This window comes from Calliopsis andreniformis, chromosome 10 (genome assembly GCF_051401765.1).
Source record: "Calliopsis andreniformis isolate RMS-2024a chromosome 10, iyCalAndr_principal, whole genome shotgun sequence".
Classification (NCBI taxonomy): domain Eukaryota; kingdom Metazoa; phylum Arthropoda; class Insecta; order Hymenoptera; family Andrenidae; genus Calliopsis; species Calliopsis andreniformis.
In genome coordinates this window covers 16,534,645-16,606,416 of record NC_135071.1, presented here as the reverse complement: position 1 = coordinate 16,606,416, position 71,772 = coordinate 16,534,645, and the positions used below count along the sequence as shown (strand labels likewise).

Here is a 71,772-nt window from a genome sequence, read left to right as displayed (position 1 = left end):
CACAGTATGTATCTACCATCTCCCTATTCTTGAACCACATTGCCAAAAACAGCTATCTCAGGGTAGACTCGAAGTACCAGCCCAGTGGCTTAAGAGAAGAGCCTGGAATGATCAGAGGTCCCCGCAGCGCCGACAATGGGATTTATTTAAAGTAGGCAAGGGTGGACGCGCGAGCAGCGCGCTAAAGGCGAGAGAGGAACGTGGGAGAGAAGAAGGAGGAGGTGAAGGCCTTCTGTCGGCCCAGAAGGTCCTGCAGGGTGGAATCCTCGGCAGAAGGAGTCAGTCGTGAAGCGGCGTAAACGAAAGGCAGCGAAAGAAATGAGTCGACCGGCTGGCGAACCCTTCGACTGCCTCGATCGAAGCCAGCAATCTGTCGTCTTTACGCCCTCCTCGATCCACCGGGAGCGTCTCTCGAAACCCTTGCCAAATCCTCGACGTTCCAGCAATTTCTTCTTTCTCATCCCCGCCTCCTGTTCCCCCCTCGGCGTCTTATGTAACCTTGCCAGGGAGAGATCGAAGATACGCTGGGATTTGGGAACCCTCGCCTTCTTGAAATCCCTGGAATCTTGCGAATTGTTGAGGCACAGATTTTAACCCTTTCGTGGCTGCGCCCTCGCACAGTGGATAGAAGGTCTGTTTGTTTATCCGTTTGCAGTGAGCGGTGTTATGAGGACAGATTCTAATCCTTTCAAAGTTGCATTTAAGTAGATACTAGGGAATTTAAGTAGACGTTTTAATATTGGAGTAGTTGATATTTGGAAGCTTTAATAATTGAATATTAGAAAATTGAAGTAATTAAGTTTCGGAATATTTGAATTTTTGAAGAGTTTTAGTGGTGGGGTATTTAAAAATTTGAATATTTGAATATTAGGAAATTCAAATATTTAAATGTGGCAAAATTTGAATATTTGAATATTAGGAAATTCAAATATTTAAATGTGGCAAAATTTGAATATTTGAATATTAGGAAATTCAAATATTTAGAAGCGGGTATATTTAAAAATTTGAATATTTGAATATTTGAATATTTGAAAATTTCAATATTCCATTATTACAAAATTTGAAAATGCAGACGTCGAAATGGTAAAAAATTATACCATTTGAATATTTCTAAAATTGAACATCTAAATGCGAGGAGTTTTAAAAAAGTTGATAATTTAAACGCTAAGTTCTCCAAAACTCTGAGTATTTAAATACTGATATATTAGAAAACTTAAATTCCACAATATTCCAGTATTTAAACCTTCATAAATTTCAACAGTCTCGTGCTCCTGTAAAATATACCTCACCGACGCAAAAGAAAGGCATAAAAATACTTTCCCCAACAAAATTAGCTTTAACGACGCCCGTAGCGGCATAATTCAAAGGGGTAAGTTTTTCATCCCCTTCTCGCGTATCGACCACTCCCGCCGCGGAAGGAGCGCAGGATGGTGCAGACGATAGAACCAAGAAAAAAAAAGGGAGAGAAAGGAGGACGCAGAAGAAACTTCGGAAATCCCGCGTCATGCCAGAAGCAGGAGGGGTTGAACAACCCTATGGAGCTTCTTTATTAAGCCTTGGAGACTTATCCTCTGTGCCAGACGGCGCGCCGCGGAGGGGGAAGGCGTCCTGGCAACCCTTTCCCCAGGAAGACGTTCTCGCATGGTTTACGACCTTTCCACTTTCGTTTTCCTGTCTCCACATACGTCCCGCTATCACGGGACCAGTTCCAAGGAACGAATCGATCCAAGTCTCGGAATCGCAGGGTGAATGGATTGACTCGGTGCACAGGGCGAGGCCTCTGAACAGACTGAAATTTCTGCAAACGCGAGGCAGCAAACAGAGTCAGTGGAGAATTTATTTTTCCCAAGGAAGCTTCTGATCTAGAAGTCAGGGGCTATTTACGGACATCAGGGGAGCACCTGCAGGGCCTTCCGGTTGGGGAACAGGCGGAAGTAGTGATTCGAAGTTCTCACTGATTTATATGCGAACTGGAATGGGATCGAGGATCTTTGGGAGATTTCTCTTAGCCAAAATTCTTTTTTATATTTAATGTAGTCATAACATCATGGTCTGTGGTCCTAATGAGTGTTTCACTTAGGGTAAGAGAGTCAATTATTGGGTGCTGTTCAATTACTGTACTCTTCTTTTTATTTATATGCCTAACAAGATGGAGCATTATGATGGGTTTGCTATAACTTTGTTATATAATATGTAGTGTAATCTTTGGGCTGAAAATATTTGTATCAACTGCAAAAGGCAGCTTCTACCCAGAAGCCACAGCAATGGAAACAGCAAATTTACTTTCCTAACCCTGTCAACCCCCGCAGCGAGGCACCCCTATCGCCCCTATGTCTCCAGACTCCTCCACGTGCAGTATTCCATATGCACAACTCCTCGGTGCGCAACGCGATTCCTCCACCGACTACGCTCCCTTCACCAGCGTTCGACAATTACCCCGTAGCCGTCAGGCCACCCTGCAAAAAGTCATCTCTGCTCGAACGGCGTACAATTAGCCTCGTGCTCGGCAGAAGGTGGTTACCAGAAGTCTCGGCGAGTGTCCGCTCGCGAGGGACGAAGAACAGCCGACGAAAAGCGGCTCGAGTCGGAGGAGGAAAGAGCGAGGGGTGGCGCAGAGACGCAGATGGTGGAAATCTCGGGGAATAAAGGCGGGGAGGGGCCGAGGGGAGCGCATGGAGAAGGTTTTTTCGAAGACGACGATGGGGAGACACGGAAGGTGGGTAGCACCTGGTGGTCGTCAGGGCCGGTGGTAGTGATGGTGCCTTCTGGTGGTGCGGCCAGTGGTGGTGGTGGTGGTGGTGGTGGTGGTGGTGGTACTGGTGTCGATGCACGATGCAACAGATGCTCTGAAGAGAGAGAGCCGCTCTTTCTCCGCGTGTGCAATCTTTCGGGATGTGCTCCTGCTGCTGTAGCGGAGCACTTGCAGGGCTTCCCCTCCATCAGGAAACCGTCTGCGAGGATTATCGACGAAGGCTGACAAACGTGGGGAAGAACCTTCGGGGGGACAAGGACTGCGCAAAAGACTGAGTTCAATTGAATGGGTGAGGTGATGAACAGTGCTACTTGTGTCCCGTAGAAGTCCTCTGGAAAGCATTAGAATCAATGCTATCCAAGGAACTTCTCCTGGGATATGAGTAGTACAAGACACATGTTAACGTAGCAATAATTAAATGTAAAGAATTATAAGTTGGGATAAAATATCTCAAAATGTGGTTTTTGGTCTTGCAATGTTCAACCCATCGGTTCCATTGGTTACACAGCGAAGCCTCAGATTATTATCTAGAGTGTCATCCCAGTTTGTGATGCAGATCAGAGGTCTGCTGGCGGTGGCGACCGCGTTCGAATTGCATCGCCTCGTGATTAGAGCCTTCGCTGTTCGTCCCTAGTGATCTGGAGCAGGCTTCTAATCGGAGAAACGTGTCGTATGGAGCTTCCCCTCATGACTTTCATGAGACCGAACTCATCTGGATCTGCGCTCGGGGATGGAGAATGAGGACATAGATCAGGGGCATGTGTGGTGTGGAGAATTGGGGTAGAAACTTGGGTTACCTTTCTGAGAGAGGTGTAGGGTGGTGGGTGGGTGTAGATTGTAGATTGTAGATTTTTTTGGAGGAGTTGAAGGTAGTCTACTGGGACCCCTTCATATTTATGAAATTTTTGAAGTTTCTAGTTCTTAAATTTGTTAAATAAATTTCAAAGGTCTAAAATCGAAAACTTATGAATTCTCAAACTTCTGAATCTTAGAATTCTGGAATTTTTTGAATGTGTGAAGTCTTTAATTTTTTGATCTCCAAATATTTAAATTTCCAAAGTTCGAAATCTTCAAATGTTTCAAGTCTTAAATATCTCAATAGTCAAATATAAAAGTGTCAATCTTAACAACTTCCAAATTTAAAACTCCAGTATTAAAAACTATGTTTAAAAAATAATCAAAATTCCAAATGGACTTAAATTTCCTCTACTACCTACTACTTTCACACCAGAAAAGTCCATTTAGCACAGCCCCACGAGTCGACAGAAACAGTATATATAACTAGAGGTTACTTCATCGCGATCGAATCGATATCAGCTATCGAATAAAGAGACCAAGGTTTCTGTACCACGTTATCCTTCCACGAAACGACGAGCGTCATGGATTCAGTCGCCAGAGTGGACGAACGCCGAAAGGACGATCGATATTTCTCGATGGAGTCCTCAAAACATCGCGTGTCCGTCAGAAGAATACGCTCATCAGGTGTGCCTAGGGCAAAGTCGCCTGCGTATTCTGCGCAAGAGGGAATCTGCATACTTTGACCTGCGCGGGGCAAAGGGGGAGGGAGGGACGCAATCGACAATGGGCCACATACCTGTACCTTGCTGCAAAGAATGCAGGGTACTGCCACTCCCTCTTCCTCCTGGCTGCCCCCCTTGTCGCCTTTCCTTTTTGCGACACAACAGTCTGTCTCATTAACAGCTCGACGCGAGAAGGAAACTTCTTCCTTGAACCGGTCGGTGGCATCCGTTGGAAACAGGGAAACAACAACTTTTCCCCTCTTGTGAAGGAACCTGCTTCCGTTGAGCATGATTGCGGTGTTACCTCGTTATAAGTTCGTAGGCTATATCTAAAGGACTTCATTGTATGCGTAGGATTTGTTCGGTATGAAATCCTTGTTTCTGTCGTTCCTTAGAGCTACTGTTCTTATTCTTCTTCGCGAAGAAAAAACTTCCCAAGTGGACCATTCACTGTTTAAAAAGATACAGCGTTGTTTCGATAGAAGCTCGATGGATACTCAAGTTCTCTTGGAACTGTTCTTTCAGTTTACCTCGTCCTCGAATTTGAAAAGCCAAATTACGAGCACTGAGCAGGGGATGAACTTGTATCGAGACAATACAGTAATTAGAAAATTTAGATATTGCCAAGACATAATATTTGAAAAGTAAAAACTTGATGGAACGTATTTAGAGATGCAATAGTACTTAATAAATTTGAATGTTTCTGCGTTCATTTTCTCTCGAAGAATCAGCACTTTCTCGCTCCCATTGCAACTGAAATTGTCATTTAGTACTTTTTTATAAGATTCTTATCTGGCACCAATGTTAAGCACATGCTCTGAGTATTCTGCAACTGATGAAAGGTGTATAGTGGCATCGAACCCACGTGGCTTTGAATTCCGTGGCGCGGCAACCTGTTCCCTCGTCCGACAGGTATCACGCAACGTAATCGCGGCGAGCACGAGGCCAAGACCAAGGTAATTACACATCTACTCAGCTACAAACGATTATGTTATCGTCGAGGGAAATAAGCTGGACGCGATGAACGGCTAACGACGATAATCATTATATCGATGATCCGTTTCGGACGATTCCATGACTGTAATTACGAGATAATTCGTGTGCGCGGTAAACGGGGCGTGACACTTAACGACGTTTACATTAACTGCATTACTAGATCATTTCATAACGTCGACCGTGTAATACCTAATCGCTGCATAAACGACACGAATCAATGATCGCTACAGTTTCTCCTTCAATTAACGCTCATTACGAGTCTCCCCTCTACAGATTGAAAGCTCACGCTCTCTGTCCGTGCATGTGCTATCGATGAATATTAAGCTAAACATGCACCTGGAAAGTCTGTTAGTCAGTCTGAATTTGCAAGGTGACCGCTGTAAGTAAATTGGATTTGTAGGCTGAAAATACTTGAGAATGTTGAAATTAGAAAATTTGAATGCTTCTGGAAAATTAGACTTCTGGGAATTTGAGTAGATATTTAAAAATTGAAATATTTGAAATGTTAGATATTTAAGTATAGAAAATTTCATATATTTGAATATTTAAAAATTTGAATATTTAAAAATTCAAATATTTGATTTTTTGAAAATTCCAGTATCTGAATATTTGAAAATTTGAATATTTAAAAATATACAGCTTCACCCATTAAGATACTAAAATATTCGAATATTAAAAATTTGCAAGTAATATAAAGACCGCTCGTCAAATTGCATAAACCTGCATCAAACCCTCAAGTCCTCACCTTCATATTTCTCCCGCAAAAAATACCTAAACATATAGTTTTTTGGCTCTCACCAATGAGAATACCCCCTTAAGCGCGACCTCCCTTGTTATGTCTGCGAGAGGCGAGTTAAAAAGTTTCTGCTTTCACAGCTGCTCCTCTCGTACCGTTGGAAAGTTGTTTATACTTTCGCGCGGGCCACGCTTGGTCCGCGCGTGCACGCATTATCGTGCGTGGAGAGAAGCCGCAGAGGATGGAACAGGAGGATACTCGACCGCGGGACAACTTTCGTAACAGTAGCCGCGTGTGTCGTTCACGATCAGTTTGCGCAGGTGATGCAACTTGCCTGCCAGATATTTCGAAGGATAATCTTGCAGAAAACGTGGAGATTGCGCGCCTGCGATTATCGATGTCGTCGCGAGGGGAAACCCCTCTCCCCTGATTCGATATTTAACGTGTAATATTGCTACGGCTGTATATAAGGGGACGTTATTCTTCGATAATTTCCTCGGCGATACTGAAGATCGATAAGGGTAGGAAGTAAGGGAGGGGTAAGTGATATGTAGATATGAGGATACTTTGAATTTTATGTTCGGAGCTGCGAGAAATTGCAGGGAGAAGAAAATGAAGGCTGTGCAAACATGACTTCATGCTTGCATAATTTCATAGTTTCGTATTCAAATTCGCAATTCTTTATTCGTCAATAAAATTCTTCAAATATTCCAACACTTAAATATACTTATATTGGAATGCTCAGATCTTTTAATATTCGCATATTTCAACTTTACACGAATATAACGTGCCTCTTGAAGCCCATAATAAGATGGACACAATAAAAACACTATTTCCCAGAACTAATGAAATTATATAGGCACTTAGGGCTATAAAACTATAAAATTAACATCTATAATTTCGCAAATGCCTAATAATTCTATTCTCCACTTTTGAAATTTTCCTCTCAGGCCTACATAATATTGTAAAACTAATTTCTTCCCACTTTGGATAATTGGAGAAATAATTGGCCACACTTCCCTTCCACTAACGAAGACGTAACGATAATAGATAACAGTAATCGCAATACGGCGTCGATACTCATCGAATTGGGACCAAACGAAACCGAGCACACCATTATACAGAGGTGTGGGTGAAACAAGAGGCGAGGAGAGCTGCTCAGGCGAAACTCTCCGTGGCTAATTAATCGCGAAGCGCGAAAAGCCTCCGTTGCGAGCGTCGAGAAATCGATTGCTCCGGGTAAGCGGTCGGCTGTGCCTGTGCTTTCTACACCGCGCGCGCCGCTTAGAAGCCGAACTTTCGTTTCCACCGCGCCAATTAAGCGAACTCGAGCGTTACGCGGCGGATAATGAGAATTCCCCGTTTCCTTTCGTCCCGGCACGCGTTTTTGCCACGAAACGGGAGAACACTCCTTCGCGACCTCCTCCAAGGGAGATTTCGATCCCTCGTTCTTGATCTGAATCCTCCAGACACTTTGCACAGTCGATTCTCTACTTAAAGGAATTTTTTTTTTATTATTTTAATATGTTCTTTGGTAAGAGAACTTTTATGGGAATAATTATTCTTATTCTTATTATAGACATCGTGTGTTATACAGTCCTAGATGTTCGCAGGAAAATCGAGTAAGGGTGATAAAAAGTTCGCGAACTGTTTGCTGCTGTAGACCCAGCTTTATGGATCGTACAGGGCATCGTGAACTTTAGGGGACTAAGAATCGAGAAAGATCGCGATTGCCAGAGCGCGTGTCCCCTTTTCCTAAATTAATCGATCGCAAGGTAGAACTGCTTTTCCACCACGGTGCATCCACCACTCGCCCACCGTCTTATGCTTCACTTCTCACCTTTCACGCTCCAATTCGCCAGTTCGTTCGTTCCGCGAGCAACGCTGCTCGCTGGAATTTAATAGTCCGCTGAATCCGACAAATCGCCACGACTACCGTCAGGATAGCTTCGCGATGAAACAAAAGTTGGTCGAAAAATGGGATATGGTTACGAGCATTAAAAGAGCAGGATCTATTAACAAGTGCCTAGATAGGCATACGATACTAATGTAATGTGCATAGAGGGTTGCAATCATGTGATGACTCCAAGTTTCACCATTTTTTAATTATTAGAAGATATAGGTGCAATGCAGTCCTAATAGAATTTTTAATTTTTCGTTTCGCTGCCAGAATTCTTCTTCAAAAGGAAATATAAAGATATATGTATCTAGGTATGTACATATTCAGAAAAACAAATTAAAACTTTGGAGCCCTGCAACACCTTAACATCTGCCTCGACAGGCAGTCAATTTTGCCAATTCAACAGATTTGGCTCAAAATAATCGGGAAACATACACTCAACTTTAATCTTTTTTCGTTTCACTCAAATGCACCCAGTTGTCAAGAGAAATACCAACTCGAGAGGTTAGATTGAGTATCGAATAAGAAATGCCAGTGCGTTCGAAATTCGACGACGAAAAAGCTACCCGTATATCCTTTTTACTCAAATTTCACTAAAAATCGATTATCCCCGCGTCTGGTTCCCACCCTCGCTCATGCAACAGGGCGCGAACTCGATTCGCCACGTCGAATCGGCTCGTCCACGGCTCCCGAGCCGAAAATTTTCGAAACGAAGCGAAAGTGCAGCCGCTGTTGGCACCGCGAAAGCGGCGCTAATTAGAAACAATGCTACCACGTTATCGTAATTAGATCGCACTACAAGATTGCGCCACAGAGTTCTACATATATATATAAACTTTATATTTGTACGTTCTTTACCATTAATTTGCATTAGGCATTTTGTTTGATACCAAACTGGAACACTAATATTATCTTCTTCTATTTCTACAATACAGAAATTTAATTCCCAGCTCTGAAAACTCACAATACCTCAACGAATGTAGTTCCCTTATTCTTACAAGTAACCCAAGTATCATACCAGCCATGAGTTAAGTTAACCCTTTTTAAATCAAGCAGACACATGTTCCTCTTATTTTTGCTAGTGGACTTAGAATATCATTGAAATATTAGCTCACAAAAAAAGGACAAAATAGAATATAATTAGAAAATCGTAGAATCATAAAAGGACCAAGGAACCACGTATTTATCTATCTCCACTTCGATATTCCCTCGCGAAATTCGGATCCCCATGTTACAGCCACCTTGAAAGCGAGTCCAAGGACCGAGGCGTCAGCTGTATGCACCGAGAGTGCAAAAGTTCTAGTAGAGGCCGTGAAGAAAGGGAAGGAGAGTGAAGGAGAGGGGGAAGGAAAGGTGCAGGCTGTAGATCGCGGGTCCAGGTTGCACCGAGACCAGAAAGCGTCCCACGGTTTTCGGGGTTCAGCGGGGTTAAAAGGAATTACATTATCGTGAAGCGTTTGGGCGTGGGAGCACGGAACTCCGCTCAAGGAACAGACTCTGATGCACCCGTTGCACCCGCGACCTACCTTCTGCATTTCCTCCTTCACCCTCTCTCTCTCTCCCGACCCCTTTTTAACGCAGAGACGCCTTTATCTTTCCATCCAACCCCTGAAGGAACACCCCTCGCCTTCTGGATCAGCTTTGTGCAAGTTCTTTATAGTGGGGTGCAGGAGGGAGAAAACGGCTCTTTTATAAAAAGCGAGTCGAGGAACTGATGCGATAGGATGACGTGATTCCTGGAGCAGTGATATTGTGGATTTCATCTGGGGTAACGCAAGGTGAACCAAGGGATGACCTGCTGTTAGGGTTATTAGGTCATCCCATCCTACCTATTATCACTTCTTATTTAAGAGAAGCTATGACCAAGTTTAGGCTACTCAATCTAACCTACACTCCCCAGGGCCCAAACTTCTTTTTCATGTTCATTAAAAAAAAAAGAGAGAAAGAAATAATCTGGTTTCTCTCACACCATAATAACAGGCAACCTCAGCAAACGATCAATCTCACCGTGTCCCTAGGATTCAGCTCAGGAAGTAGATTTATGGGGAACAAAGTTGCATACACTCACCCTCCTGGCTCTCCACCTGGCCCATGGAGGAGTCGAGTCGATTCGAGGCTCCCTATTCGTTTCCAGGTTCCACTGTTTCGCGGCCACCAGTTTCCAGAGGGAGACAGATGAGCTGGACCAGTGGCAGGTAGCCGGTGTACGTGCAGCAGGTGAGCAGTAGGTCAACTTCGCTCGCATCGTACATTTATATGCGTGCGTACGTGATGCTTGACGCGAGCAGTGTTCTTTGTTTCCATGGAGAGAGACGAGGCCCGTTTGTTTGGGCCCCCTCCTTTTAAATTAGCGAACATCGAAGCACTTTTGGCAACTTTCTTCCTCAGAGGCACTTGCCTGGAATTATCAGAGAACGATTACTGTCTTTTTAAAATAAACGATGGATATAGTGGCGAGGACGATTCCCTTGGGCCTGAGACCCAATTTTATGTATCCCGAAATAAAATGAAGTTTTATTGGATTTTTACTGCGAGAGAGTTCTCAGAGATGCAATAATCTGGAAAGTAAATCTTACCATTGGAACTGAATGATCCTTCACACTGCACTTTCACAGGCCCCAAATTCTGTTCACTGTCTTGTGAAATGTCACACTTGGTGTGATTATCTATGACGACCTTCACTTAGAAACATTGTCTACAGAAATGACGACAAGAAGGCAGATATCGAGGAACAAACCAAGAACCATAAACAACTTGAGCAAGGAGCTATTGGGTGGGAAGGCCCAAAATGGAGGGGGAAGGTCCTAGCAACCACTCTATACCATTATCAACCTCGTCTCTAAGACTCTACCTTCTAGATACATACCTCTCTCTAACTATACTAAACAATGCGCAATCTTACATCAACCTACACCTGACGTCTTCGAAGATCCTCTTTCACACAGCCTCGATGACAAACACTATCTCAGTCCCCAAAGGATTAATCGGCTAATCGAAGATGAGTCGAGTGTTCGTACAGCCGCGCTGGTATAAACGATCGCACAGTGGCGGGGAGTCAGGTAGGTAAGGTGGGTAGGTGGTAGATAGGTAGGTAGGTAGGTGCATACGTGTAGCGTGGGAAGGTCCGGCAGCTGAGAGCTGAAGGGGCCCCAAAAAGCGGCTGCAGCTTCTTCTTCTTGCCGCGGCTGCCCTCTGCCTCGGCCCTTCCTCGCTCCGTGGGACCTGCCTACTTCTGGATATACGACCCGTCGCCATTCAGATGCTCTGTCCCCGCGACTTTTCCGCTTTCCTCTTCACAGAGCCTCCATACGCAACGTTCTCGATCCTCAGCTGGCCTCTGTTTCGATGCTCGTGATGTCCCACGAGGCCCAAATCCTCGAGATCCCATTGTATACTGTGTTCGAGTGCTACTTGTGTTTCTGTTCTGGTTCTGAAGCTTGTTTCTTATTGCTGCTGTTCACGGAAGATTCAAGTTTCGAGGAAAGTAAGTTAAGTAGCTTGAAGGATACAGTTCATATTTGGGAGCCATTTATTCTTGGGTGATATTAGTGATCTGGTTTTATTTAGAAAATGCTGTGCTCGAGAAAGAATCCTTAAGTACAGTGGTGCTAAATAAGTCCTAATTAACGACGAACAAGACAGCCTTCCCCACATCTCCCATCAGTCCCCCTTTATTCTTCCCTCATCGCTATTGTGTCTCCCGTAAGCCAGCACAAGGCTGAAGCGCCGAAACAGTCGCCAGAGGCGGTGAAAACAAATTCCACGCCGTCGAATCGTATTTTTTTGCACACGACAGGACGTGGAGGCTGTTGGTCGTCGTCGCGACAAGAAATATATGGAAAGGTGGTTTCCACGGTGATTCCCAATCGCGGATGCGAGACGTCGCGGCGGCGACAAGGACAACCGGCAACCAGGGACGACATCCTGTCCCTTGAATTGAAAGGACGGGCATTCGGTGAAGGTCTCATTATTAATTGTTCGAGTTCCTGCTCAAACACTGGAGATTAAATCCGGGAGGAACTAATCCGGCACGTAGTGCCTCTTTATTCTCCCCTGTCCCACGTACGACGATCCACACGCGCGCACGAATTCTCACGAACACCGAGATCGTCGCGCGTGGTTCCTCAACAACGATAGCGGCCTGTGTGAACCGTAAATACGCTCGCGCCGTGTGTCTCCTCGGCACGAAGGTAAATACCACGGGGTCCAGGCGCACCGATGCCCCCCCCGCGTAATCGTAGAAATTTCGTGAATGAAATTTCAGCCCCTCGGGGTCCCCTTGTGCCCCGCGTACCTGGAATGTTTCTCGGCGCTGCGTATGCTGATTGAAAAGCGCCAGCTCGCTGCCTCCGTCCAGGACCCACTAATCGTGGGAGAATCCTGCTGTTCTAAAGCGCGTCATATAATTGGGAATTTATGTCCCGGACAGTCGGCAAAAAATATTCTGTGCCAGTTGCGCGGATGCGTGGCTAATTGCGCGCGTGGGAGCAATCGTATAGGTTTCGCGGCGAGTCGTGTTGCTCCGAGCAATGTGATTAGACTGTCAACTAGAGATACTTTTTCTGTGAGTCACCTTCAGAGTTCACACTTTTAGAAACAAGGATTTGAATTAAGAAATGTAGGTATGTAGATACTTCATATAATTGCAAAGTCAAAAAAGAAGTAATCACTTTTGTGAGAAACGTGGATTCTATAAAAGAAGATAGACAAAATACAAGAAAAAAGGAAGTAAAATGCTCGTCAAACAAAATATACGTGTATAATTAATAATGATACCCAAAGCAGCTCATCAGGCCCCTCAAACTACACAAAAGATTCCCTTACCCAATTACGAGATGATCACCTAAGTAAACCCAGTTTCAAAACGCAGAGCAGTGTTTACACCGATCGAAGAATCTCGATCTCGAGTTCGAATGCGGGACAGGAAGCGGCCTCCCCCGTTCCGCCCGCAGGAACGACCTTCCCCCACCCTAGTTCCTCCCCTCCCTCTGACCCGAGGGGCCCGAAAAAGGCGCGCAGCAAAACACAATAAAAAGTGCTTCCTTCCGTTTCGTCTGTGGATCCCACATCTGGCCCACGGAGTCGATCGACTGGACCGACCACTCTCCTCGTCGATATTCAGCCTTTCTCGCCGCCCGACACTGTGTACCCCCTTCTCCCTTAACACTCCCTCTGCTGGGCCCTCTGGACAGGTCCCCTCGCCGCGGGTCCACTATCGGCCCTTTTCCCACCGCGAGGTGTACCTTCTGGCGCGCGAAAACGCCGTCTGTCGGTGGACCCTTCCTCTCTCCCCCTCACCCATTGTTCTTCGGGGCTATCCTTGTCCAGAGGGCCCAGCATCCCTCGATCTGGTCCAATCTGCGGAACGGGGCCTAGGTAGGCAGAACCCGCGGCGCGAGAATCGTCGGATGGGTGGCCGATATCCACGCCCACCAGAGCTGGGCCCCGCTGTTTCTGACGATGGGAGATAGGGAATTTCGATACGGGGCCCTGATTCGCCCCGTCGGGCTGCTTTCCTCCCGTGCGAACGCGATCTCTGGCGATAGGGGCTGCGGGGGCGGCTGGGTTATCGAGCGGAGGATCGTGAGGAGAGATCGAATCGAAATGGTGGAGGGGGTTTTCTCGCGGGCGATTTTTGTTTTGAGGAAATTGGGGCCCAGGCTTAGGAAGTGGTGGGCCTGTTGGGGTGGAATTAATTTCTTTTGTTACAAAGTTTCCACCTTCTGGTGCTTACACATTGAAAAATCTAATTCTAGGAAAATACAAACAATTTTTAATGCAAATCTGTAAAAATTGATACAAGAGTTAACAAGTGTCCTGAATAATGATTTAATGCTACACGAATAAGGGAATAAACCTATATATTACAAGCCATAAGTAGACAGAGTCAAACGCCTTAATATATACAAATGAGGAACTAGTTTTGTTCAAAATGAGGGAAAGTACTCTTTCCCCATGATATCTCGAGCGATGGCGTCGTAAATAACGCGAAACGTAAATATCGCAGGAGGCTGCAAGTGGCGTCGTGGAGCGGAAAAAGGGGCTAACGAGAGGGGAGAGATTTGGGGAAAGGGCGAGAGGGGGCGAGAAGGTCAGGGAGGAGATGGTGGAAGGAGGGTTGCGGTGGGAATAGTCGCGGAAGAAGAGAGAGGAAGAAGGAGGGATGTACCGGGCGGAAGTGGCCCGTACAGGGAGGCTGCAACCACCTTGGCTTCCGCTACATTGAGAGCCACCGATACACACAACCACCTTGTGTTTCTCTTCCCCCTCTCTCTTTCTCTCGTTCCCTCTGCCAGCACCGTCACCCTCGTACACGTGTTACGCGAAGACCCACAGTGTATTCCACTTACTTCTGCGAAGAGAGGCCTAAAATAAGTGGTCCTCTCGGTCCACCGCGTTCTCGTTTCCTTCCTTGTTTTCTCTCCCGCGCACGCCCGTGCCCCATGCTCTTTCAGCCCACAGGACCCTTCGGCTCTTCCGTCTTCCACGACGTCCCTCCACCCCCTTGGATATTTATTGTCTAATTAATGGGCGAAAATAGAACGTGGGCCTTGACGATGTCTCGGTTTCTCAGACGTCGCTAGTGGAGCATCAAATCAAATCTTCAAATCTTCAGCTTATGAAATATTTTCATTTTCAAATCTTCAACTGATAAGTCTTTAAATTTTTGAATTTTTGAAATTTTGAATTTTTGAAATTCAAATTTTCAGATTCTTAAACTGTACAATCTACATTATCAATCGCATAATTAACGATAGAAAAGTAACATCTTTGGGTAATTAGGGAAACCAAGCGTGTTTGTAGGTGTTATATATGTATGCCTGTGCATAAACCTTTAAATATTCCAATTTTTAACTATCTAAATTACTAAACTTTCGTATCTTCAAATTTTCAAGGTATTCAGTCACCGAATTTTCGAAATTCTTAGATTATGTATTTGGTTGACCTTCGCATCGGCAAGGAGCAGAGACATAATTCAAGAACTTCTTTCCTACGCATCTGCCCCTTTCTTGCTGTTCCGTTTTCTCTCACCCCTCCATCGACCGCAAAGAGTTGACTTCTATTTAGCTGAACAACGAAGTACGATAATTTATAAAGGAACCTGGTCCCGCTACAGAAACAACGCCATTCTTCGTATCCTCCTGATCTTCTATTCTCTTCCTTTATTTGCAACATCTGTCCCGTCTTCCTGTTTTGGTCGCTCCTCAGCATCTTTTTCTTCCTTTCTTCTGGAACATCTTGCGGCTATTCAAGAAAGTAGAGGACGTGTACGTGTGGGAAGATAAAAGGTATTGGGACACGTTCATTTCCTCCTTTAATACAGAATTAAAAATACACAACCACATCAGAACAGTAGCTAGGTATTTTATTTTCCATAATAAATAAGATTTTTCAATCTTTATCACAAATATTTATTCAATTCTTTTCTTGATATAGAGGTTTCCTATTGTATGCAATATTCTCAATAATTTTCAATATACAATAATATTCACAATATTAATTAGACTAGTTTCATCAAACAACTCTAAAAAGTTTGACACATTTCTTCGAAAATTGTTTCTTCGCTCCACCCACATAGCTCAAATCAATTAAGCTTGAAAAGAGAGTTAATTAAAATTCAGGCTGACGAACAGGGGGTGGATAACGCCGTGGGTCATTCTGCAGCCGACAAGATAATCGTCGGGATTGGTCCGTTGACTACGTCAGTTGGTCAATTTCGCTAAAATGGATGAACGCCGCCTAATGAAGCGAGAAGACGGATCACTCCTCCACGCCTTATTTATCTTCATTGCTTAAATACTGTCAGTCGATCTTTCAAAGTCGAGAATCGCAAGTTAATTAATTTCGTTGTCTCTGGCTCTCGGAGGACCCCACACCCATGCCTCCTTATTAGCGTGACAGTGCACCCGGCTCGATGCACCAAGTTTCAATTGAAGGCAACCCATCAACTGTTGCCAGGAAACTTGGTAATTAAGTGAAAATTAAATAGGAGGTGTGACGATTAAATTTCGAGAATAGTTCATTCAAAAATTGAATAGATTTGAAGCTTTAAGTCAAGTTTAAAATTAGTATTTTTTTTTTTTTTTAAGACAATATATATTTCACTAGTTGTGAAATAACTATTTACAAAATTTTATTTTCTCTTCTTCTAGAGAACTCACTCGCTATAAACTTATGGAGAATAAGTGGTCTGTGTCAGCGGACAATTAGTGTGAAATTTAGTGTTCAATTCGAGAATTCCAAATTTTCTCATAAATTTTTAATATTTTTAATTATTTCATCGCGAGCTCGATTTCGTTTAAAGCATGTTAAAATTCAACATTCGCTCGGGACACGGATGTTAATTAAACATTTAACGCAATCGTGATTCCACGATGATCGTCGATTCAGCGATCGTGATTCATTATTAATTAGTGATTCAGCGAGCGTTGCTTTTCGTTCCCCTCCGATTTAACCATTATCATTTACCGCGAATTAATCGCCAATCAAGGCGGGGCTATTAATTATAAACGTAATGATTGTGATTTACCGTGGATGTTAATAACAATTAATAACGCGATTGCGATCTAATGTTAATTAGAGATTTTTAAGAATGAAACTCGGTTCAGCTGTTTCTCGTATTTCCGTGCGCACAGATTTATGGCGTTACGTACAAAGTAGTCTTCCTCTTTCAATTAGCATCTGGGGATCGAAACACTGAATACAAAGACGAAGTTGAAGGCCTTGCGATAAAAAAGGGAAGGCGAGCAAGGTAGCAGGAAGGTCGTTTACCTCAGGTGATACCTGCTTTAGGAAAGTTGATGATAGCAAGAAATAACTCTATATATCTTCTTTATAAGCTCACTGGCCCATCTTGGAGACAAATCACAACATTGTTCAAGTGAAAGTCTCTTAGTTTTTGCTACTCTACGTACGAAATTAGTTCGTGAAATTCTTTAAAATTTGCAACAGAGAGCAAGAAGAACCAATACCCCAAAAACAGAATAGAAAAAGAAAATTGCTAGATACTTCACTACAAACCCACAAAGTTTAAAAATTCAGAATTTTCAGGACACAAAGGTTCCTTCATAACTTAGGACACGATACAAAACACCCCCACAAAAAAAAAAATGACACTTCAAGCTCCAAATGCAAGCGTCTCTGGATTCACCTAAAAAACCCTAGTCTGCCTCCACAAAAGAGGCAGATAAAGAGAAGCTCACGTGAAGGCAGGTGTATGTCGTCGAATAATTGAGAGAATCCGGGAATCGAAGGAGAAAGGTTCGCCCCGCGTAGGGTCCCGTGTGTCAAGGGAGAGGACGCGAGTTACACGTCGATCGCGGCGTCGCCAGTGATTAAAGCGGCAAGGGAATCCTCGGTTTTTACCATAACAATGCGCGGTTCGTCATAGCCGTGAGCGCGCGTATTGTTCCACGCTTTCCCACACGCGGCTCCTACGTGACGCGAATCCATCGCGCTAATGGGAGTGCGTCGGGCGTACGCGTAAGCGGCTCGCAATCGCCGCGACGTCGCACGTCCATGATTTATCGACGAAGACACGGCGTCGATTCTCCACGGTCACGGAATCACCTGGACGAGGATATCGTTGACAGAACAGGGGAACTTCGAGGAGAAGACGAAAACGATCTTAAACTGTGGTAAAAAGGAGCGAATTTTTTGGAGGTTTTTGAGTGGCTTGAAAATACTATAGATAAGGCTTTTAGTCTTTTGTATTGTGCAACTGTGGAGAAAGGCAGTAATTACAGGAAGAAAGTAAAATTTAGTATTTTGCATTTTTGGATAATTTTAGTAGCTACTGCTTTTTTTTATAGCAACAAAAGGAACAGTATTAGATTGAGATACCACTTCTAGTGAGACTATTAAGACACCACTTCTAGTAGAGCTTATTAAGATACTAGTCTTAATAGGATTACTAAGATACGACTCTTAGTAACATTATTAAGATACCATTCCTAGTAGGATTATTAAGATACACTCTTAGTAAGACTATTAACATACCACTCCTAGTATGACTATTAACATACTGATCCTCGCAGGATACGAAGAGTACTCCTTAATCAAGTCGCTTAGACAGCCCTTAGCTGTTCATCACACTCCTAAATATGTAGCTAATCTTGCATCATGCGTGTACTTAGATGTTTTGCTTGCACAATTCTCCACATTCTAAGGCACTCTGCTCGCGGTTTCATTATTCGTCGAAAGTTCAAAAGCTCCCAGAATCTTGTCTCCATTCAGAATAAAGGAAGCATTGTGACATCGACAATGACCGAGCGTTCCCTCAAATAATGCCCGAGCTATGCGTGGTTCATTCCGAAATCCTACGTGTCGCAACCGATTCGTCGTGGCCATTTTTCACCGCTGGCTTCCCGGCATACGCGCCGATGTAGGTAAAATGGAAATCACCGACGTTTTTGTTCACCGTGCGACCAAAATTCTCCGTGTTTTCGTGGCCCGCGTCGAATGTGACTGAATTGCCGAGTGTCTCGACGAATACATTTTCGTACGACCATGGAACTCTCCCAACGATTCAATTAAAAAGAACGAGAAAGAATTCAACCAGGAGAGTCTGAATTTATTCTAGAAATATGGTGAACGTAAAGCCCAAAATCGTCTGCCCCAAAAATTCGCGCTTCTCGATTACCTGCTCGAAGTCTCCAAGATTCCGCGGCCTCGGGTGTCGCCGAGAGATCGTCTGCTCATTTTTTTCGCGCCGAGTGTGTCAACCCTCCCGTATAATTCGAGATGTCGGTGAAAGGGGTGTCTCAGCTGTACCACAAAATTCTTGGGCCCCCGTTTTTTTCTAGCCTCTCTCGAGAGAGACGAAGCATCCTCGGGGCATCTCTTCAACCCGTTACTCGCCTCCCTTCTGTGCGGTCACTCTATAGAGGCCTATTAATTTCCAATGATCTTCGGGGTAACCAGCTGCAGAACGTCGAGAAGAAAAAGGAGGGGGGGAGGAACAGAGGAGAGATCCTCGAAGGTCGAGTATCGATGCTCTTCGTTCCATCCCCTCCCCACCCTTTGTCGTTCGCCCGCGAAGATACGTCTCGTTTTTAAGTAAGAACCACCAGGCCCCTCCGCCCCTCGCCGCACCGCCCCCTGTCCACGGACCCAAGTTGCCTCATCCCGACGAAAGAAAAGCGGAGAACAGATGCTCCCTGGTCGCTTCTTCGGCACGAACCTCCTCTTCCACGACGGTTGCGCCGCAGGTAACGAGCCAGTCAGATGCAAATCGAAGCTTTTCCTACGTGTCTCCCCCTCCTCCTCGAGTGCCAACGCTTCCACAGCATTGTGCTGCCTTTTTTGCCCATCGCCACCAGTGCCACCTTTGGGCCTGTTCAAGGATCGCGTGGAAACCCAGCGCGGGCGAGACGATCACGTGAAAATGGCCCTTTGTTGGCCGAAGGGACAGCGAGGCTTTTGTTTTGGCAGGCTGCGGTTACGGCGTTCGTTACGCTGGTGATCGCAAATGGGACAGTGGATCCTTGGGGGACCCTCGGTCCCCATGACTGCTCACCGCGAAATTGGAGGGTGGAGTGCTGTTGCCTCGACACTCCAACGTTGTTATTTTCACGTGATTTTGTCTCATTCCCAAATTATTCCCCTGTTGACACGGGTTTGTGAGGCCCAGTGGGCCCAAATTAGATGTGGACCTAATCATCCTTTGATTTAACGCCACGCGAGACTCGATCGTATTCGAGGATTTCGGCTGGAAACCAAGGTCCACGCTCGACGGCTTATTTGTTTAGGAAGCTGGGCCCTGAGAACGAAATCAGGCCGCGCGAGTAAGCAGGAAGAGGCCGCGTAGCGTATGGGAAGGAAAGGAACGGAAGGAAGAAGGAAAGAAAGAAAGAGGGCTCGGTCGGTCGCGACGGGAGAAACAGCAGCTGCAACACCCGATACGTATCGTGTTGGGCCCGGGGTGCGGCGGGGAATATGCCCGGCAGGGTCACTCTGCGCAGAGAGAGAGATTATTATCATTTGTATCGGGCGCGGTTCGTGCGTTTTCGCCCGAGCTCGGCAACGATCGGGCGCGTGGCACGCGTGCCAGCTACCCCCACCACCTGCCGCGGCCCGAACAAGAGGCCCATTCCTGCTGTTCTCGGTCCCCGACTACTCCGGGGTGTCTTGCGATGCTACGGTGGCCCCGCGCCGCTCGTAAACTGGGACATTGTGCCCGAAATGAATGCGGAAGAGTTTCAGGGACCCACGTTCGATTTTATATCCACTCGCTGGATATCATTATCGGCGAGTATTTCGGGGCCTTACGAGGGATGGGACGATATGTGTCGAGAGGCTTTGAAGCTGATGAGAATTTGATGTTCGCACATTTTTTCAGGTAAATTTTATGATTTGTAAATGAGGAAGCGAGGGTCGGCTTGTGGAGGAAATTGGGCCGTATGGTAGAAATGACACAAGGTGAATTAACTTGTGTTAAAATAAATTTGGGAAAAGTAACAGACGCTTCTGTCTGTCGAATTTGCTCGATGCACCAGATGTTAGTTATTTTGGGACTGAGGCCCAAATTTTAGGACCGCCACAAATAAAAAATTTCCATTTCTGATTTCATTTCGTGAAATATCTTTTACTACATAAAGCCATAATTGCTACTTCTATAAAATCTAAATTTGTTTTTAAGAAAAATTCCACTCCGCAATATTTAAGTTCTACTGTCTCCTATGACGCTACAGGTAATTAATTTTCCCTTTTCGCTGTCGTCGAGAGTTCTTATTTTCGACAGTTGAGGATTAAGAATAGGAGAATGAAAATTAAGAGCCGTAGTTTTTACCTTTCCTATTGTCACTGACATGAGCCTACAGGGACCATTGGAGCGCGAGGAGTAATAATTCTGTCGAGATCGATTCACGGTTGAACGGCAGCTGTAAAGAGACTTTAATTCGTGCGTCGTGACCGAACTGGCCTGTCGGAGCTTTTAGAATGCGCACGGCCGAGAGAAACGCGAGATCGCCTGTGCCGCAAGGGCTTCTGGACTGGCCCCTCTTAAGGTACCAATCGACCCTCGATAAATCTCCGCCAATCGGCTGGAAACGTCGCACGAGCATTAAGGGGATTCTACCAGAGGATTACGAGTCATTACATGAATCACCGTGATCCAACAGGATACCTAATAAACGAGTCCAACCCGACTAAACGCGATTGCGTATTCTTCGTCACGAACCTCTCTATGTATGTAACTTTATGTGACTCTTTCAGAGGCAATCAACGTGCACGCGACAACTTAACGATCCTCTGCCTTATTTCCTGTGGATACCTAAACTCATTTCACATGGACTAAGTATGATTGAAATGTTGACGTGAATGTGTGAAGTGATGGATTCAGTGCTGTATAGAAATGGGCCTCAAGCTGCTATAAAATATCATGAGAAGATAGAAGTGTTATCTCTACTCGTTATAATCTCGGAACCTATTGCAGTGAGTCTATAAAACCTAAGAAACAGGTTTCTCACTCGATTTATTTATAGAGATATAAGACGTACGGAGACTCATTAAAACGTAGAAAAGTGTTGTGTGCAAGCTCGTAACGATTAAAAAGTAAGCTGAATTTTCTCAGACACCCAGCAGCGAGGATAGATAATCACACGTTGATAAAGTCAAACGACCAGACAACACGGGAAGTCAAACAAAGTGAAGGATTGAATGCAGTGCTTGCGAGGTAAACAGGCGGCTTCGGGGCCTCTTTTGGGCCTGAGAATCCAGAGGGTCCTACAAACAGGAGAACTCCCCGCTGCCACCCTCGACATCGTGCAAACAACACAAGATCCACCTGTCGCTTACAGTCGCTTATAGTCGCGTATCTCGGAATTACGATATGGTAGAATTTATATCATACCTATATGCGTCTAATTAAGAGAACGCGAATGGTGGATCGTCCTCACTGGAGGCAATAATTCTGTGAGATAAGAATTATTTAGCATAGCGCGACACGAAAGCAGCTTTCTTTTGGTCGCTGAGATAAGTCGATGTCCACCAGTAAGATGGGACAAAAGATAAGAGAGGTTTTTAAGTTCATTATTTGAAAAATACCTTAAAAATTAGACAATTTATATAGCTTGAATATTCAAAGATTTCAATGCTCGAAGGTTTCAAAAGTTAGATGTCGCAATTAGTCCCAATCTCAATCTCAATCTCAGAGCCAATACCCACGAGCGATATTTTAACGCACGATTTCGTTGCGATTATACATTTTTGAGTCCACAGCGAAAAAATCACCCTGTACATATCGTCCAAGGTCTCAATCATCATGCTTCCATAAAAATCACCAAACTCGTCATCCTCTGCCTCCACAACCAGCACTCCAACTTTTCACCCACACCATGAATGAAACCAGCCACCGTGCATGGCAGCTTCGGTCTCGTCCCCTTATCAGAGGGGGCAACGCTCGCGCCAGAACGACGAAGCTAATTAGCATAATCGAGGTATCTACGATCACTGCTCGGTCGATCCGTGCCGAGCAATTTCCGCGCTTCACCTGCGCTGGCTCTCGTGAGCGGAGGACACCCGACGAAATTCGACTCCAGGGACATACCGTGCGCGTGCGATCGAAACGCGCAATTAATCGAATTAACGACAGCACGTCGGCCACATTGTATTTTACGACGTCCAGTTCGCGGGGAGGTAGAGGGGCCAGCGTGCCCCGGAGCCACGTGAACGTTCATAATTTCGTAACTCGATTTCACGGCTATTACCAGGCGAGAGGCGCGCGCGCCGTCGCTTCTGACGATGCCAGGGCCCAAGAAATCCCATCGTCCCTCCTTCTTCAACGATTTAGAGAATTACCCCTTTCTCCTTCTTCGCCTACCCCGCCGCGGCAGATGCTGCAATCAAACAGAAATTAAGCTCGCCGAGGGACCCGAATAAACAAGCAGATGGGCGACATCGGTACAAAAAACGGAGGCGGGAGGGATGTAGGAAATCACCGGTTATTCGCGCACGGCTGCGCGATCGATCGATCGATCGATCGGGGATTAACGAACCGATAAAGTGTTAGGACCGCGTAAATAGACGGTCTCGCGGGGCGAGCCGTGAACGATGACCGCAGACTAGCAATCATAATCGGTGGAGCGATTTCGCTTCGGTACACGCACGTCGGCCGCTAGACACCGCTGCCGAGCCAAAGGCGGTTCATTGAGTACGCCTAAGTACGCATACCAGTGCAACGAGCGCATGTGCGTCCACGAGGCTCGTACGTATGCACGTTCTCTTCTATATGGCGGCACGTATGAATGGAAGCAGCCGCCGACGAAGAAAGGAACGAAAGGGAGTCGCGTGACGGATTCACGTGGTATCGACCAAACCAAGCGTCCCTGGTCTACGTGCAGGCCTTGCACCAGAACCCCGGTGCATAGGTGCGCGAGTATGCGTTCACGGGGTGGACAGGTGCGCGGGGAATCTTGAATTTCGGAGACAACCAGGCACTTTGCGGGCCCTTCGATTCGGTGCTTTCGAAGCGGTGGGTTTATTTTTGGGGCGGAAGAGTGATGATGGAGGAAGCAATTGGGAGAGATCGGAGAAATGACGAGCTTCACCTGGAATATGATAGGGACACATTGTGTGGTAAAAGTTTGATTAATTGGTTTAGGATTTGAGGCGAAATTCAAGTGTTCTTTTCGTGCATTATTTTTTGGGCTTCGTTAGATGGGTGTTGAGTTAGGGACTGAGATCCACTTTTGATTCTGGTGTACCTTTGTCGATAATGCTTCGAGTAGGTAATTGAAGTCTTGAATAAGACAGATAGAGAATGCAGATTATGTACCTAGACTTGGTTGATCAAGTTTTCCACTGTACTCTGACTTTGAAATCTAAGGTAAATGTCCCAATATCTGGAGGCTTGAGATGTCAAATGTCTCAGTAAATGGGCAATCGAAAAATGCATTAATAATGCATTAAATGCACAATCTAAATGCTTAGATACACCTAAGTCTCCTTTTTGGTCTCACTGTCTTGGATAAATCAAGTCTTAACCCAGTCATGAATCAACGTTTCAAGACCTAGATAATATTATTGTGAGCCCTGCAATGTATTCTCTGAAAATATTAGAAGAAAATTTCTCTTACATCATGAATTGAATATAAGAATATCATTTGGCAAACACAAGTGGCATTAAGAAAGAAGCAAAAGTGCGAAACAAGTAGGAGATGGCGCGCAAAGGGCACGCAATGAAAAGGAGGAACTGGTGGCGTGGTGGTAGAAGCGGGGCCGGAAGTGGTTCCATCTGGCTCCCCCGTTGGTCTGACCTGTTGAACCACCTCGTGACCGGAAGTATACCATACACCTACGGGCACCATGGTCGCCTCGTCCCTGCGGTGCACGCCACGAAAACAACAAAGGCTTCTTTCTGCCTCGTGACACCTTATCACTCCTCGTTGGTCTGTTTACTTGATTACGTGGCCACGATCTCGTCCCCCTGCCTGCAATGCACCTTCCTTCCTTTCTCTCCGTGCATTAATCGCACGTACTCCTTCAATCTGAGAATCTTTCATTCAAAAATACGATAAAACTTCGTACAAACTTGACGCTATATCTTCTACGAACTTCCTAGACCTGTTTTCGCTTCTGATGAGACGAACTCCAATTGCCAACGCTGCGAAAGTTAATCTCTGAAACGTGTGTCTTAAATTTTAGTAATGTGGCAAGTGATCACAGCGAGCAGAGGCTATAACTCCAAGAAGACTCTAACTCCTGAGACCCAGCTATTAAGAGTTGAGGAATCCAACGACACGAGTGTTAGTCGGTGAGCCGAGTCGTAACGTTGAATTTACGAGCGACCATTGGCTGTAGGCACTTTGCGGGACAGGCTGCGAGAGCTAAATAAAAGGGGAGGAGAGGGCGAAAAATGCGATTCGCGCCGGGGAACAATGGGGGGATATCGATGCATGGCCGAGACAGGTCCAGGGCATTATGCTCCGAGCACAAAGGCCCGCGAGGAGCCAGTATGCGAGCAGTAATAATCTGTCACCCCGTACACACTCGTAGTACTTATGCGTTTTGTTCGGGGGGACGACGAGTGGGGCGAGCCCCATCAGGTTTTGCGAGTGACGTCAGACCGGCCCAGGAGACTGTTGCGTGTTACGGAAGGGTGGCGAGAGAAAAGCGTCTGGCGATCGCGGACCCAAGCTCGAAGCGAGTCGCCCACCGATTGCTTCAACTTGCAGGCAAATGACGAAGCGATATTATTTTTCATTTTTCAAGTGACCTGCACTTAACATAGGGTCCATTCCAGAATGTTTTTAGAGTACGTACAGGGGGTTTTCGATATATGCTCACTATTCATTCACGATTATATTTGGAGTTGTGGAAGAAAGACACGAGTAATAAAGTATGCAAGAAAAGGCTCTTTCACTGTAATTACTGTTAAGACACAGTGAATATAGGACGAATGGGCTTATAACGAAGAACCACTAGGTATCCCCTCGAGTCAAAAAATCGCATATTCCCTCTACACAATAAAAGCACGGGAAACAAGTGGCGTGAAGCACCCGAATGGGCCCCAAAACAGGCCCAGTTCTCATCTCTCCATCAACCCAACACAACGCGTCCCCTCACCCACGAATCATGTCCTTCCTCCCAGTCACCTATCAACCCCCAGAAGCTAAACGCCACCCAACCCCAACGTCGAGACCATCGCGATCCACGTTGCCAGAGGCACGCGCGTCGCGACGCAGCTTCGCCTCGCGAGCCGTGGCTGGGCGCGTAAGGAGCGTAATGCGCTTAAAAAGAAGGGTATGACGTCACTGGAGGAGGTGGCACGCGGCGCGTGCCGTCGGATGGGGTACGCGAGTTATCTTGGCTCGTGGGGAACAGAGACACGACGAGACAACCAGGGGAGTGTAACCGGTGCAACGAGCGGCGCGGGGAGGGCGGCAGAAAAGCGTGCTGGGCGGGGAGGGGGACCACGAGAGATACGATGGCTAAGGGAGGCGGCGAGGGGGGGCAGAGGCGAAGCAGGGGGAAAAAGAAAGAGGGGTGGAGGGGAGACAGGCGCCCCGAGGAGTCCACGACAGACGAGCAGGCAGGCAAGAAGTCCGCACGAGTGGCTGGGGTGTCGTACAGGGGCTACGGTCGGTGGTGGGGGTGGGCGCGTGCAGCCGGCCTGCAGCTGCCTCTTTACCATCCCCCTCCCCTCCCTCTACCCTATCTGCTGGCCCCTCGCCCAGGCTCCCCCGTGCCCCTCTCGGAAGGCTCCTCGCGTCGTGCCACCGGCGCAGCCGCTACCCACCACCCCTCTGGTCGGGCAACCCCTCCCGCCGGGGGCCCGGCGGGACCACAATTATAAGTAGGGGTGCTCCCGGCTTACTACCTCCAGTCGAGGGTTGCACTCCGTGGCGTAAACGCACGGGCGCGTACGCGTGGTTACAGGAACGTCAAGGCGCACGCGTGTCGTGTAGTTTACGATCGTATACGAGAGTTCTCTCGCCGAGTTGGAGAAGGACAGCGAGATTTGCCTGACCGAGGAATACTGTCGCGCAGAGAGAGACAGAGATCCTTTCGCCAGGCGCGCGCACATACCGGCAGGACTTTTGTGGCCAGAAAGTTCCCCCTACGTTCGTCCACGCGACCCGAGATCTGACTCGCCATCTGTCGTCGACCGCGCGGCCAGTGTTTCGTGAGCAGTCGATGGTTTTTACAGTGCTTCCCGGAGTTACCGCTGTGTGGCGCTAGTGTTGCCTGTTAGTGGCGCGGAAACCGTTCGAGCTGGTTCGGTGGGAGCGTGCGTACGAGCAGGGATAGCAGTCCAGGGAAGAACCGCGGGATCAGGAGTCCAAGGGACGCACACATACGAAGGTTCGAGCGGTGGCACGGCACAGGGACGCATCTCTTGGATCTAGTAGCGGCTCAGCTGCGGTGCCTTTCGTGCCGGTTCTCGCCGTGTTACTTCTCCTACGTCCCTCCCCACCCCTCAGCCGAAAAACTTCCCCTCTCGGGGAGCACATTGACTCTCCCGCTCGTCTTTGACTCGTCACACACGCCGAGGGTTCTTCACTCCACCTCCACCGTCGTCTCACTCCCCTCTCTCTCTTTCCTCCCCACTCTTGGTTACCACCACTCTTCGCCACCTCCTCTCCTTCCACTCTCGAGCCGGTCGCCGAGGGAATATTCCTCACGGTTCGTCGACGGCCAGTCAGTGCGCGACTCGTCGTTGTTGCGACGGTTGGCGAGGAGGAGAGAGTGTCGTTCTACGTGCCTTTTCCCCCGTGGAAAATTATGCCCGTGGCGAATCGTCGTGCTCCTCGTCGACGCAGTGGCTCGTGCGCCGCGAACGAACGCTCGGCACGAGCGTGGTGAGAGGCACCGAAAACAAAGTAGTTCGAGAGTATCCATAGAAGAGGAGTTTCGCACGCACCGAGAGGACCCAGGGAGAGATACTCTACCACCTTCGTGGCAGAAAGAGACAGGCGTCGGGCCGAGGGATCGCAGAACCCGTGTGTTTTTTTTCCTTCCCGAGTCCCACGCGCGACTATTGCATTATCGCCGCCGGGAGACGAGGCTGTTCGACGAGGCTCGCCGTGCCTACGGATAATTGGAATTAAAGTGTGTCAGCACAGTGTTCAGTGATCGCGCGTGATTCTCGCGAATTCGCCCGCGGGGTCCCGTGGATACATCTTGTAAAATTTTGTTGGTCAAGTGTGCAGTGCGACAGACCCCCCGAGGAGGTGATCGTGAGAGATCCATCGACCGCGAGTTTGCCGATTCGTTCGGGCTTCGTTCCCGGTTCCTTCGTATATCGCGCGGAGGCAGAGCCGAGTTCCGTCGATTCTCTGGCCGAAAGGATTACAGCAGAAGCCCGCGAGAAGGGGAGGCGAGGTTACGACGGTGACCAAACACCTCGTACCCTCTCGCGCTGTGTACGGTGGCTATGCAGCCTCGCGGAATCCACGCGAGGAGGTAACGCCGACGAGCACACCAGGGCACCACGGTCCACACACATCCGCCGACGAATCACCGGCGGCGTGTAAACATCGAACCCTTACCCAACCGCCAAACATGTGGACCACGATGCTCGTGTGGACGATCGCCGTCGTGCTCCTGCCAGCACCTCGAGCGGTAAGTGTCGAGATTTATTCATCTACGTAGGAGAGAGAGAGATTAGCTTTCGAGTATGTTCGAAATTCGTCGAGGATGAGTTTATTTAGGAGACTGTCGGCGAATTTTTTCTCTTTCGGTTCCGAAAGACGGTCGGAAGGTTACGCTGGAAATATTTCCGTTTATTTTTGGAAGCGACTGTCGGGATGTAGAACGACTTGCAAAATGTGTTTGAACACTGATACTTCGGTTTTTATGACGACGCTCTGCATTCCTGTCGCCCGTACTCTTTGACCTGTTCTTTGAATTCGTAGAGTTTATGGTCGGTATAAGCTTGTTACTAGATTCTGATCGCCCGTTTAGACGAAGCGAGCAAATGCTCGTTCTTCTGCTACTGCAGAAATAAAATTCAATTATTATGAATGAATAAAATCGACAAATGAATGAAGAATTTGTTCGTTCAGTCTAAACGCGCCTTGAAAAGAAGCTTGTATGGTGCTTAGTAAATAGTAATGAATGAAATAGTGACGAGTTTATATCAAGTAGCACTGTATTTAGCTTTCAGAATGAGATAATATTAGTTTCCCATCGATACAAGTAGCCTAGCTCTTTCTTGTTAGCGAATTCGACCGGTTTGGTCGAGAGATTCTCGAGTGAAGTATCGCGCGACCGTAGCGTAGAGGTTTAAAAAAAGCCTGCAGCAGGCGCATCGGCGGAATCTATGGGTCGATAAATCTGGTAAAGCGGCAATACGACGGTCTCGTACGCCAAGGATTATTTTGTGAACGGTTCTACGAGAATTATCGTGTTGTCAACCCCGTCTACGTTTGTCAACTTCGCGAGGCATCGCGTCGACCTTCGGGCCTGTCGATGAATGGGGCGGTGTTTTGGTTCGGAATCCAAGACGTTCCCGTCTGTCAAACCGGTCGCCCGACCGTAAGCTCCTGTCGGTATTTATGGGTAAAAACGATGACACGTCGATGGCTGCGTTCGGAATAGAATTCCCCATCCTATATATTTACCTTCTGCCTCTCTCTCGCGTGCACGCGTGCGCGCACCACCTATACGCCGTTCCCCCGCGTCTAATTAAGCCCTTGCGTAAGTGGCTTCAATATATTTATCCAGTCGAACGGTGCGTATCAGCGAGCGGCACGAACCGATCCGTAGGAATCGTGCTTTCCAATTTTAACCCTATCCAAGCCGATTTCGTGAAGTTTCCCCCCGCGTGCAGCGTCGCCCCGCGGTTTCGTGCACGCGCGACGCCCAGCGTTTCTTCTTTCCCTTTTCTCCACGCGCTCTAGGGAGCTCTCGCGGGTCCCCGTATTCTTCCTGGGAGAGATGTTTTTTTCTCGTTGCCCCGTCCGTCCTCGCCCCCCCTCGATCTCCGTCCCCCTACGTCGCGCGGCGGCCAGACTCGAAGCATCCGGGCGAAAGAGGAGAGAAAAGGCAGTGGCAACAGTATTCGCCGCGTACAACAACTCTAAATCTGGATCCACTCTTTTAGAAGTGTCTAGCTTCTTCGCCCGCCTCGGCTGACGTCTCCGCGTCTTGCACCATCCGACCCCCCTCCGCCTAAGCATCCTCCCGACCTTCACCGCCCGAAATCGCGTCTCCGCCTTTGTCCCGCGGTTCCAGAGATTGATCAGAATCGATTGTGCCCCTGCAAAATTGCTCTGACGAAATAACGCCGTGTGTATCCGTAAATAGTCGACGGCGGCCATTCGCGTTCCGAGAATAGCGCTCCAGCGCGCCAAAAATGAGAATTCCTCATCGAGGACCGCGCGCATATACGTATACATATACATTTGTGCCGCGTGCCCGCTGTTTTACGAGGTGTAATGAGAATTGTTCGTCGGCGATATTTTTCGGTTCGAAGGCTACTGTATATTTTTTCGCTTCGAAATATACGACTCGTAAAACTGTTGTTTGCTCATTCTCTCGATCGCTTGTAAAACGGAAACTGATCGTTCTGGAACGTTTTTGAATCGTGAGAATGGGAATCCCCTCGGTCGTTGGATTCAAAAAGGACATTGATGTCGTCGAAATTCGAGGTCGGGGGTGTAATGGACGTCGCGGAGGGGGCCAGAGGGATCGTAAAACGATCCGCGGGCTCGATAGTAAGGTTAGTGCGCTCCTCTCGTTCACGTGAGACGACGATACACGTATAGCTTTGCTCGGCTATACAATGTCTCGTGGGAAGGCTCGCTTGTCTGCTGGCTGCCTCTGTGCGTGTGCATAGCCGTGGGCCATTGTCCACAGTGGTCAAGAACTCTCTTGCCTCTGGACGAGGGCAGGAACGGGAGAAATATTGACGCATCGGCTCTGTTTACATTGGATACTGTCGCCCGAAGAAAAACTGTACCCCTCCTGCCCTTGTGCTCGAAATCTTGGTGAAACGCGAGACTATACTGTGGAAATATGTCTGCGAGAATTTGACTAATAGGAAGCCTTTCAGAAACGTGTGGAATTCCAGGTTAACCATATCACGATTTTCTTCCAAATTTTGTCTCTAAGTGTCAGTCAAAGTGTCATCGTTGATTAGTGGTGTTTTAGCTTTCATAAAAGTAGGCTATGTTGATCTGTATATATTCTTTGTAACAATTTGAACAGTGCCAAAGGTTATATCACAGTGTCAAACAATTTTTAAGCGATCCTAACATAACCTGCAATTGGTTTCACGTAACGTGTTTGTACGACAGGGGAAAATATTTTTCGTACGACTGTGTCAACTTGGCGCCCCTCTACTTTATTAGAAAAATATGTAGCGTGGTGTGACGTGCCATTAAGCCTGACCAGTTATTAGAGAATAGGTCTCCAGAGGAGGTTAGGGTGGGGAACAAGTGCGAGGGTCCGTGCACTGGTACATTGTCGAAGCGCAGAGCCGTTACAAAGTAACCAAGTAGCAGGAGAACGACCTCTGTTTTGATTGGCTCCCCGTGTTTTCGCTCGCGAACATCGTTAACTTGCCACGAGCCACTCGGTCCAGGCTTCCTTTTCGCCGAGTATAAATACGCATTCTAAAGCTCCCTCGAGTCCTGTACTGATTCTTTTCATCCATCGCTTTTTTACTTTTAACACGCTCAGTGCCCAACTTTCCACTCCAGGAAGCTCGGTACAACGCAATTCTGTTTATATAAAATTATCGAAACAGCCTGACCAGAGGATTCATCGACCCACAAAATATCCAACGTGTTAACCACTGTTCCTGCGTTATTCTTCGCGTTTTTAGTGCCCTGCCTCGGCGCGCAGAGGGAACCGGTAGCGTTAATACATTTACGACCGATGTTCCAGCGTTCATTTTTTTTCTCCCGCCACGAAAACGCCCCTCGTGTTCCGCGATCGCTGGTGCTCGCCAGCACGCGTGGCGAAATGTCCATCTGCGCCTCTGCCCCCCTTCCTCTTGGCCCCCCTTTGCAGGCCCGAGTCTCGTCGAGCGAAAAAAAAGCGCTTTTTGTGGGTCGGTCTCGCGCGCGAATCCCTCTGCCCCTCCTGGGAGATGCGCAGTGCAAGACACGCGTGCGCAAAAACGCGATTACACACGTGCTGTTGGCCCTGGCGTCGTGTACGGACGTGTTTGGCCACAGGACGACCCCCGACGTCGGAGAGGGCGAGGATGATCGTCGTGGTTTGGATTCTATCGAGATTTTCGTGAATGCTAGTATGTAGGAGTCTCAGTTTCCTTGAATTTCTGTGCAGTCGAGTGCGCACTGTAAACATCGATGTGTCGAGGGAAACTTCTGTGAACAATTTTGAGGTTAGCAAGGTTTGTAACCATCAAACGGAAGGGTGCCAGTGGCGTTCGCGTTGCGCAGACTTTACTTTTTTGCTTATTTTTTGTTTCACTGATTTATAAGACAGACTATTAAAAAATTTATAAATTCGATTCTGTCAAATTTTAAGGTTAAAGTACTTTTATAATTACCGTGTCCGCTTACTTTATGGTTCAAGAAGGAACTTTGAACTGCAGGCTGAATATACAGAGATTCCTAGTCACTCTAAAGAGAAAGTAGGGTTATAATGATTATTAATTATAAGAAAGCTTCTTCTGGATCCTTTGCCACAGTAAAGAGTTCCTCCTTTAGCTTTACTGTATTTATTATTTATTTTATTTATATGTAAAAGAAGCAGAGTATGGTCGATGGATCCTCTAAATTGTTTCTTTTTTCCAGGTAAACGCCTCTGGGGTGTTCGAGCTGAGGCTAAAGTCGTTCGTGAACGAATACGGAAAAGACAGTCTGGGTAAGTGCTGTTCGGGCAGCACTTCCAAGACAGGCGAGTGCTCAGGCGTTTGCAAAACGAGGTTCAGGGTCTGCCTGAAGCAATATCAGGTGAAGATCGACACGACGACGCCGTGCACGTACGGCGACGTCGTCACACCAGTGCTGGGTGAGAACATCGTTAATCTCAGCCCCAACGTCGCCATGCCAAGCTTCACCAACCCCATCAGGTTTCCGTTCGAGTTCACGTGGCCGGTGAGTCTGATCTCCATTGCATCATAAGAGTGCCTCGAGTTTCTCAAAGCAGACAGTTTCATGCGTGAGTCTTTCAGAGACCAAATTGAACTCCTGTTCATTTTAGTTTACTTAATTTTAAACAGTAGATATATAATTGTATCTATACTGAAGCCATTTTGACAAATTTTGAATTCTGTTTCATGAAGTTGAGCATTTCTGTCTTTTAATTCTAACCATTGAATTTCAACGAGCTTGTTCGCACTGCTTTATGAGAAACTCGAGTAAAATTGTAATCGATAGACTTGGAGACAATTCTCAGAAAAAGAGAGTGTCATATCGAACCGTGGTATAAATTAAGCATTGTCACCAAGCGATTTACGAGCGCGCAACAGAAAAATGCCGTTACACCAGCCGATCGTAGATAAACATGAAATCGCAATCCCGTCGCGTTTCCGTGCTTTTTGCGATCCTGTCGATTACCATAAGCATCGCGTGCCTGAGAAACCAGCGAACGATCCAGAGCCGGAAAAACGTCGATTCATTTACGAGCCTGAACCGATCTCGCGAAACCTCGACGAGATAAATAAGCGCCTTTCGTTGGCAAAGACATCGTCGCGAGCAATCTTCAGACATGATTATTTCCCTAGTAGATAATCGCAGCGAACAAAGGGCAATTATCATTGTTTTAACGAGAGTAATCATCGCGTGCCTGTCTTTCTGGTACAGTTAACCGATCCCCTGGCTGTTTCCTTCGGTTTCATAAAATTTCGAACGTGTGCCGATCCTTGTCTCGAACAACGACCGCCAGTGTGTTCATCGCGGGGAATGAAGGAACTGCTCGACTTGAAAAGGCGCGCGTGAGCTCACCGGGGAGTAAAAATCGCCGGTTGTATCTCTTATCTTTCCACATTCTCGACGAATTATCTAGGCACGAGTTGAATCGCGACCAAGGTTGGACCGCGCTCTCGTCGGAAAAGAAACAAACACCGAGCCTAGCGTGCGATCAACGTGCCTCGCGTATAATCGCCCGACCCTCCCTGCCTCTCGCTGTTATCTCGTTCCCCGTTTCGCTGTCGCGTTTCAGGGGGTCGTAAAGGGCCCCTCCTGGGTTTCCGGTTACGATCGATAAGGAGGAATTGAAAAGTAAATTGACGTCGATTACCGTGATTAACGTGTCTTCGTGCGTTTCCTCGTTTCTCAGAAGGTGCCCTCTCTCTCTCTCTCTCTCTCTCACCTGTGAATTTCGAAATTGGAAATAGGGCTCGCGTGAAAATCCCGCGGTTGCGCTGCACCTGTCGTGTCGGGTAATTAATGAAGAAATACGGGGCCCTCGAGGGGGAAAAGGAGGAGAAACAAAAAAGCGGGGAATTCGGCCTCATCGTCTTCTTCCTACTTTCTCGCGGTCGTGGCGAACGAAAGGCATTAAAAACGAGCGTTTTGCGGCGCGTGCGTGCGCGCGGGCGAGACGAGGACGAATGGCAGATGGTGCCAGAACTGGCGGAGGGAGAGAGAACGATGCTGGCACTTGTCTCTCCCTCCTGCTGTTGCTGCTATTGCTAGCTTGTTGTTGCTTCGATAATTCCATGCATTGGCGAGAACTGGGCAGTCTCCTTCCGTACAAAGATTTATGTTCTAGGGCTACCTTTGTGTTGATTACCCATACGTGGGAAAGTGAATGAGATAAGTGATTCTATGTTTGAGATGAGAAAATTGTTTCGCGAGTAGTCTCTGACTTTAAAGCTAAAATTTCTCAATTGAAGTCTCTATTCTTTGTTCTTATTTTTTAAATTCTCTCTAGTACTCGCTACTCTTCAATATTATTTTCATACATAATCGAATACTGTGTTCTACACTCTGTAAAACCTCCCAAGACTATAGCGAGTGAGAGATCTCAATTTGACCAATATTCATGGTTCACAAAAATTTCCTAGAACTCTCATCCCGTCCACCAGCGATCCCCCATGGACAAACAAATCAACATCGAGAGCCTTATACCATCGGGCGCGAAGTAACACGAGAGTACAGCGCATTAGCGCTCTGCGAGCGTCACGTCTACGCCAATGTTTGCCCACCGTCCCTGGTGTACGTCAGTTCTCTCTCGGTCGCTGTTCGCGCACTTCTGCCTATGAGACGCGCTGCAGGGCCACTGGCAGATGGCTAGGCCTTTTGTGCTTCTACACTTCCCTCGTAATCTCTCTCCCTTTCTCTCTGCGCCCGCTCGCCGTCCTCGTCTTCGAAGCTCTCTCGCGCGAGAGCAGAGTTAAATTTACTAACCCATATGGCGCCCCGCGCCACCTCTGCGGGACCAGTTCTCCATCTCCCTTCGAAAACTCTCTTCATTCTTTCTCACTTGATTCCTTGGCTTATCTTCGCGTATGGATCATTTTCTGTCTCTCGTATAGAATTTGTACATGCCTGATACGAGGATCTAGAGGCTTCGTGTGCTTTGACGGAAGTAGGGAAAGAAAGAAGCGAGTTCGACGAGGAATTAGTCAACTGGTGGAGAGAAAGAGAGTTGGCAAAAGACTGACACTAACTTCTCTAAGAGATTTTGCAAGGTTCTCGATGCCTCTGTGTGAATAGAATCCTGTAATTATTAACTCCTTGCCATACTTCGACGAGTCTCACTCCTGCACTTTTAACTATATCTTCGCTGCCGCTTACGCGGTAACGCGTGGTGAGGATTTTTCGGAAGTAACCGATCACGCACCATCGCGTGAGGGGTCTATGTTCGTTCAATGGGAGCTGTGTTGCTGGCAGTATAGAACAGTCACACATTTCCGATCGGCAACATTGATAATATTACGAAAGAAAATTGTACGGGAAGGGGTTAAAAGTGTCTTCCAAATTTCTTTCGCCATTTCCTGGGAGACCTGGTCCAGCTTCTCTCTGTTATTCCTCCATTTCGCTCTCACGATCGGCCGATAAGCAGCTATATCGGGTCGAAGCCGCGTCGGCAAGACGTCGAAAGAGGAACTCTCGTGGAGAGGAGGAAGAAAAAAAGCGGTGTTCTCGGAAGAGAGGCTGGCCGGAATCCTGTGAGGAACGAGTAACCTTTGAGTCCTCTTCCCCCGGTAGTCGTCTGCGTCTACGTGTCGGCGGGGAAAAGAAGGAATAGGCGGCCGCCCGTAACGTGTAATCGCTATTTGGAGAGCCGGATTTATTTTCGTTGCGCCGATGCGTGAGAATGAGCTTCCGTCGGGCAAAAAACGCCGCCGCGCCCGACGCTCGCGCCTCGATAATAAATACCGTCGCGTGACGACGAATAATCGATCCGTAAGGAATAATAAACCTCGTTGCACGGACGTGAACCAATTAGCCATCAGCTGGCGAGATGGAGTGTTACGAAAGTTTAGGATACGTAGACTCATTTGAGAACTTGGCTGCCATGGATTCAGAGTAAGATACAGTGACTGATAAGTTGCTAACTAAAATGAACGTTAATAAAAGAAATTGTACGTCTCGTATCTCATTCCAAAAGTTTCACCACACTCTACTCTAGCCGCGGTTAATATCTCGATAATTGCACAGATCACTCGGGATTCGAAGCAGGAAAAAGGAAACTGTTATCGCGTCAGCGTCGAAGTGGTATCTCCCACGGCGGGAAGCAAATTCTCGGTCGAAGTAGCTCTCGGATCGACGTGCAGCAGGAAACGCGTTAATTACAGGAGTTACCGGCGCCGCGAAGCGAAAGCAACAATGTACTATTAATAACGGTTAGGCGGGGTGGGCGAGCTTCTTTTTCAGTCTGCGCGCGGGAAGATCGCGAAAACAGTCGACGAGAGAGAGAGGCACTCGGCAAATTGCTGGCCTCTCCCCGCGATTTTCCACGCGGCATTCGTTCCGTCGAGATCGTTAATTACCCTGACGCAACGTCGGCCGATGCAGCGATAAGGGTGGGGGCGGAGGGGCAGGTTACCGAAACTCCGCAGACAACAACGGGAGTAGTATGCACGGTTGCGCAAGCGTGTTTGTCTTCTGAGGGGACGCGTGTCTGCCGTTAATTAAGAGGCTGGAAAAGACAGAGGAGCCGAGGCTTGATACACACGTAATCGTAACCTTCGTCTGGCCGCATCAAGATCGAGACGTGGCCGCTCCTTGCGTCGCTCTCGCGCCAGTTAATTGCTTTACGTTACCATGCTGGTCGACTTATTAAAACAGCACGATCCCGCGACAGTGCCGCCACTGTGCTCACTCGCTGTCCCGCGGAGTCTGCCCTGGTCACGCGTACGATTTTTTGAATATTTCTTTGCGCTGACCCTCGTCACTTTTATTCACTTCGATGCATTGTTTCGGGGAACCGTTCGTTTCGAGTTTCTGACGGATGAAGATGCAGCGAATTGGCTTGTTATTTTAATATTCCTCTTTGAGATGATAATGCTGGATGTAGATTGAGATCGCGTGATGAATCGGTTTTACTTTGTTTCGAAACGGGTGAAATCTGCAACCGAAAATTACTTATCTTGAAGAAGGCATCTTGATAGAGATGAAAGTGTGAAATTGACTTTCTAGATCTCAATTGGGGGGCACTGTTTTAATTTTTGATTCGTGGTAGGAATATTGCTGGATACTCAATTATTTTCAAATATTTAGATATTCAGGTATTCAAATTTTCAAACATTTCAAAATACTTAAATTTCAAAATATTCTCACTTTCGAATATTCGAATTTTCAAATACCCTAATATTTAAACATTCAAACTCTCTACCATCCGAATCCAAACTCTGCCATCTAATATTCCCCTCCCACCTAATTATACCACAATCAAATACTCAGCACTGAAACTACGAGCACCACAACTCCACAATTACCGCTCAATTACCACCAATCACCTCCAAACTCAGTATCCACAAACTTTTATCATCAGCACCCTCCCTGTCTCCCTCGCCTTAACTCCCCCATTGTCCTTTCACCCTCGCCGAGCGGATCATTCAAAAAGTTCCTTTCATCCTTATCCTTCCTGTCTCCTACGCTCCTGCCAGAGGATCGTGGGTACCGACGAGAGTACGCCGAGATCGGCGCGGAAGAAAGAAGGGGAAAGATGGAATGAAAAGGCGTTAGGGACAGCGACGCGACGGGACGGGGGGCCCGGGGGTGTGGAGGGGGCCCATAAAGGTGGCACACACGAGGTGGGAAGGTGGGGAGGAAGCGCGACAGAGAGAAAGGTGGGACCGAGTCGGAGAGAGACGGATGATCGTGGTCCCACGACCGAAAAGGCTGCGTGATTCGCGTCCGAGACGAAGGAGGACGAGCGGGAGAAGGGCGTCGGATGAATGGCTGAGTCGGGTGTACCGGGGCGATATGCGCGCGGCTTCCACGACGCGAAACGTTTAGCATAAATTACGTCTTAGATGCGGAGGAACCGAGGGAACGAGAGAGACCGAGCGAGGAGGACGCTGGCTGACCGCCGCTACGCGAGCCTGCCCGATGCCCGGAATACCGTCGGTTTTTTTAATCGACCCGCGGATCGGGAGGATTCGGTGAAAGTTTCGAGCTCGACCATGTATAGGGTGTCTCGGTTTTTAGTTCATATTTTAATGAAATATTCGAAGAAATAGTGCAAGTGGAATTAGGGAGTCGGGATCGGACATCGTTGCTGGGTCCAGTCGTCGACCAAACTTCAAACTAGAAACGACAGTGATTATCATTTCTTAGTAAGATAATAGGGATGAATAAGGATACCTAAATAATAGCATAAAGTATCTTTTATTTTTCTTTGTTTAGTTTATACAATGCTTTGTCTCACTCTAGTAATCTACATGTACTTTTTGTTTCGTTGTTTCATGTATACATATAAAAGATCTCTGTTCGTTAGTTCAAATAAATAAAAATTAGGGAAGCTCTGAATTTTTGAGAAGCTTCTACAGAGAGGAATAACTTTCTTCATCTGTAGCTTTAGCTTCTAATTGAAATGGAACACCCAGTACACGTCCACAATTCGCCTCCCCTTTGAAAGTAATAAAAATCGTTGATTTTTGACAGCAGCCAGTGATTCCCGCGGTGGCAGACTGATTTCTCTGTTTCTACTTCCACTCGATCCTCTGTCTCGACCCGAGATCAAACGAGGAAGCTTCTCGGTAGCCGCGATACTTATTGCCGCAGGCGAGCTTCGAGATTTCAGGCCGCGGCAGCGTATCTTTAGAACCACCCGCGATCGACCTCTTTTCCACCTTCGTCACTTCCTTCCTTTCTCTAGCCACACCGCCCCCGGGGACCCGTCAACGGTGCACGCACCTAGATCTCTTTTGTTTTCGATCGCGATGTCAGACCGAGACGCGAAACGGAAAAGCGCGTCCCAGATGGCGCCACGCGTCCCTCGCGTGCTATTGTCCCGATCGTGGGAGAGCCGGCTAATTAACCGTCAAAATCTAATTAGCGACCGACCAATTAGAGCGTTGCGTCTCGTTACGATTACAAACGCGCGCTAACTTGTCTACAAGCAGGTACTAAACTGACGTCGGATTAGACCTGCGTAACACGGATTCTAAGGAGGATGCGTCGACTTCGAGGTGTCTGCAAGGATCGAAAAAGGAGAGCAAAATTGAGAAAGTTTTTGTCTCGTAAAGAAATAAGGATCGTTGTTTTCTCGACTGATACATTTTTGCTGCAGGAAGGTATTGTGTAGTGAAGTTTGCAATATTCAATCTATAATTCTTGAAACAATTTCAATTATATACATTCTAATCTACCTTAACTCCAAAAGCTTGTTACTTGTTACCTGATTAAAAAGATTCTACCTCACTTAAAAATTGACCAATTACTAATTCCCTCATAAAAAGTTGAAAGAGAGTTTCCCAAGAACATCCTTTGCTCAGCTGTTTCCCTTTCTTCTCTCGCTCTTCTGGCAAACCAACCATACGACTGAATCTCGCGAAAGTGTTTTCTCGCGGAAGTGCCTCCCTCGAGTAGAATAAGTTGTGCACGCCTTTGGATGAAGAAGTCGCCTCGCCTCCTCCATTTAACGCTCATCTCCCGGGATGATCGACTTCTCTCGGGACGCTGAAAGCGCCTCCGCCTCGGCGATAATGGCGAAATGGGTTTCTGCCCTGGGGGCGACTTTTTGCGCGCGTGGTAATGCCGCAGGAAGAAAGAGAGAGTGGCATAATGTGGGTCTAACCTCGTCGCGGCGAGCCGCGGGAGATACATAAACCAGGGAGTGGATCTGCCCCACCCTGGGGCCGCGACACGTGGTCATCGTGCAGCAGGTACACCATCAGCTGATGGCGTTCCCGCTGTCGAAGCTTATTAACATGTACCATGGAACGTGGGCGCTGCTCAAGTGGAACTGGCCATCGTTTTTCGGCACCGTTTTTCCGCCTGTTTAAGCTTTTTCTATGCTAGACTTTTTTGCTACGCCTATAAGCTGAGTAAGTTAGGTGGAGTGTATAGTGTCCTCTCGTTGTAGACTCAGGATCCACTTAAGAGTTTACAGTGTGCGAAGAACATTTTTGAGGTTCTAATTATGGGTAGCAAAAAATCGTGGAGGAAGATCTGTAATTTTTAAAAAATTCTGTCATCTTTCTGTGAAATTGTTTCATAGATACAGTGATGCAGTTGCAAGATGCAATTTGACATTGTTCTTTAATAGGAAGTCTTTTGCGTGATTTTCTGGGATTTAGAATAATCTTCAGTGACCTTATTCTTGAGATAATCTTAATATGAGTTCTATATTAAAAATTGATTTAAAGTTTCAATTCAGTTTCGTTTTTCTTCTTCCATTTCTTAATTTCAAACTGTACAGTGGATATTCCGTGGTCCCTGGTTTCGTCTCTCATCACCTTCGGTGAAGCTAGCCACGAAAGAAGAGGTAGAGGCCGATGTTTATAAGTGAGAAGAGTTTTTGCGTTGGTATTGAATTTTTTCCTCTTCTTTTTCGACTCGATACACAGACACTGGTTTCTTCGTCGTCTTTCTTGGGAAAGATTGTATCTTGGTTATATCTGGTCTAACACGTCTCGCTTTTTGCGCTCGAGAGTTTTTTTTTTCCCCCTTTCTGCCTCTTTTTCTTTCCTTCGGCGTCGAGTAACCGCGGTGATGTTTGCATTTCGCGGCGATTCCCTGGGCAGTTTCGTCGACCGATCGAATCGATCGGGGGACTCCCGAGTAATCGGGGCGATTGTGCGGGAAATAGAAACTCGGGGAACGGGTAATATCGCTGGAAATATCCATTAATAAAAGAACCGCGAGCGCGATGGTCGTGGCGTTAAAGAGGGACTGTGAAAGCGTGACTTTTGTTCGCATTACTCGAAACGAGGAAAGGAACGAATAAAATTATTCGGTTGGTGTAATAATCCGGTGTAACGAGTCGCGATTAAACGCGCTCGTTCAGCCAACCGAGCTGGACATGGGGGAGGGAAATTCACGCAACAGAGCTGAGCAAATTTTATTTCAAATGAAAATAGAAGTCTACTATGCGAGATAGTATGAATACAATTTTTTTAAAATAATAAGTAGCAGTTTTAAATAGAAAAAACCCTGTGCCTCTTCTTGACAAATAGCTAAGAAATGAAGTAAAACATTCTTCGAAATAATTCTTCAAATATTTGTATTTAAATTAGCAAAACCAATGCGTATCGGTTAAAGAGTCATCGAGGTTTGCCGCAATTTGCTCGTCACGGCGCAGACGCGTGTGCCTGAAACGATGCATAAAAGCTTTGGAAAAGCAGAGTTCGTGGGTGTGACGCGCTTTTCACATGCCCCAGGGCGATGATGTCGTCGCTCGTCATCCTCGGTTTCCTCTTCCTCCTTTCGACGGGGAATGGAGGCCACGAAAATTTCTCCATGCGGAAATGCCACGCTCGGCGAGCGCGGGACCGCGGCTCGTCCACGTTAAAGCGTGAATGGTTAAAAATAGAAGCACCACGACCGCCTTTCCATGATGCTGCTCGAATTTTATTACACGTCCCTTTTACGACCTCCGTTTAAACCAACGCCTGTCCAATTAACCCTCCTTGCGTATCAGATCATCGAGGCGGTTAAGCCACTTCGAATAGGGCTCGACTCCTCGTCCAAACAATTTCGCGTTACCCCCCTTCGATCACGTGACCACATGGAACCGGTTAGAAAGATCTCCGACGCGTTTTCCCAGGACGCGGCGAAAACTCCTTTTCCTTCCTTTTTCCATGGTGAATCACCAGCTTCTCACAATCTGTCTCGGGTACGTCGAATCGTACTGGACTCGCTTTTGCAAGTACTTGGTATTCAAATGTTCAAATATTCAAATTCAACCATTTTCAGATTTTCAACATCTGAATTCTGAAACTTTCAGATATCTCAAGGTTTCCATGTTTACGGTTTTAGAATTGAAAGAATTGAGATATTCCAGTATTTTGAAAATTCAAATAGTCCAGTATTTCAAAGATTCAATTATCCAAGTACCCGTTTCAATTATTCAAGTATTTCAATTACCCGAGTACCCGTTCCAATTATTCAAGTATTTTAATCATTCAGCTGTGCATAACAATCAGATCTCCAGATTACCTGTGTCTGTGTACTTCCTCACCTCTTTCCTCCACCAATTCCCATTACACAACCGTCTCCTCGCGAATGCCTGGTCCCGCGCCGCGCCGAAAAGCCACAAGTGCAACCCGTTCGCGTCTATTCACGTCGAGGCAGAGCACGGCTACCTGTTTCTCCTTTCGGCCCGTTTTCCGCGATGATTAATACCGTGCATTGTAGGTACGCGCCGCGCTGTATCGCAGGGGCCCTTGCAACGGTGGCGAAACGAGCGCAGGAAAGAAGGGACCCCCGACTATCGAACGATCGCGGGGGAGGAGGTTTCGCCGTGTTCCGCGGAGCGGGTTGGAATAGAGAAAGAAGCGGCTTAGAGATAGTCCACGGGATAGAGGGACGAGGAGAGAGAGCGAGAGAAAAAGAGAGAGAGAGCCCTAGAGCGAGGGAGAGAGATCGCGAGAGTTGGAAAAGAGTCGGCGGGAGTACGAGGCGCGACGACGGCTGGCGAGCAGGAGAGCGAGAGGCGAAAGAGAGGAGCAGCAGTCGGGAAAGAGGCGACGAGCGTGGAGGAGAGAGAGAGGCGAGAGAAGGTGGAGGTATGCTGCGCAGCCGTGGGAACCGACTGCCGAGTGAGCGAGGCCTGTCTCCTTCTCTCTTCGACTGGTTCCTTCGACTCTGCTCTCTCACTCGCGCCCCCGTCCTATCCTCGTTTCTCCGTATCTCGAACGCGCAACGAGCCTCTCTATTCTCCTCCTTTTCGTCGTCCCAGGTTCCTCCTTTCGGTTCGTCTCTCTTTCACGATCCTCCGGTCCCCCTCTAGCCCCCCCCTTTTTACCTTCCCTTTCTTTCTCTCGCTCTCGGTTACCTTACGGCGCCGTTTTTTCCTACGTCTTTTTCCTTCCTTCTCCCTCCCCTCTGTCCCTGGAAACACCGGTCCTCTGACTCTCTTTCTCTTCCCTGTTCATTCACCGATAACCTCCTCCTCTTCCCTCCTGCCCTTTGTGCCGCTGCTTCTCTCTCTCTCTCTCTCTCTCTCTCTCTCTCTCTCTCTCTCTCTCTCTCTCTCTCTCTCTCTCTCGTTTCGGTGTCGTGGTCGTGGCAGAACTGCTAACCGGCCACCGAGAGAACACACCCAACACATTGTTCTACGGGATGCCTACGCGGGGCTTTTTCAGCTTTTTGTCGGCTTAATTCCGATCCCCGTAATAAATTAGCGGCCGATCACGGTGGCATTTGTCCAGGAGACAATTTATTTCCTCCCCCGAGCCTCCGGACCCGGGACCCTCGTTCTTTCTGGCCTCCGCGACTCGCTTTCGTCCTTGCCGCGAGAGAAAAGGGCGGGCTTCGTGGAAGGTACACAAACGGAGCGGGTTCCACCATCGATCGTTATTGTTCGGGTGCGTGTGTACACCTGAGAACACGATTATCGCTGTCTCGAGTCAGATTTTATGGAGTATCGAGAGTAATTGCGGAGGGGGTGTAGGGTGTATGATATTGTGATTTGTTGCAGGAGTTTGGGGGACTCTAGAGAGTAGTTAGTGGAACGAGTAGCGAGTTCTCAGGGAAGATAGTCTTGGTTAGAGTTTAGTGACAGAGGAATATAAGAGGTGGAGTGGATTGAGTAATTTAAAATACAGTCCCACTGTTTTTTAATTTGTTCCATTTTTAGAGCGCTGTCTTCTAGATATTAGCTTGTCTTGTAGTGTCCTGTATTTCTTGGACAGTGCTTGAAACCTATTTAAAAACTGATTTCAACCTTCTGGGTCAATAGAGTGCGAGGTTCAGTTCTTATTCATTATAAGTAAGAAGTCATAAAGTGTAGTAATCTTTCGTAAATGTGGAAAAAATGTGATAACAAGCTTCTACCGAATGAAGATTATACATCTCTCAACCGAAAAAACCCTTTTCCTTAATTTTACTTACAATTCCGAGTCACCCTATAGACATTTCACCTCGTCTCCCCAAAGTACACAAATAGACGATCCTAAACGTCGCCACTCTCCATAGTCTCTCCTCCCCAACCTTACACTTTGCGCCCTTTCCGCTCGTTTTTCTACTTACCTCGTTCTCCTCCGTGGACAAACGACCCCCCTCCGAAGCCACAGAATCTCGGGACCGCGGAATCTCGCTGGAACTTTCTAACGTGTACACGCATGTGACATACCTGGCGACGTGGTCCCCCCTTTTCGTTCTTTCTGCCGAGACAAATTGCCCTGCGCCGGTTCCACGGGATATCTCAGGGGGGATGAGTCCTCGAGGGTTTCCTTTTTTCTGTGGATCGCGGTCTGGGATCGCGAGAACGGTCGATCCTCCTACAAGCTTCTATCTCTCACCGTGAACAGGGCATTGTTAAGATTTTTTACCTCCACAGACTCTCAGAACACCTATCCCAACCGAACTCCAAAGTCCCTCCGCGAAGGCTCAACAATTACCATCGCGATCTCCGCGATATCTAGAGCTTAATAATTAATCCCAACAAAAAAAAAAAACTAGGTGAAATGGCGCAGCCGATACAAGTAACAAGATTGACCTGTCGGGACCTTGCAACCAGTGACCACGCGAGACTGATTTCTCACGCGAGTCGCTGAGTATTTGCATCGTTGGGGGGCGTCCGCGGCAGAGGGGGTTGGTTTTTAATAATGAAACCGTTTCCCAGCGGTGTCGCGACACGTCCGCGGCTCGTTTACGCGGGCAGGAGCGGGCAACGATGACAAGAGAAGGCCGGATATAAACATTTATTATTCACCGTGCAGGCAACGACTAACGAGGTCGTGTGTAATACCAGCCGCGGCTCCTCTCTCTTTCTCTCCGTCTCCTCTGCGCGTCAGGTACGCGGGACGGTGTGCCCAGCTCGCCTGTGTGCGTGCGTGTGACGTTAATAATTAAACGCCGAGCATTATCACTGCGTGCACACGTACGCGGGCACCGCGTGTACGGCACGTACTTATTACACAATAATACGCCGCTCGACGAGCGTGCACGATGCGTGTGTCGCCGCGGCGTGGGCCGACCGCCCGCTCCTCCATAAGGGAGCACTCTCGGTTGCTTGGATTTATGGTCGCGCGAGCGATTCGACGCCCACCGACAGGCCTTTCGCGCCTGTTTTCCACGTAGACGCCGCGAATCGATCGACGCCGATGTCTGTTCGGTCGCCTTTTCCTTGGATCGCCGCGCCTACCGAAGATTCCGAGAACCTGAGGTAGACGCTGGTCTATTGTTACCTTCGCGACTGAGAGGAAATGCAGAATCGTGGAGGAAGATTTTAGGAAACAGTGGAAGGATTCTCTTCGAGTGGCTTCCTCTTCGCGTTAGTGCACTGTGTAGTAGTGTGACTGAGGAGGAGGGTTGAGTAACGTTAGGTGACATCACGAGGAAGAGTATATATATATATAGAAATAACAGTATTCCTAGGATAACGCTGAGAGGACGAGGGTACACTGCGCATTCGTATAGGTTTCCTTCTTTTCTGCTTCTTATATACAGAATAGCTGAGGACTCTTGTTAGATATTGAGTTGATAGTCTTCTAGCGTTTCAGCTGACGCCTCAAAGAACACATATCCATAAAAATATCATCGGTCCATGATCAAAATGTACTATAAAAAGATGTAGAGCAGCGCGTTCGTGTCGCTCCGAACGCAACGGATACCCTCGACTCTCCCAGCTCAACGCAATCGCGATCCTCCTCCCACGTGAAATGTATCACGCGTGCTAGAAACTCTGCGTCCACCTAGTTCTCCAAATTCCCCTCGCATTGGCTGTAATTAATCGGAGCCGTATCGCAGTCACCGATCGCTCAATTAAGAGTCATACATTGTTAATTCGGCCGGCGGTAATAGCCGAGCAGAAGGAATTAATAGATCGTTGCGCGGCGCAAGACAGCCACACATTTGTGTTACACAATATCGGTCGCGTGTGTGCCAGCCCGTTCTGCATACGTGTATCCATAATAGATAATGCAAACAGTTATAACAGGTTTCCCCGGGAAACGACGGCGACGCTGCGTTTAAACGGTCGCGGCCTGTCGATCGATTATTTATTTTCGCGTATAATTAACCGCTCGAGCACGTGCCGAGCTGGAGGGAGGGGGGGATGACGAGGAAAACGACGACGCGTATGATTTGTATCCGGTGCGGTCGGTTATATAAAAGTTAACCCCCTTTAGGAGGGGGCTGCCTCCCTCGAGGCTTTCCACGCCAATTCCAGCGGGGTTAACTCGACGAGGGTCGCCCGCGATTCCTGTTCGCGCCCTATCTAGCAACACGTGACCCGAGCACGCATCCTACTGGCTTTTTAGGCACGCTTCCACGGGACACGCACCCTTCTAATGCGCGTGGCAGGTGCGCCCGTGACGCCCCGCCTCAGGACGCTTAATTTATTGTTAATTGCGATACGCGACGGCACGCGCAGCTGCCGTGAGCTTTTCGCGCCGAAACTGGCCACTGCTCCCTCGATATAAGCTCGATTTGCTGTATTCATTATAGCTTGAAATTGTTATTTAAGGAAAAATAATTGTATTATAATTCTGCTGTATTTTTCGGACTGTTTTTGCACAGCTACTACTGAGAAGTTTCTACAGTGTGGTAACCTTGTAATGATAGTACTCGATTTAATTAAGCCTAACCAAGAATCGAAGTTCACCAACCTTTCTTCTGTTCCCAGGGCACATTCTCGCTGATAGTGGAGGCTTATCACGACGCAGACAACACGACACACCACTCAGCCGGTAAGTAACCGTCTCCCTCGCTTCCCTTAAAGCGCCCACCTCCCTATTAAGCCTCCCAGAGATAGGCTCGTATCTCCGTATTAGCCGCTATCAGTCGCCCGTCACGAGTGCGTGGCTCTCGCACGCGCCTCGGCAGCCTCTCTAAATAAAAACAAGGGAAGGGAAAAAAAGAAGTAGGAGGAGGAAGAAGGAAGGAGGATGATTTTAAAATTAGTCGTCCTCTCTGTACGCCTCTAAATACGGGGAAGGTTTTAGATGGTCGGGCATGTGCAGTCCAGCTGGGTGTCGTGGGCCCCGATGCCATGCATCAGGTCCGAACCAGTCGAGAAGCCACTTCCGGTCCCTGTGGCACGACACTCACCAGAAACGTAACCTCCTCTTGCCTCTTCCTGCGACCTCTACCTCTTTTCCTCCGGCTCTTCTTATGGTTTCGATAGTCTAAACCTCCGCGGGACAGAGATCGGTCCCCTTCCTCAGGGGCCTCTTCCTGTGCTGGCTTTTCTGCGGACAAATATTGTCTTTTTTTCTGCTCGCTGGAAGCTCTGGTTAACCTCTACCTTCTGTCGTCCCTGGGGGATCTCGTTTGTCTCTGGGGTTCATCGAGGATATTAAAGCCTGAGAGTCACGTGGAAGTAGGTATGGAGTGCATCGAAGTTTCTAGGGTTCTTGCGTGAGAAGGAAGACACTTCCGTTTTGCTACTAGGAGGCTATCGAAATATCCTCACTGTTTGTACTAAAATGTAGAAATACGACTGTGAATGGATTGAGCTTCAGCTTCATCCTCATCAACGTATGCGTATTCCAGAGTCAAACATAGTTTCACTGTAAGCTTCCCAAGTGGACCACTGACACAGTAGTCGAAGCTAGGTGTCCATCTTCCCATCGCGAATCGAGACGCCCGTTACCCGCATTCTATCGACAGTCCAGCTGCTCTTGCCTCAGTTCCCGACCCGTTTTCACCCTGTTCCTGCCTCGTTACCGCAACGTGTCCACGTGCAGGCCAGGAGACAAAGTGTGCGCGGCTCCGTTGTGTCATAGCGAGCGCGGCGGGAGGAGAGGAAAGAGAACCAGGCGGAGGCACTAGTGTTTCCTTCCTGTGTAACCGTAGCACCTAGCTTCCACCACTGTAACACGAAACCCTCTGTGGACGAGGATACGGACGCATCCTATGCATACACAGGCCTCGCTCGAGTCCTCTGCTCTATTCGATGCCACCTCGAGGAAGCTACGAGGACATCAGACTTTCTTGAGACCACTTGGGTCCTGTGTAGATTGTGGTATTCTAGTAGCAGAGGAAGTATCGGGTTTATTAGAAACGTACCTAATGGAGAATTATTGATGATAGGCTTCTGATAGGGTTTTAGTTCTCCTATGTGGAGATTTTCGAGTCCAGGTGTAAGCTTCAGATATAGGCGTTCTTAGAATACTCTGACTGATGTATGTATGTATGTATATAGCTCTGGAGTAGGTCCACCTGATGATACTTTATTGGGTCAGACAGGTGGGCCACGAGATGAGGCTAGAATATTGTAATCGGTTTTGGCGGAATAACACCTGTAGGATGCTCGATTTATTCAAATGGGGAGGTTGGATAGAGAGGTGCTTTGTTATAGACAGTTTTACTAGGTTTGGGTGTGGAAAGTCTGAATGTTAGAATAGCTGGAAATTTTTGAATTTGGGTTTTAGAAAATACTAATATTTGAAAATTTGAAAATTTGAATATTTGAAAATTTGAATATTTGAAAATTTGAAAATTTGAATATTTGAAAATTTGAATATTTAAAAATGCAAATATTTGAATATCTAATTAAAAATTAGTACCTAAAGTTCGAATACTCGAAAGCTTGAATCTTTAAAAACCTAAAAATCAGGAATCACCTTTTAAAACCTTCACAAAATTCCCAAAAAATCAGAATTCCTCGAGCACCAAAGTCCCCTTGTCAGAAGGGTCGTCTGCTCACTCATCGCCTCACGCGACACTCTCTCATTAACGCGGGACTCCAGTGAAATATCCATACAAACAACCTCTACGACGACGTTTATCGCTTCCGCATCCGGGGGAAAGCGTCTCAGCCGCGGCAGATCGTCGGATAAAGGCCTCAGAGCGGATCGGAGCAGCGCCGAAATAACGAAATTGAATTACATCGCATAGGTGAGGCGGACGATGATCGCTCGCGCGCCTACCAGCGACACGCATGAGAGCGTTGCACGGCCGCGTGTAGCTTCCGGTCTCCGGTTCATTCTAATTGCCAGGCAGACGCGGCGAGGACCTCGGGGGAAGAAATTAAACGGTTTCGCTCTTCTTACGACGCCCCGAGCCCCGGTCTCGAGAGTGAACCACGCGTGCATACACGTCAGGCTGATCGCCTGGGACGGATGTGCGCTACCTGCCCAACCGTACAGAAACAACCACCATAGTGGACGCTAGACTCTCGAACAATTAAGGGAAATTTCATACAACTTATTTTTGATGCTGTAGGAACCCTAACTTATCGATCCATTGGTTTCTCACTTAAAAATATTGTCTACTTATTGAGACATTTGATATCAAGCGTCCAAGTATTGAGACATTTACCTTACAGAGTTGTAGAGTGCATATTACAATTTGTAGGTTCTTCCTCCCCGCACGTGTAGGATTCCAAGTCCCTCGAGATCTAACTTTGAATCTAAGAGTTCAGTTCCCTTTACCATCCTCGCGCAGGTTGGTATCTTAATTAAATTCCCCGCTCGCGGAGTTCCCCATCCCCCCCCTGAAGTATGATAACGCCGAAGGTTCCAAGGCTCATCGATGCACCTAATTACGAGGGAATCGAGCTTCCTTTGTTCCAGGCTTGCCCGTGAACGGAATTCCTACCGTTATCCCACAGATCCCGTGCATCCACAGTGAAAAGAGCGCGTGTTCCCATTAATATCCACGCTGTTTGGACATATTCTTGCCCCTGGTACCGTTCACATTGTACGCCTCGGTTGGTCTATCGCCATTGGGCCACAATATAATGCCCCCGACACAGAGCGGCGCTGAAACGAGCCCTTTATTGCCGCTCACTGCTCGTGGATGCTGCCTCCTTTCTCAGGCCCACACCGTCCACCCCTCCCCCCTGCCCCCTACTCTCTCCCAGCCACGGCAACTCTTTTTCGCTCTTCCTGGCTCGGAACGCTCGACGCCCACCTTCTCGATGCTCGCCGCTCGAAAGTAATCGCTGCACCTGCTGCTGGGACGAATTCACCGCGATCTGGTGTTGATCTGTTTTTATTGATCGAATGAAAGTGATACTGTCGGCGGGTGAAGTCAGTCTGCGATTGATACTTGGGGGTTTGGAAATGGGTCAGTATTTACACAGGTTTTTAGAGGGTTTAGTGAGTATAGTTTCTTGGAGTACTGATTTTGGAGGTTGGAGTACTCATTTTAGGGCAGTTTGAGTGTTAGGATTTTTGGGTATTCAAGGTTCTTTGTACCTAGATATTCAAATTTTTGAATATGGGGAAAAAGTGGTTAAAAAAAAAAAGATGTTTGAATCCTAGTACATATCTGAAAGATTAAAAATGGTCTCAATCAAGTTTCTGAATCTTCAGATATTCCAAGTTCTCAAGTATGTATTTCAAATTCTCAAACCTTCAAGTATTCAAATATTCAAGCATGCAGATACACCGACACTTTAATTTTCAAATACTCATGACTCCCGCGATCCAAAAGAGTACTTCCAACTAAACACACCTGTATGCACCCGCGAAACCTGAATGAAGACAACACCACCCCCAGGGACACTCACCCTCTCAGTCTCCCAGTAACCGTGAAACCACCCCAGCGAGTACCAGCGACCCCAAAGGCCGCGGGATCGTGTTGCACCGTTTCCCTCGGTTTCGGTAACGCAACCGCGACCTCTGCCTCTCCCTCGCGCTTTCATTCACGTCTGTCGCGGCGCGAGGTTTGCGGTAACGCGGGCGGTTCGTTAAGCGAAACGCGCGCGTCCTCGGCGCGTAGGATTCACGGGCGGCGTGCGCGCGGGCGGGCAGCGGGCTCTTGCGGTGCGCTCTCGCGCGCACGCCAACGGGAATCCGGTCGAGCCGCGCCACTGACGAGGCTTACGTCATCGTCGATTGTCACACCGCTCGCGGTCGCTTTTCCCTTCGTCTCGGCCGACCCAGGGGGACACTCGTGCCGCTGCTCGAGCTCCACCGACCGCACCTGCTCGGCTGCAGCGATAATGACCGCGGCCAGCCACTGTCGCCGATAAGGCGCCTATCTCTGTTCTGAAGAACCGAGGTGGATGCACTAGAGCGAGTTGGGTTGCAGATATTACTGAATGCTGGGCTGGGAGGGAGGGACTGGGTCATGAATACAGTGGGACTGGATTTAAATGGGTTTTTAGTTGAGGAGATTTGGCTCAGTGATGTATCGGTTGGAGTTGGAATTAACCCTTTCCCTTACAATTTTCTTTTCTAATATTATCACCTTTGCTGCCGATCTGAAACGTGTAACTATCTTAAACTGCCAACAGTAAAGCTTCCATTGAGCGAACATAGACGTCTCACGCGATGGTGCGTGATCGGTTACTTGCGAAAAATTCCGTATCACGCATTACCGCGTAATCGGCAGCGAAGATATTGTAGAAAGTACACGAGCCAGACTGGTCAAAGTAAGGCAAGGGGTTAATGTGAAAGTTTGAGGTAGGCGGTGGTTAGTGGATGCGTGTTGTGAGATGATGTTTTGGGGAATATGTTCGAACTATTTATCGTACTAATATAGAAAGAATTATTTCCCTTAAAAATAAGGGATGAAGGGAACCCAAGTCCATAAGACAGGATTGAAGCTGAAAACTTATAAAAATATATATATATATGTGACCTAAGTCGTTTTGCCTTAAAACCATAGAAATATGCTACCAATAAAGAGTACTGTTTCTGAGCGCTACTGTGCTTAGAAAATATTTCTAATATTCAACGTGGCCTCAAGAAATAAGGTGACCAGTGACAGACTCGCATGAAGGAAATACTGAAGTCGATCGACGCGTTACGAGGTAATTTTTCAAGCAGGATAGAAGGGAACGCACGGGCAGTGCATCTGGCTAGCCGCCAGCTCGGGGCTATCCTTCGCAGGCCGCTCGTTTCTGAATGAACAATAGAAAATGTCTGGGCTACTCGCGGCGGCGCTGCGTCGTTAATGAATACCTTGAATCGGGGCCTGGCCTCGAGTTCACCAGGCGTTTACAGGTGCACTGCGTGTATACGCGTAGCCAGACGGAGAGCACCGGCCGAGAGAGCCGAGAGAAAACTTCCCTCGATGGGACGTGTTCGGGGCGAGGAAGGTTGCTACCGCTCACGGCAGAGAGGAAAAGGAAACGATAAATATTCGTCCTTCGACTACCGAAGGCTCTTGGGGAGATCCTGGGAACCTGGGGTCTTTTCCCAAATCTCTTCTCGTTTCTTGGATTGAAAGAAGAGAGTATTGAGAATTCGAAAGCTGTTGAATAGTGGAGCACATTTGTCGAGATTGAAAGGCAGAAATCAGTCGCTTAATTTTGGTCTTGAGTTGGTGGTGGTCATGAAGAGTTAGTGTTTGAGAGAAGAGGTGCTTTGATTCGATTTTCTTGTATTTAAGTAAGTCAAGTGATATTTGAATATTTGAAAAGTTGAAAATTTGGGTACTTAAATACTTGAGTTTTTTTTACAATTTTAATATTTGAGTCTTGACAAAATTTGAGAACTTGATAGTCTGGAGAATTGAGAAATTCGAGCATTCTTGGAGCGAAGTCCTAGAGAACCTGAAATCAATTTGAATCCTAAGTACATAGCGCGTGTCAGAGATCCGCAAACATTTTCAAACAGCTTCCTTTGGATAGGCCCGGAGGAGTGTTTCTGTCGAGTCAGAAGTATACAAGAGAGGAAGGAAGGATTTACTGTTGCGTGTTCCGACAGCCTCTGGCCAGGCCAAATGGGTCGAGGTGTATCGGTGGTGCTGTATGGTTATGGTGGTCGGTAGCGTAAGGAAGAGTTAAGTGGTCAGCCCCTTGTTCCCCTTTTTCGTTCATTTTTACCCCGCCGAGGAGGATGATGTGCTCGTAATAAACGGTTCACCATGGCCTACCATTGCTGCCAGTCTATTTTTAAGCGGCCGATTTCGAAGCTGCGCCCCGATTTTTTGCACTGCCCGACGAGCCAGGATACGACGATCATCTGGAGCTAGGTGTTGGGAGACTTGCAAACAAGTTCGAAACCGTTCCCCAATTCGATCTACTCCACTTTCAAATTAACTCTCACGGATTCCCAAATCAGAAATTTATTTTCTTCCAATTACATACTACTCAGCTCGAAATTATTACCTATAAAACTCAAGAGGGTCCAAACAAGAAAAACCACAGCTCAGTATACAGCCTCCACTCGCTATAGCGTAAGAAACACTTGAGGAATTTCTCAAAGAACTTCAGATTCATTCATCCGTCAACACCTTCTCTTCATTTCTCTCACAGTAAGAGACAACCTCTCAACAAAGAATTAATGGAAGCATTTGACGAGCCTGCAGCAAGCAGTCTCAATCGAATCTACATAATATCCTCCAATATCGTTCACCAAGGCAGCAAGTCTGGCCTTCCCTTACGCCACTGAGAATCGAAGGAAGGCAGAAGGTTGAGGATGAGGTCGAGGAAGAAGGGAGAAAAAAGAGAAGGCAACAGGACGAAGCACAGCCACGCAGGATTCGCCCGATGGCGTGCCCAGGGATACTTAAACAGGATACTCGGCCACTCCGTTCCCAGAAGGGAAGTAACGTTTCGCTGTCGGCGAAACGGGAGTCGAGGGAGCCCTATCTTCCCAGGTGATGCTGTTACGAGTTCTGAAAACGCCGATGTTCGCACGCCACTGCAGATGGATCGACTTCTCCGTTTATTTTCGTTTACCTTCAGCGCCAGTTGGCCACTCCTGCCCCATGAATTTCGGCCTGCAGGAGCAAAATATTGCGGAGCTAGCGTCCTTCTCAGGGATACACTCTCGACCCTCGTCATTTCAGGTTCACGAGCAATTAGACGAGGCGCAGATTAGCCAGGGGAAGGCGCATTAAGTAGAGCTCGAGTATAGAGCACGCTGGAGGCGAATTTTTCATATTACTCTGTGAATTCACGGTTGCCACCGACGATGTGGAACACTAAAGGATTAATTTATTGCACTGAGGGGATTTATGGATGAGTGAATCTGGGCTGAACACGCTTAGAGTAACACACAAATCTCCTGGTTATGTACTCTCTTTTATTTCCTCAATTTATCGTAATGTTCAGTATTAGTCATATTGTTAGAGCATATTCGCGACATCTATTGATCTCAATAAGCGTCATTATGCATACGTACGTATGTTTTTGGCTCTAGCTACTGCGTGTGACTCATTCTATGTAACCCAACTAATGAGTAAACCATCTGTCGTGATACGAACAGATTCTGTGTGACTATTATATCCCACCTCCACCTGTGTACTTCATCAAATATTCTAAATCTCTAAGCTTCCAAATTTTCAAACTTTCCAACATCTCTCAGATTCTCCTTCTCTAATTTCACTCACCACCTCTCGAGCTCATATCGAGAAGCCTCCAATCTCTAGCCCCTCACGAATGTCTACCAATAGCCTCCACATTGGGTTTACCGAAATGACCCAGTGAACAGGTGAACCCTGGTCCACGGAGAGCGAGGCCCCGCCTCGCGTCTCGTTGGGCCCGTGATGCCCAGGGCTTTGTGGGACGCGGGGCAGGTTTTCGGCAGGGCACCTGATCCGTGGCCCTCCTAATCTGCCGGGCCATTACGATAATACGTTTAGTAGGAAGCCTGCTCTTCTTCCTCCGCGAAAACACAGGTAGCAGGAAGGGGTGGCGGGAGAGGGTTGCGGCGGGGGGGGTCGACGGTGGAGGAAGAAAAGAAGAACGCCTCTTTCCCATAGAGGAGAGGCCAGCAATGCGCTCGATGTATACGCTTACACTCTTTGTGCCGGATGCGTGCCGCCGGCGGAGTAGCAATAGCGGACGAACGTCCGGTCTGCCCTCTCTCTTCCCCTCCTCCTCCTCCTCTCCTCACTCTCTCTCTCTCTCTCTTTCTCTCTCCGCGGAGGCCGATGCACTTCGATCGCATCATTGGGCGCAGCGGTGCACCGTCGCCGCTCCTCCGTTGCCCTACTGATGGACATGCTTAATTACTCGCGGCGCCGCGATACGGCCCCCTTTCCTGGGCCCAGGATCATCGGCTATCGAAATGGGCCCGATATCGATCGCTCAGCTGCCTGGGAACTGGATCCCGTCGTGCACGCTTCGCGACTTCGAGGCAGGGTAATTGGCTGCTCGTACCATCGACAGGGACACTGGGGCCTGATTATTGGGCAGTGGGGAGAGGATTGAGTGGAAGTATAATGATATAGGATTTTTTAGGGTTTCGGGTCTGGGGAGGGGGGAAGCTTCGTAGCGGTTTTCGAGTGCGATTATTTGAGGGGTGATTAGGGGGAACTAGGTCTGCTATGGAATTGAAGGGGTCTTAAGTTTCTTAATCGTTCCGTAGTAAGTGGTAAACTCCTCTACCCTCCATTCAGTTTCAGTTTCTCTATGAGTGACGCGTCTAATAACGTGAAATCGAATGTTCTTACAGAGAAGGTGCTGATAACGAGGCTGACCACGCAGAAGTGGCTGGACGTGGGTCCAAATTGGACCGAGGACGAGTACCGAAGCGCGCACTCGAAGATGGTGTACGAATATCGTGTGACTTGCATGGCCCACTATTATGGAAAGGGTTGCGAGAACCTGTGCAGGCCGAGGGACGACAATTTCGGCCATTACAGCTGCAGCCCGACAGGGGAGCGCGTCTGCCTCTCTGGCTGGGAGGACGACTACTGCAACACCCGTAAGTCTCTCCACCTCTCTATTATCATCGTGGTGCACGTAACGCGTGCACTCCCACGCTACCCATCGCGACTGCACACCGCGCGTGACATCCCTCCTTTTGTAGGAATTCCGTGTATGAAATTACAGAGACGATCTCTCTCTCTCTCTCTTTCTCCGTGTCTCTCCCTGGTTTTGCTCTCCCCCTCTTTTTTGCCTCGACGCTCGTCCAACTCTGTCGCACGTCCCGACCACCGTAATTCATACTCTGTTAGACCGCGTAACCGGAGAGGCTGTCGAATTTAGGATGTTTTTAGGCGGTGTCAATGTGACGGGGTGAACGAAGGCGAGATGGAACATGGGATAGAGGAAAATGCTAGCGAGGGTGGGAGTTAGACTATCTGTTGGTAGGGTCAGGAATCTAATTATGAAAGTGGATTAATTGCGAGTAGAAGCTTGAACTCATCACAATACGCATTCAGTAAGCAAAATGCATTACGAAAATACACTAATCGTTTTCAGATACTGTTCCAAAAGACATAGCTTAAATTCATACATCCTGTGTTCGGACAATTGGTCATTTGAATAATCAAAATTCCGATAATCCACGTTCTACTGTAATTCCTGATAACAGAAATACGTCTTGTCGGTGATGAAGTTTGGCCATCAGGGTTATATAACTGAAGCTGGAGGACGGCGGGCAGTGTTCTTGTTCGTGGCACGAAACTCGACAAACTCGCCGAGTCCACGAAGGAGAGGCCCGGTGCAGTGTCGGTGCAGCGGAGCCGGGTCCGAGCGTGCAGCAGCTTCCCACGCTTGGCTCTCGTGTGTGCGAGAGAGCCCCTCTCGCTTCTCTGTTCCTCGCAGGCTGGCTGGCCCCGTCTGCTGCACCTCCGTGTCGCCTCTCCTTGTCCCTCGCGCGCGTCTGCAGCCAGCATCCTCCTCGTCGATCGTTCGCGTACCTGAGCCGCGTTGGCCGAAGGATTAATCCGTGTGCACGCGCACACGGGGCCGACTCCGTGTCGTGGGCCCCGTCTGCCGCTTTCCGCGTGCACGTTCCGCCTCGGTTTTCTGCGGCCCGCGAGCTACGCTCGAGTCTCTTCGTGTGTGGCTCTTCCCTTCTCAGAGAGTTAAATGAGGACGAGCAGGCTCGCGAGCAGAACAGTCTTGGGCTCGTCACCTGGTGCACCCCTGCGAGCACAAAGACCCACTGGGCTCCCGCTGGACAGAGGAACTTGGAAGAGGGCCCTGGTTGAAGAAAGGACGAGGTTCGCCAAGGTGTTTTCTGGAATTCCTCGGGTCCCCTTTGTCACGCGTGATGTACGCCGCTTGGACTCGAATAGTTCCGTTTCGCAAGCTCCGCGATGGCATTCGGGGTCTCCTGAGTTTTCTTCTCTTTGCCAGAGTCGCGACGTACCGCTTTCGAGCTTCGATTTTCGGCGCTCGGAAAAAATCCGAGGAATCTTGGGTGCTGATACTATCGTGGGGGCTCAGAAGGGATGGAAATACTCTTTTAAGAGGAGCTCGGTTCTGGAGAATGGAAGTTTGAGAAGGTTGCTGGAATGTGTTTAATAAGGTCCCTGGAGAGTAACACTACTTGCTATACCTATTTAATATTAGTGTTAAAATTGGCGAGTTGAAATTTGTGTGAAGAACTCAAGTGAGTGTCTTCAGCTGTGCTTTGCCAAATTTGCTAACCCTCTCTTCTTGAAGACATTCATTGTCTCTTGAAATTTGGATTAAAGATTCCTTACTTAACCATTTCTGTAGAGAAATGAGGGACCTCAACTCCAACTAAGATTTCAACTCAAGTGGTTACTAATGTGTCATAATAATTCTTCTAAGCTTCCCTACATCCCTAGTGTAAGCTAATCGTTCTTCATAAAAACGAGTTTCTTTCTAGAAACAAGCTTACGTAGAAAAGAGTCTACCAGCCTCATATCCCAAAGAGCGCTGATCCAGTACCTCTTCGACCTCCCAGATTCCCGATCGCAAAGGTGACGACCTTCTGGGACGTCCTTCGAGACGGAGCCAGAGGCGCTCGTTCGCCAAGTTTCGTGTCACCGCGAGTCGATTCGCCAGCAACGAGCATCGGCCCTCTCTCTCCTCTCTCCTCGTGCCGAGTCGATCGGTCGTTGCACTCCGACTCCGGGCCGCCGCTCGACAAAGTTTCTCTCCGCGCATTGATTACTAATAGACTACTTACTCTTCATTTCGTGACATTCCCGGGCTTTCGTGGAATCGCGTTCGTGCGCTGTTTCGCGAACGCTCGGCCTGGAACCCGGCGTCCCCCGTCGTCAAAGGATCACGCCCGCCAGGGGCCCGCGATCGAGGCCTGATCTTTTCTCACGTGCAACGGCGAGCACGCCCACGCCACCGTTTCCAGGATTTTCGCCGCCTTCCTGTTCCTCCTCCACCGTCGACGCGATGAGAAAGGAGCATTGTTGCAATCTGACTTGGATCGTCTCGGCATCTTTTAAGGCTGGGTGGTCGGTTTTATTGAGACTTCGATGAGGCTTTGAATCGAAACGATCTATTTTTTGCGGGATGTGCAAACTTGGCTGAAAGGAGTAGTTTGTGTAGTTTAGGGTGGATTTGGAGAATTGATCAGTGTCTTGTAATTGGAAGTGTAATTAGAGGTTGACCTATCGATTTGAGTACGTATGTGGAGTTGTCCATGGTCCTCCCATGCATCGAAGTCTCTACAAGCTTTGCCATGTTTGCACGACCGCTCTATAGTCCTCTGTTTTCCCCTGTGTACTCAGAGACACGTTTGCTCAGCTGACAGCGAGCCCTTTTCTTCTAGAATCAGCATCCAGAGCCTAGATCATCTGAGAACGACCAAGTGTCCCCATTCTGGGCCCCACGACCAATTTCGCAGCACCCAAGGTTCCCAAGCAAAGTTCCTCCATCTCATCTACAAAATTTCTCTAGTACGACAACCCTTTAACATCCTCATTTCTCGTTTTTCCCTCAAAATCAGACACCGGGAATGGTTAATCATCCCATCGTTCCCTTTAGAGCAGGGTTCTGAAAACCAGTCCCATAGCACGACACTTAGAAACGCGGGTCGACGTTGGGAAAGGGGTTAACGAGGCCACGCGGCGCAGACAGGGTGGCTGGCATTTTCGGGGGTGCCGGGACGGCGTTAGAGGGGTTGCAGAGGCAGCTGCAACACGGCGAGGCGAGCCGAAAGAGGCCGAATGGGCCCGTGACAGCTGCGCCGAGAGGTCGGTGCTTTAACCAACAGCTGCACCGGACTCTGCGTTCACAGTCCACTTCCATTTCAACCCCCCCCCCCCCCCCCCCCCCCCCCCCCCCCGCCCCCTTCTGGCCCCGCCGCGGCCCTGCACGTTTTTCCACCTCCTCTTTGGTCTTTATTGCCACGGGTACCTGCCGAACTCTCTTTCTTCTGCCGAGCTTTCCTTCGATCCACCAGCCGCGACAATGCGCCTCTGCAGGTAGACAGAGGGCAGGTTGCGAGGCAGAGACGATTGTTGCCGTGTACCTAACCTCACCGCGGCTGAGCTGTCGCCCGATGACTCTTCTGGGTCTCATTGTCGCCCTTCCACGAAAGGTCAGGCTCGAACGCCGGTTACGCACAGGCGGGGAGGAAAAATCGATATGTACGTTGGCCACGAGCCGTGAAATTCATTGGGGGAACGGGGCAGAACGCCTGTGCCCTGATGGGCATTTAAAGGGAGTCTGAAGTAGACGCAACGGCGCGACGAATGGTCGTTGGAAATGTCGGGGACCCGGTCTTCGGTGCGTTACGTGCCTGCAGGTTGCGGTTTCCTCGAACCTACGACGCCCCTACGATCAGCTGGCGGAGGAAGTTGGAGACGAGGTCAACGGGCGAGGGGAGCACTAGTTGAGACGTTGGCCGTGTCTGCTGTGTTCTTTCGGTGTAAGCTCGGTGGTGTTCGTATTCTCTTGTGACTTCATTCTTCATTGGTTACCACTCGCGAGCTTGTTTCGGGAGAATAAGGTAGATTGAGAGAAGTGGAAGTGTCCTAGCGAGCTTTTATCGAGAGGGGTTTTTTTCTTGAATACGTATTGCTCTGTTACGAGTCCAGACGAGTTACGTAAAGTAACTATGAAAGGGCTCGATTCAAAGCTCCTTCCGTTGACCTTTGACTTTGCCTGGAAGTCACCATGTAAGGGCCGATAGGCATTTCCGTTGCACCCAATTAATAGATTTTCTTCGAAATTAATATCTCTCAATTTTCTTGGAAACTCTGCGATGCAACCGAGTCCCCACCATTTTCCCTATAGATTTTTGACTATAAAAAGGCTAAGAAACTCGGTCTAGGGGGCTCACTCGTAATCCAGTTTTGAAGTTAGTACGTGGCTTAGACCGGAAAGCAAGATCGAGCATTAGTTCTCCTTCAAGCAAAAATCTTTGAGTACAGTACGTAAAAACTCACTGTAACGTAGTCTTAACGACGCGTCCCCCGCATACCTCTGTGCGTAATCGAGAGAGAGAGGACTTAGTTCCGCGACACGTAAAATCATAAACACTTGTATTCCTTCGAGTCAACTCAAACGTGTAATTATATACAGTTTTATAAGGTTTGTTAAATTGGATTTAGTTCAATCAAAACCTTTCCTAAATCCAATAAGAAGCGAACGCGTAAACGATCCCACAAATAATATATCTTTACCGCTCGAGATATATATATTGTAAATTTAAAAGTTACGAGGCTATATTAACATCTTCGCAATCCTTGCGAAGGTCCTTTTCCTAACCTACAAGTGGCTCCCGGTGTTGGCAGTTGCGCACTGGTTCGTCCACGTCCCGGTGGCTCCTGGCGAGTGCAAAGTTACTCGCTGGTTCGTCCACAGTCTTTATTCCATCCTAGTGGCTCCCGATACTCGCCAAGTTGAGTGTCGGTTCGTCCACGAAAACCTACCCAAATCCTAACGTGGCTCCCGGTGTTGGCAGTTGCGCACTGGTTCGTCCACATCCGTGAGGTGGCTCCCAACGAGTGCAAAGTTACCCGTTGGTTCGTCCACGAAAAAATAACAATATTCCAAAACCCTGACCCTCGGTCAGACCATCTAGCCCTCGGCTCGTAACAGCTCTATGCTGGTATAGTTGACTCTGATATAGTTTAAATATCATCTGATCACGGTGTAGTCTTGTAGTTTTGATATAGGAGGAAACAGTGTCCAGTAATGAAAATTCTAATTTCTATTATATTTATGCTGTCCTCCTCAAAATAGGACCAATGGGTAGGTGAAGATTTTCCAAAGAAAATGAGTCCAAACACGACATAAATCGAATTAATATCAACTCTAACCAATCTTCATTTATTTCCCCGGATTAGTGACCAGTTGGAGTACTATCCTCAAAACACTCCGATTTATACCGTGTTTGGGCTCATTTTCATCAGAAAAACTTTACCATTTCAATCACACCATTCTTTTAAAGATCCTATACAAAACTGCTAAAAAGTACACACGCAATATAGATATATTTATATTCATTTAATTTTCTTCGTAAGTATACCCAGCACGTTAAAGTCGCCACCTTAAGCAAGCTAACTTCTCTCGTAATCCCAGTTTAATTCAGGCTCTCTGCCCATCCTCCCCACCTTTTTCTCTTTTTCGGGGCCCCAAGAATCCCTGCGATTCCGTCGTCCCGCGAGATCAACGCCGCTGGACCAGCCCAAGGAGGATCGTTCCTTCGCTCTATAAATACCCGTGGCTCCTTGGCGCTTCTCGCGAGTTCCATCGAGGAGAGCCGCCGTGTCGTGGGCCGTTGCGCTCGGTGCCAAGGTCACGCCGGCCCTCCAGCCCTCTCCTGTCCCCCGGGCCCCCGCGGAGGGTTCACCTCGCATAGCAGAGCCACCTTCAACCCCTTCATTCAGGAAGAGACAGGTCGAGCCGCGTTCCTCGCCGCGCTGCTTTTGTTGCCTCCCTCTCGTTCGCCTTGGGATCGGGCCCTAGGTCCCCGATCGGGGGCCTAGAAACACTTCGCCGCGATTTCTCAGCCGAGAGGAACAGAAACGAGCGTCGACCTCGAAACTCGTTTCCCAAATTCCCGTGTACGTAATGCACGAGAGAGCAGAGCGATTAAACATTCCAGGGGACAGTCGGGGACCGTAGGGCCCCTCGCATTCGAAAATACCTCGACCTCGCCGCGTTCACGCGGTTCACGAAATTTCTCTCGGCTCTGTCGATTGCGAAACGAACCCATCGCGGGTTCGAAGCTTAGAGGCTTAACCTCAGAGGCACGTGTGCGCCGTGGAGGAAAAGCTGACGAGAGAGACACATGGTAACGCAGACGTAACTGAACCGATGGCTGCCAGCCAAGCTGAGAGAGACTTCGGGTATTTGCGGGCTGGACGTGTTTATTCGACACGCGACACAGTTTCGCTACCCTCGGACATTATCTTATGCTCCACCTCCCCTGCGAGCATTCCAGCGGAAGTGGGAAGGGTTGTCCGATTTCGGGGACAAGTTCTCGCCTCTGATGGCTTCGCTTGTCCTCCACCGTGTACAGATTAAGGTAGCCAGTGTTCAGCACTGTGTACAGAGCGGAATTGGCCAATTAGTGGGGTGTTAGGGCCCCGTTCGAAGATAAGATAAGGATCTTCACACGTGACACAATTTTATCATCCTTTACGGGACGCGCGCGCGCCACCGACCGACAACGACCTATCGTCGAATACGTGCAGCTATGCGAGCCACCGTGCGGTCAGACTCTGTTCCCATCCAGGATTCCCGGAAAACGGGAACGATGTTCGTGGTACATATGACAGAAATTTTAATTAGGTGGGCACCCATTGGGAATTCGTGCCTTGGACGATTCTGGCTGAGGCTGTACAAATTGGCCATTTTTTATTGATCAGGAATATTATATTTAGCCACTTCTGGTTGAAAAAAGTATCTTAATACTTAGGTATTACCAAATCGTAGATAATAATAGTAACATCTTTATTATATTTAGAATTTAGACCAGGTGAAATAGAATAGTAGAGTTAGAAAAAAAGAGGAGAATCAATTTTCTTCACTTCTGAAGCAAGTGTGTGATATGTACAGGGTGTCCAATTATATTAGATTGTTGCATATGAAACGTTCGAACTTAAAATGAAACTAAAAGCATTAAATCATACATTTGATATGCAACAATCTACTATTATGTGGCCCACAATTAAAATCACAGAAAAATCAAAACTAACAAAATCCCATTCGAGTCCTGTGCTCACCTGTAGTTGAACACCCTGTATATACGTACATTGTAGCTGACCATTCAGCTACTATACAGTGGGTCATCGATGCATGGTACCTAGCTGATTTTCCATCGAGTTGCAATTAATTTTCTGGCTGGACTAAGAATGACGACCCTTTGAACAGAGAGAGTGGGGGATCGTCTATAGCCAGGTGAATTATCGGAGTTCCAGTACCCCGACTACCTACCTCGACGGGAGGAATGCATCTCGGGATGCATCTCGTATGGTGTTGTAGTGTAACCGCTCGTGCAGTCGTGAGGGACGCGATCGACCTCTTGCGGAGAGTTGCCTTAACCTTTTCGATTTTTTCTTACTCGTTTCAGCCCGCTGCCTGCCCGGATGCGAGCACGGAAACTGCAATCGACCCGACGAATGCATGTGAGTATACGCATACACGTACACACATATACACCCACCGTGCAACTTTTCTCTTTCTCTGTCCATCCCCGCCGCGTCTCGCCTCTCTACGAGCCGCAACTACTCCTCTTCGCTGATATTACATTCCTGCCTTCGATACATCCTCCGAGGTGTATCGCGCTCGCGTTAATAACGCCTCGGTACACGGATTTTTTTGACGAAAGACGAGCGTTTCGGCCGATGTTCCAGAGTCATCTGTTCCCCATGAGAAAATTTCCTATTAAGACACACTGTCGTACCGTGGTGAATTGCTCTCGAAGCATTGAGTTTCGTGGGAGGTTTCACGAGAGTGGAAGTTTCACCAGCAGTAAAAAACCGCGAGAATTCTATCGATTTTTAAACACTCAGATTCTCAAATTTTTGAATTTTCATATGTTTCAATTGTCGGGCTTTTAAATATTTAAAATATTCAACTTTAAGCGTTTATATATTCTACTATTCAGGAATTGTAGAAATTTGAGTAATTTTAAGAGATCCTAGTATCCAAATATCTAAATCAGAAAGTGATTCAAAGAGGTATGAGAAACGCTGGCCATAATCTTTAAAAAAAAATCTGAATATGGAGCCCATCTAATCGCATAAAACGATCTTTATTCGAGGTCAAGCGCAGCCGAGCAGGGTCAGACAATGAAAACGCGTTTCCCATAAAAGCTTATCAAACCGAGTATACTTCCAATTAGCAAAACGATCCCCCTCTTCTCTCGCCAACGCAGAAACTTCGATCCGAGCATACTCGGAAGTCATCAAGCTCCCCTCGAGTCTCTCAACGACCCTCGGCTATCAATTAGCGAGGCATAAAAGCCTACTAGAATAATCGCCACCGGATTCCAATGAACGTTTCGAATTTTCCGGTCAGCGTAATCAAAGTTACCATTTCCGGCAGAATTCGCGATTACGAGCGATCGAAAATATCGTTGCCCGAGGGCTCCACGGTTTTCCTGTTCCATGGCCCATAGCGAACGCGTCGAGGAAAAGGATAGAGAGGAATTCGAGGCGTTCGGCTACTTTCCGTCGTAACGAGGCGCTCGGAGGTGCCAATCGTTCTTGCCCCTTGTGCTTCCAGCTTGTGCCTTCTTGCGCACCTCCTTGTACACCTTTTTCTGCCTCTGTCTCCCCACGGCGAGCCTCTGACTATTCTCCCTGATCGTGTGTCGTTGAACCTTCTAATTCGAAGGCGAAGGAAAAAGAGGAAGAAAGCTCGCTAGCTCTTTTAAGTGCCAAAGTTCGATTCGGGAATTTCTGTATTTGCCGAGAATCCTGCGTGGCTATAAATACGAGGATTCTATTCTCTCCCCCCTCTTGTGCTCCCCTGGCGCGGATTTTTTCACGGCGCGAGGCGTTCTTTCTTTGGACAGTTACCGAGGTACTTCTAAGTGGGAGTAGAAATACAAATTTGGGGATCTAGAAATTCTGGAATAGTATACCTTCACAAATATTCAGAAGCTTCAATTTCTTTTTTAAATATTCAAATTAATTTACTCTACCTAACAGAAGGCTTCCACGTGTTAAAGAAAATTGAAGTTTAATATTAACAATGATTCACGACCTCACATTGAATATTCGTCTCATAATCCCGCATCGATTATTCATCTCTGATCACTGTCATCTCCCAGAGCATCCATCTCCCACAAAAGAAGCACACATTGTTTACGAAGCATCCTATAACCACAGTGCAGCCGATAGAAGTCGAGACGCTCGGATTCCACAGTAATTATTTCGAGACCAGGGTGATTCGTCTTCATGGGACTCGAATCTCGGCCCGACTTTAACCCGAGGTTTAGAGTTAACTCGATCATCTAATTACTCTACGACCGGGGTTAATTGTCCCGTTAGCCGGCGGCAGCCGTCACTCCAACAGTTTCCCCTTTTCCCCCTCTCCGTCTCGTTCTGGAGCGAGCGCGCGAGTCGTCCGCGAGTTCGAACCGCGCCACCCCCGCGGGAAAAATAATATTTTCGAAAATAGACGGGCACCGATCCAGACTCTGTCGCGTCGCAGATGTCCCAGACGACCTGGAATTTATGCGCGCAAAACAAAACCGCCAGATAAATTATCCCCCGTGCAGAATCTCCCTTGGAACGAGAGACTGACTCTGGAGGAGCTGTTGCGTGGTGGCAATTCACGATGCTCGTGACGGTGGGTTCTCGGGGGCTTGGGGAGAGAGACGATTTTCCTATGAGCACGCACGCGGCTAGTAATTCGCGGTTCTCGAGAAGAAGAATAGGTCGCGGTGAACACGCGCGTTCGCGACGCCACAGATGGTGCAACGAGATGCTGCGGAGGTTGAGGCTTCTTAAACGTGGTTTTGAGAAATGTTGGTAGGTTGCTGGAGACTACCTAGTTGCTGGGGTAATTGTAATTGAGTGATATTGATTGTATATTTGAATAGTGTTTCTTAAGTTTACTGTGATTTAGAGAAAGTATTTGAGTTACTAGGGTGCTGTGTTTAAGCAGCTTGTTAACTATGATTTTAAGATATGTTATTGGAATACTAGGTTCCAGTTACTACTTGTTTCATGAGTTATTAGTATCTAATTGGTGGCTACTTTGTGGCTAAGTTACACCCATTCAGTTCTATTGCAAAAATAAGTTATTTATGTAATTAGTTACTGTCTATCCCTTAACCAAAGTCCACAAGACAGAATTCCCATTCCCAACGAAAATGAACTACGACTACATAACCTAAAATCGAGGTTCAAAACTCCGGAACATAACACCTCGAAGAACCATGACTCACGCCGTTTGCCTCGCGAGCATCTAAGCACAGTCACATAGTCCTGACCCTTGGGACGTCGTCCCCATTCGCGGTACGTGAAAGAATCGCTGCACGAGTGTCCCATTGAAATTTCGTAGTCCTCACAAGGCTCATCTAAATTCCGCTGAAGATGCACACCGTGCATCATTTTACGATCATTTCACCTCCCCACCTCCCCGCCTCGTAACTGGGTCTGCGCTTTCGCCATATTCGCACGAGGTTATTTCGAATACTTAACCGGTGTCTCCCAGTAACCAGTACTCTTGTTTCACTTATGCCACCCGTACCAGCAATACCCGAAGCGATCTTCGTGGGGCGACTGGGTGCCCCGTTTCCGTGTTTCCCTGTACCGTGCGCGGTCCCCCGTTCTAATTACAAATACATCACGATCTAAATACATCATCCCCTTCTCTATCCCGCGTGCAGCATCGTTCCGCTGAAAGCGGTCTCTCCCGCGGCCATCAGAAATCCGTTTCGCGTCCTAGGAAGAAGGCAGGCTAGAGAGAAGACAGCTCGAAGAATCACACGGATGCCTCGGCCATCTCATTGGCTAGGCGCGCGTATACAAACGACTACGAATATCCGCGCGGCGCGCGGCACAGTTCGGCTCCGTCTCGCTCCGTCTTCCTCGGCTGTACGCGCCGCTGCTCTCTGTCCTCTCTGTCCCGACCGCTCGCGAGACGGGCTCTCTCGATTACGCTTCTCCTCGGTGTGTACACGGGGATTTAATGGTATAGTCATGCGACGTCGACAGGCTCGCCTCTCTCACTCTCTCTTTCTCTCTCTCTCTCCCTCTCGCAGAGTTATACAGACGATACGTGTGTGCAGAGAGCGAGAGAGAGGCAGATGGGTATTAGTGGGCAGAGCGAGGCGCGCGCGCACACAGAGAAGCGTAACCTTTCCTTGACCCGCATACTGAACGGCTGTGCCGAGGCTCGAACCGTGGGAACACTACTCGGCGACTCGTCTCCCCACTCTCCATCGAATACTCTACCTCCTCTCCTGTCTCTCTTGGCTAAGGCTCTTCCTCCCTTCTCTTTGCTGTTCTCTCCCGTTTCTCCTTCTCCTTCCTCCCCCTCCTTTCTCTCTCTCTCACTTCTCGTTCTCTCCCCCTGGACTCCGTCGACTGGTCTCACTGCCTCTCGCTCATTCTATTTCTGCCTCCCCTCGATCTGTCTCTCTCCCCACGATCGCTGGCACGAGTGTGGGTGAGCGCGCGAGCGCGCCCACCGTAACCGTACATATGTACATACACACCTCTTTCCTCGATTCGCTCTATCCCCCGCTCCCGTTCCACCTTTTCTTCGGCCCTCTTTGTCCTCCCCGCGCGCACGGTGTAACCCCCTCGGACGTAATGGCCGACCACCATATCCTCCTCGTTTCCCTCCCCCCGTCCTTTGGATCCAGCTCCTTTCTACCTTCTTCATCTCCACGCGGCCTTTATCCACCTTTGCGTATCCTCTGTCGCGGTGAGCCTTTCTTTTTCTCTGCCCCCCCTCTGCCCCCCTGTCCTCGTGCTTCTTTTCCTCCCTTTGCGCGCTTTCGTCCCTTCCTCGTTCTCCCTTTCCTCTCCTGCACCCAACCTCGGCTCAACAGGCTTCTCGGAAATTCTTTTTCGGGGAGAGGCTGTACAGCTACGGATTTTCGGCGGGCCCCGTGAGTTTCCTTCGGTCTTGCCAATCCCGTCGCGAGATTAATCACGCGCGTCTATCTGGTAGAGTCTGAGGGGCACCGTGTGCCTGACTAGATTGCCTTCGCGAGGATCGATTAGCGTTTAATGACCAAAGCAATTAGGATCCACGGGTGTTGAGCTTCGGGAGCGTTCGCGTGGTGAAAAAGTCTCACCCGGTATAGGAGGCTCGATTACCTGGAAAACGGGCATTCCTCTTTTATTGCGCGCCCTCTATCGCGGCCCGTCATTTTTCATGCGCGTTTAACGAGGTCCTTGACATTGGTCGTCGATGCCCGCGGGGGATTCTAATCGCCGGGGGAATCGCAGGAACGAGAGGAATCCGATGGGAGAGGAGTCCTACGTCAACCCCTCCGTTCAGCGGTCACTCTACTCGCTTTCGACATTAGAATGTAAATTCGCTCGTCTAGCGTACGAGGGCTTAGGTCATCTACTGTATCCCAAGTTCCTCTGTTCAGAAGCTCGTCTATCGTAACACATCGCAGATCCTCTTTAGGCATACGGGGTGTTAGGATACAGGTGGGTTAAAGGAAAATTAGGAAATTTTGGAGAATATTGAAGATGTCTTCCAAGAGGACATAGTTTGTAATAGAAATCCTCAAGTTACAGAGATAGGATTACACAATTCGTTTGTGGTACCCTTAGACTCTGACTTAAGAAGGCACTTGTCTCATGTACCTGGGATATGGGATTCTGCTTCCACAGAAATGAAATCTCGGTCACAGAAGTGTATTTCTCAATTTTTAACAATCTTACTATGCTTATACCCCTCTCTGTATAAACTGACCCATCAGCATGTCCCTGCTCTCAAACTCCTCAGTGATATCCGAACCTCTGACCCTCTTCTAGACCTCTGAACCCCTAAGCAAGATACATCAAAATCGCTTCTTCTGTCTTCCCTCCTACTCATAGTCGATCAACCACGTATCGTTCACCCGTCGTCTTCCACATCCCAGTCCTCGTCCACTTTCTCCAAAAGTCTCGAAGGCAATCGCTAATGAGCAACATCCTCTTCGTTTGCTCCAGATGCCACCGCGGCTGGAAGGGTGCGTACTGCGACGAGTGCGTGAGATACCCCGGCTGCCTTCACGGTAGCTGCCAAAAGCCCTGGGAGTGCCTGTGCGACGAGGGCTGGGGCGGTCTGTTCTGCAACCAGGACCTGAACTACTGCACGAATCACAAGCCGTGCATGAACGGCGGCACCTGCTTCAACACCGGCCAGGGCTCGTACACCTGCTCGTGCGCGCCAGGCTTCACGGGCACTGACTGCGAGACGCCGCTTTTGGACTGTCACTCGAAGCCCTGCCTGAACGGTGGCTCCTGCAGCATGGAGCCATCCTACGGCAATTCTAGCCTGGCCGCGGCGGTCGGCGTCCCGAAAGCATCCTCGGACACCGGCTCCTCCGCCTCGAAGCAGCTCCAGCGCGCCGCGTATCGGTGCACCTGTCCACCTGGTTGGCGGGGTCGTCACTGCGAGATCAGCACCAGATCCTGTCGAGATTCACCTTGCCATCACGGAGCCACCTGCGAGGACGACTCTCTGCGCGGCTACGTGTGCCACTGTCCGCCAGGCTACACCGGCGCAGACTGCGAGTCCCAGCTCGACGAGTGCTCGCCGAACCCGTGCGTGAACGGAGCCACCTGCACGGACATCGTCAACGGCTTCCGGTGCTCCTGCCCAGCAGGATTCACCGGCGAGCGCTGCGAGGTTAACATCGACGACTGCCAGGGCGATCCTTGCCTGAACGGCGGGACCTGCGTGGATCTAGTCAATCAGTTCCGCTGCCAGTGCGTGCCAGGATTCGTCGGCAGGCTCTGCCAAGACAAGGTCGATTACTGCTTAGCTAAACCCTGCGCCAATGGCGGACGGTGTATCTCTGGGACCAATGACTACCGCTGCGCCTGCAAGCCTGGCTTCACTGGGAAGGACTGCAGCGTGGATGTAGACGAATGTCGTAGTGCTCCTTGTAAACACGGAGGCTCTTGCCTGAACCGAGTGAACGGGTTCCTCTGCGAGTGTCCCGAGGGCTGGCACGGGGACACCTGCTCTGAAGAAGCTGGCAGCGGCACCGCCATCCTACCAGCCGCCGCTGCTGCAGCTAGTTCTCCATCCAACACTGCTGTCCCAGCGGTTCCTCCGTCCGGCGCGAGTTACTGGTCAGGGAATCTGTCGAGGCATGTGGCTTCGGCGGAGCCGAGGGACGCTGGGCTGACCACCGAGCACGTGGTCGTGATCGCGACTCTGTCTACAGCTGTGCCAGCGTTCGTTCTAGTAGCAGCGGTTGCAGTGATGTGCATGAAGAGGAGGCAGAAGCGGGAGCAAGCGAAGGCTGACGAAGAGGCTAGGCTTCAGAACGAGAGGAACGCTGTGCACAGTAGCATGAGCAAGAGGAGCGGCGGTGTGATGGGTGGCGTCGGCGGAGGCGCTGGTGTTGGGTCTGCTGGGAGCACTGGCATCGGTATCGGGAACGTTGGTCTCCTCGGTGGCGGAGGTAGCGGCATGATCAGCGGCAGCGGCGGAGGCAGTGTCTGCACCCTGGGCACAGGGGACGCGCACATGATCAAGAACACTTGGACAGCGAACAAGAGCGTGAACAACGCCGCGTCTGCCAGACAGGACGACCTCGACTCGTCGTTTCAGACGGACGTCACGCTGGACAGCTCGTGCTCGGGTTACAAGCCGGAACCAGTGCTGCAGGACGGACGAACGCGGACGACGAAGCAGCTGAATACAGAGGCTGCTGCGCACAGGGCGTCCCACCTCTTCCAGAAGGAGAAGGACTGTCTTGGCCTGGGCCTGGGCCTTGGCGTCGGAGTTCTAGAGACGGCGAAGAGGTCGTCGGTGTTCGCGGGGAACGCCGCGACGGACAGCTGCTGCGCGGCGGAGGCTGCGTTGCTGAAGAGGCCGCCACAGACGATCACGGAGGGCGGAAGTGGTCCACCAGGAAGCGGCGGGGGCGCAGGGGACACTGGATGCGGGGTGTACGTGATAGACGATCATTATAGGCACGACTCGTCGCTGGCGGCGACGCTGGCGACGGAGGTGTAGCTCTCCTTAAGTCCCCTAGGGGAATCCCCCTAGACAGAGCCAGTCGATCAATGGACTCTTGAATCGGCTCCCTCGGCGACTCGCGCGCCGATACGTTGACCCCCTTTCAGTGTGTCTTTTTGGCCCGTCGAATGGCACCCCTCGTGCTTCGTGAGTCGCGTCAGAGGACGCTACCCTCCCTCCTGTTGCTGGCGGGACGCGTCCGCGCGTCAGAACGTGTGCTGTTCGATTCTGGGGACTCTGCTAGAAACCGTGTAGAGGAGATGTGACACGCGCGCGGGCGATCTTAAAGGATATGGGATATCGGGGGAGGGAGCTCTCCGCGTGTTCCAAGGACGAAGAGACCTTTGGGAGCTCGATGAAAGGACCAAGGGATATGTTATATATACACGCGAGATGCTGTGGTGGCGGGCGACTGGGAACCTCGTCGTCCGACACATTCTTAGGTATTAATATTATATATAAATATATAAATATATATATTATCATGCTCGGAAGCGAAACTTTGTACAGAACTAATTTATTATTATTGTTATTTACTATTATCACTATTCGCTATTATTATTATAATTATTATTAATATTATTCTATCGTATCTCATTATCATTGTTCCGATAGTTCTTCTTCGTATCTTCTTTTTTTTTCTACTTTTTTTTTTCGAACTGCGTGACTGAACTTCTCCCTCTCTCGCTCGCCGTGGACACGAGAGACGCCCGTGTTACTTACTTGCGCGTACGTGTGTGTCTGTGTCTCTCCGTGGCTGCGCGCGTTACGTGTGTGTGTGTGTGTGTGAACGTGGTTCGCGAACGATAGGATAACGCGTATGCATGCGTCGAGTGTAGGTGTACCGCGAGCGTTTGTCTACGTTTCCCTCATGTGTATATATATAAATATATAATGTAAAATGTACATGTATTATGTGCGCCCGTCTCTCTTCACGCGGGCAAGTCCGAGAGAGGGCTACGAGTAACGACCAGGAGAGCGTTTGTATGTACCGTGCGTATATAGTTACGAGCGAGAAAGTTTACGGACGAATTAGGATTCAAACGATGTCGCCCCTTCGTGAGATTTTTTTCCTTTTCTTTTCGCTTTTTCGAGTAACGCTGTTTTTTCCTTTTGTCGCGCGAGACACATCGGTCTTCTTGCTCTTTTATACTAGTTCCTTCGTCTGGTGGAGCTAGTCGAGTATCCCTTGGGGAGAAAA

At 48.4% G+C, this 71,772-nt stretch overlaps 1 protein-coding gene across 2 annotated transcripts; it reads left to right on the top strand.

The window, feature by feature from the left end:
• Positions 1–27,778: 27,778 nt before the first annotated feature.
• On the top strand, positions 27,779–70,593 carry Delta (neurogenic locus protein delta). Of its 2 annotated transcripts, XM_076387090.1 has the most exons (6): positions 27,779–27,968; positions 32,117–32,419; positions 46,515–46,578; positions 55,192–55,443; positions 62,983–63,037; positions 68,546–70,593. In XM_076387090.1, exons 1-6 carry the CDS (start codon positions 27,909–27,911, stop codon positions 70,566–70,568), a joined length of 2,757 nt encoding a protein of 918 aa, XP_076243205.1. In that variant the 5' UTR covers positions 27,779–27,908; the 3' UTR covers positions 70,569–70,593. The 2 variants fall into 2 exon arrangements, with proteins under 2 accessions (XP_076243205.1, XP_076243206.1); XM_076387091.1 differs by lacking the exons at positions 27,779–27,968; positions 32,117–32,419; positions 46,515–46,578 and adding an exon at positions 55,054–55,103.
• Positions 70,594–71,772: the final 1,179 nt, after the last annotated feature.

Excerpts from the sequence above, each read along its gene's own strand:
- Delta (XM_076387090.1), top strand. The coding sequence starts at position 27,909 with ATGTGGACCACGATGCTCGTGTGGACGATCGCCGTCGTGCTCCTGCCA. Across the intron at positions 46,579-55,191 it reads CACGACACACCACTCAGCCG|AGAAGGTGCTGATAACGAGG; the intron begins GTAAGTAACCGT and ends ATGTTCTTACAG. Across the intron at positions 55,444-62,982 it reads GGACGACTACTGCAACACCC|CCCGCTGCCTGCCCGGATGC; the intron begins GTAAGTCTCTCC and ends TACTCGTTTCAG.